Source organism: Trifolium pratense, linkage group LG4, assembly GCF_020283565.1.
Source record: "Trifolium pratense cultivar HEN17-A07 linkage group LG4, ARS_RC_1.1, whole genome shotgun sequence".
In the NCBI taxonomy this organism is placed as follows: Eukaryota; Viridiplantae; Streptophyta; class Magnoliopsida; order Fabales; family Fabaceae; genus Trifolium; species Trifolium pratense.
Genome location: NC_060062.1, coordinates 6,386,609 through 6,447,336, shown reverse-complemented (window position 1 = coordinate 6,447,336; position 60,728 = coordinate 6,386,609). Strand labels below are relative to the sequence as shown.

Genomic DNA, 60,728 nt, shown 5'->3' with positions numbered 1-60,728 from the left:
AATGAAGATGATGCAATTATATGATCATGACTTGGGGTACAAGTTCATTGAATGACTTTATGTTTATCAAGTCAATTCAGTTGCCTGACCTAATACAAGTAAACCAGAGGGCAATTCCGTCAAATGAAAAAAAAAAGTTTTAGTACTATATAAACGTTAGACCTGGAACCCAATTTATAATATCTCACTACTACTCTTCTCTCAAAGGTTTTAGGGCGGCTTATCCTTCAATGTAAGTCTCCCCTATTTCATTCTAATTCATATATTCATCTATTCCTATCATCGATCATCGATTAGTATAAGTATGTGATTATATAGGATTGTTAGAAATTGGTTTGTTTATGCTTTGACTTATGCTTTTTTTATGATCTGTTTCAATTTTCGTTTTGGTTTGTTATGATAATCATGCTGTGATTTATGTGCTTGTTTACTTGTGTTTATGAATTTAGATTGTGTGATAATCGTTTATGTTTTTTGAATCCGTAGTTTTAATTTGATGCATATATGGCCCGTTTGGATTTAACTTAATTTTGAGCTTTTGAGCTTATGAACATAACTTATGCAAATAAACTTTCATGTTAATTCATAAGTTTAGACTAACAAAAAATGTATTTTATAAGTTATTTTATGGTAAACTAGCTTAAAAATCTTATAATAATAAATAAAAGCTTACTTATGTATTATATGAATATGATAAAGATGTTCTGTGTCTGTGGTTGGAATATATTGTTGCTGTTTGATCTGGAACATGCGGCGTGACGTCCTTTAAACTTGAATCGTTGACTTAGATTGTGCTTTTTTTATCCGTAAGAATGACCTTGTTGACTGTATTTTATCTATTAATTTTATTGTTGAAATCTGAGTTATATCTTACTTATGTATTATTGGCAGATCTTGATCTTTTGTTATTTTAAGCTTAAAGACAAGTGTTTTGTATTTTCATTTCCGATCTAAAATAACAGACATGAACACGCGATCATATAATAAAGTTATCTTTCTGAGATATATACTTGGTGATTTGTTTTTGAATCAGATTTTGTTTGCTCGAACTGCTGAAACACGCGTGTCTTCCTCCCTTGTGTCTTCATCGCTTGATATTTTATTGTTGATTGTGCACTTTTTTATTTGTCTGCTGTGTGATGTTGGTGGTTTTTATATTTTATTTCTTTTGAAGCATACTTATGTATTGGTTATGCTTATTTGGAATGGCAGATCTTTTGTGGTGTTAAGCTTAAGTCCAAATGGGTAAAGAAAAGGTTCACATTAACATTGTTGTCATTGGCCATGTCGACTCTGGGAAGTCAACTACCACCGGTCACTTGATCTACAAGCTTGGAGGTATTGACAAGCGTGTGATTGAGAGGTTTGAGAAAGAAGCTGCTGAGATGAACAAGCGTTCATTCAAGTATGCTTGGGTGCTCGACAAGCTCAAGGCTGAACGTGAAAGAGGTATCACCATTGACATTGCTCTGTGGAAGTTTGAGACTACTAAGTACTACTGCACTGTCATTGATGCCCCCGGACACAGAGATTTCATTAAGAACATGATTACCGGGACATCCCAAGCTGATTGCGCTGTTCTCATCATTGATTCCACAACTGGTGGTTTTGAAGCTGGTATTTCCAAGGATGGTCAGACCCGTGAACATGCTCTCCTTGCTTTCACTCTTGGTGTGAGGCAAATGATCTGTTGCTGCAACAAGGTATTTGAATTTATCTTTAGAAAGACTTTGCACCTTTGGAGTTGCATTTGATTATTTTTATAACACATTTTTTAATTTCTTAAACAGATGGATGCCACTACACCAAAGTACTCCAAGAGTAGGTATGATGAAATTGTGAAGGAAGTTTCATCCTATATGAAGAAGGTTGGCTATAACCCAGATAAAATTCCATTTGTTCCCATCTCTGGTTTTGAGGGAGATAACATGATTGAGCGTTCTACAAATCTTGACTGGTATAAGGGTCCGACCCTTCTTGAGGCCCTTGACCAAATCACCGAGCCTAAGAGGCCATCAGACAAGCCCCTCCGATTACCACTTCAGGATGTTTACAAGATTGGAGGAATTGGAACTGTGCCTGTGGGACGTGTTGAGACTGGTACAATGAAACCCGGAATGGTGGTGACTTTTGCACCAACTGGATTGCAAACTGAAGTCAAGTCTGTGGAGATGCATCATGAATCTCTCACCGAGGCCCTTCCTGGTGATAATGTGGGATTTAATGTTAAGAATGTTGCTGTCAAGGATCTCAAGCGTGGTTATGTTGCTTCAAACTCCAAGGATGACCCAGCCAAGGAGGCTGCCAACTTTACATCTCAAGTTATCATCATGAATCACCCTGGGCAGATCGGAAATGGTTATGCCCCTGTTCTTGATTGCCACACTTCCCACATTGCTGTCAAGTTTGCTGAGCTTGTTACCAAGATTGACAGGCGTTCTGGTAAAGAGATTGAGAAGGAGCCCAAATTCTTGAAGAATGGTGATGCTGGTATTATTAAGATGATTCCAACCAAGCCCATGGTTGTTGAGACTTTCTCTGAATATCCTCCACTCGGTCGTTTTGCTGTCAGAGACATGCGTCAAACTGTGGCTGTTGGAGTCATCAAGGGTGTGGAGAAGAAGGATCCCAGTGCCTCTAAGATTACAAAGTCAGCTTTGAAGAAGAAATGAACTGTGCGTGATTGTTTATCCAGAGAAGTATTTCGTTGTTGTTACAGTAAATGGTTCATGGTTTTTAGTATTTCTATTTCTCGTTTAGTTAACTTGTTTGTCGGATTAAGTGTGAAGTCTTCACCGTCGTCTCTTAACTTTTGTTCCCAGAACTGGGTTCTAGATCGACGGTGGCATGAATATTTCTTTTTTCTGTTTATGCTTTAATTACTGTGCCTTGTATGAACACTTGGATTGTGTAATCAGCAAGTTTTCATACTTGTTGATTTTGTTTATGGATATCAACTCTATGTATGTGTGTTAATTCCTTTGTGTGATGTTTACATCTTTTGCTTTGACATGTCTCTGAATGTTTTAGGCAATATTGTTGAGAATATCAGGACCCAGAAGCAATTATTTAATGTCCCTGTTTAATTCAATAGAATACATAATTCCTTAATTTTTAGTGCTTTAAAATCTTTGCTATTTTTTTGTAATTAAAAGAAAAGGCTTGTCCATAAATATTGTTGGAACCCATGTTTCGTTTGGACTCAAACATAGCGGTCATACAATTTTCAATGAATAGTATAATCCATCATTGAAACGTGGTCACCAAGCTCTTAAGAGCAAAATTTAGTGTTCATCGTGAAAGGCCATATCAATGATGCTTCAGTTTTGAAGAAGTTTTTGAAGTTGTTCCTGTTATGCATTTGATTGCTCAAACTGCTGTGAGGCAAGCTAATAAGAATCCTGGATCACATGTAGCATTGCTGGTTTTGTTAATTTATTTGAGGTTTTGTAAATGAGTGATCAACCTAAGAAAAGCTGGTGAAACAATTTGCTCATACTTATAACCTTAACCATAATTTAGAAAGAAAAAAAAATCAATTTAAAACCCTTTTGTATGTAATAGGTAAACGGCCATTTTGATTTCTGAATATGTGAAGCATTGTCCCTAAAATTATAGTAAAAACATATATAAATGTGTCTTTCTTTTGCTAGTTATATTGGTGCTTCAATGTGTCTTTGGTTAAATTAGTTTATAAAATTACTAAAAGAAACACTTGAAGACATAGTGTTGATTCTTTAAAGGGCTACAATATAATGTTGGCATCTCACACATTGAAGGACTGTAATTTTATTTTTTTATTTTATTTCATTTTTAAGAATTGTTGTTTAACGCAAACATTTTTTTATATATTTAACTTATATTGTTCATGTTGCAAACTGACATAAGGTAGAAGCACTCCTGAGCACCGAAACAGTTGTGATTGACAATGGTAAGTGTAACATGGGAACAATCGTAAGTAATCCCTTTGACTTTATCTACGTTCAAATCACGGGTCTTACTATATCTTAAAGAGGACCATCAACTATATCTTGATGACCAAAAACTACTTAATTACGACGCTTCCAAAGTTAACTAAATTGAATTAAGATATTCCTTCACTTTTCTATCATAATATACAAAACGTGTAAATTGAACCACAAGATAATAACTAATGTTTGACAACACACGACTACTCGTAATTCCTAACCAAAACAAGTTATCTGTTAACAGATTTCCAAATACAAGTCACTCAAAAAACAAAGGTGCAGATGTTTCAATCATATGACAACCTTCGAATAATTTGTCATTTTATCTATCTATAAAAAAAAGAAAGATTGTTTTTAAAGGGAAAAACTACTATGTGCCTTTAAGACACTTGTTAGTGTACTTATATAATAATTGTATTGAAAATTGTGCATTTTATTTTTTTAGAAGTAAAAAATATTGTTATTTAAGATATATTATATATAGTGTCATGCTAAACGGTACCCTCAACTCAGGGCAATAGTTTAGGATAAAAAAATAGAAATAAAAGCAAAAAAAATTTTAATTTTTTGTTTTTTTAACATTTCAATGCAATGCACTATTTTCAAGAATATATTACCACTTTTGCTTTCTTAAAGATTGCCTTTAATTTATAGAGTATATCCAAAACAACTTATTTATTTTTTTTACTAAAGTATATCCAAAACACTTAAAAAATATGTTTTTTTTCCCCTAATTAATTAAGTAACAATAATTTTTGTTTGTTTTTGGTTACGAAGTGGGCTTAGAGCCCAATAATATTTGAATCCTTAATTAATTAATTCACCAAATACTCCTATAATATTGGAGTACCACTTCATATATAAACCCTCGAACTCTTCATTTTTTTGAAACCCTACCGCTACTCTCTCATTTCATTCTCTTCCTAACGCAGCTTTCTCTCCTTCAACAAGGTAACCCTTCATTTCCGTTCGCATCATCGATTCATACGTTATTCGTATCGTGTATGTGCATGTTAAATCGCAATTCTGAAATCATCATCGTGTTGTAATCGTTTTTTGTTTATGAATTGCTACTTTTTATGTATAAATTCATATATACATTGATGAATTGTTTTTCTATTTGAATCGAAATTCTGATTCGTTAATTTGTTGTTTAAATCGCAAATATTCTGAATCCAGATTTCATACATAACATAGATGAACATGCGATTATATGATAAAGTTTTTTCAGTAGTATACTTGGTGTTTGTTTTCGAATTAGTGTTTGCTCTTGATGCTGATTATTGAATTTTGTTGTGTATTTTTTGTTTGTGTTATTGTTGATTGTAGTATTAATATTTCTTTTTGTTTGTGTATATCTCTTGTTATTGAATTATTGAGTTTGTGTATACCTCTTGATATTGAATTATTGAATTGGGTTGTGTATTTTTTATTTGTGTGTTTTCTTTGATTCATACTTATGTATTTTTTGAATAGGTTGATCTTTTTGTCATGTTAGTGTGTATTGTGGATTGTACTGTAGATAGTTTTTAATTTCTTTTTTCTTTTATCATTGGATCATACTTATGTATTGTTTTCTTTGTTGAAATGGCAGATCTTTTTGTGGTTTTAAGCTTTTAAGGAAAAATGGGTAAGGAAAAGGTTCACATTAATATTGTTGTCATTGGCCATGTCGACTCTGGGAAGTCAACAACCACCGGTCACTTGATCTACAAGCTTGGAGGTATTGACAAGCGTGTGATTGAGAGGTTTGAGAAAGAAGCTGCTGAGATGAACAAGCGTTCATTCAAGTATGCTTGGGTGCTCGACAAGCTCAAGGCTGAACGTGAAAGAGGTATCACCATTGACATTGCTCTGTGGAAGTTTGAGACCACTAAGTACTACTGCACCGTCATTGATGCCCCCGGACACAGAGATTTCATTAAGAACATGATTACCGGGACATCCCAAGCTGATTGCGCTGTTCTCATCATTGATTCCACAACTGGTGGTTTTGAAGCTGGTATTTCTAAGGATGGTCAGACCCGTGAACATGCTCTCCTTGCTTTCACTCTTGGTGTCAAGCAAATGATCTGCTGCTGCAACAAGGTATTGGCAATTTTCAGCCCCTTTTGAAGGGGCATTTGATTATATATGTTTTTAATTAATTTCTTCATGTACTAATTTTTTGCTATCTTGAACAGATGGATGCCACTACACCCAAGTACTCCAAGGGTAGGTATGATGAAATTGTGAAGGAAGTTTCATCCTATTTGAAAAAGGTTGGCTATAACCCAGAAAAAATTCCATTTGTTCCCATCTCTGGTTTTGAGGGAGATAACATGATTGAGCGCTCTACAAATCTTGATTGGTATAAGGGTCCAACTCTTCTTGAGGCCCTTGACCAAATCAACGAGCCTAAGAGGCCATCAGACAAGCCCCTCCGATTGCCACTACAGGATGTCTACAAGATTGGAGGAATTGGAACTGTGCCTGTGGGACGTGTTGAGACCGGTATTTTGAAACCCTCAACGGTGGTGACATTTGCCCCCAGTGGCCTGACAACTGAAGTTAAGTCTGTGGAAATGCACCATGAAGCTCTCACCGAGGCCCTTCCCGGTGACAATGTTGGATTTAATGTTAAGAATGTTTCTGTTAAGGATCTCAAGCGTGGTTATGTTGCCTCAAACTCCAAGGATGACCCTGCAAAGGAGGCTGCTAACTTTACATCTCAAGTTATCATCATGAATCACCCTGGCCAGATTGGAAATGGCTATGCCCCTGTTCTTGATTGCCACACCTCTCACATTGCTGTCAAGTTTGCTGAGCTTGTTACAAAGATTGACAGGCGTTCTGGTAAAGAGATTGAGAAGGAGCCCAAATTCTTGAAGAATGGTGATGCTGGTATCATTAAGATGGTTCCCACCAAGCCCATGGTGGTTGAAACTTTTTCTGAATATCCTCCACTTGGTCGTTTTGCTGTCAGAGACATGCGTCAAACTGTGGCTGTTGGAGTCATCAAGGCTGTGGAGAAGAAGGATGCTACTGTCAAGGCTACAAAGTCAGCATTGAAGAAGAAATGAACCGTGCAGGATGATTTATCCAGAGTAGTCGATCATCCTTTTTACAATAAATGGTCTGTGGTTCTCAGTATTTCTATTTCTCGTCTAGTTAACTTGTTTTTCGGATTAAGTGTGAAGTCTCCACCATCATCTCGTAGCTTTTATTCCCAGAACTGGGTTCTAGATCGACGGTGGCATGACTATTTCCTTTTTCTGTTTATCTTTTAATCATCGTGTCTTGTGTGAACACTTGGATTTTGTAATCAGCAAGTTTCTAGACCTGCTGATTTTGTTTTTGATTGAATGTCAACTCTATATTTGTGTGTTTGATTGAATGTCTCCTCGGTGTGATGTTTTAAGTTTTTGCTGGCACCTGTGTCTGATTGTTTTAGGCAGGATCATTGCAAAAAATATCTGGAGCATTTAACAATCTTGCTGTTACACGAATAGCGTTCAATGTGACACCTGCAATGCTTTAATAATTTGTTTCATTTACTATGTAGGTACCCATATTTACAGCATTATCTTTGCCAAATGCAAATTGCATCTGTTTGTTCGAATATATATGCAATGATTCTGTTAAAGGAATTTTTTCCCTTGCCTTACAACAAAAGTTTATCTTTAATTCTAGATAACACTGACTGAAACTATAAAAAAAGGATTTCAAAATGCTTTTGTCGAATGCATATTGTAGATTTGAATTCTAGTTTTATCATCCCCTTTCTTGAATGTGGTCATTTTTAGTCTATAACTATAAGTGAGTTTGTAATAGGATTAGATTCAGACTTTTTACTTATGAAAAGTGAACCATTCTAGTTCACTTATAATCAGGTTTAAAGGTAAATGTGGTTAGCATACATGGTTTAGTTTTTAGTTTGGATTTAGCATATGTTTCAGCTGAAAACTGCATCCTTTTTCATTTTGTAACATTGGTTTTTGTTCATACTATTATTTCTGGATTTGATAGTCTGGTTTTCTATGTTTTGGTGACTTAGAGTTGGTTCTATGTTTGCTACTTTATTCACAATGCACATCTATTTCTCTACCTCTTCTGGTTAAATTATTTTTCTTTTCAAATCTTGGAGAACACCTTAATGAAGATATCCTTTGAAGCAGTATCATTAATGGAGATAATCACTGGTTTAGAAAATCTTGTTTGCACGTTCTTTTTATTTCATTTATCATGGCAGGGTTTCATTCAAATAAATTTTTGTACAATTTTGTAGGACACTACATAATTTTATTCTTTTTTTTGCCACTGTGTCTTATTAGGTTTGTGATCACATTTTTTTTTTGTCGAAGTGTGTGATCACATTTTTGACTTTCCTTTAAGTATATACTTCAAAACCAAGAAATATTTTGTCTACAATAGTCACCGTAATATTTCTTGCTGTACTTTTAGTAGTTGCGATTTTACTATTTGCTTTGTTTGCCTTACTCTTTTTAAATAAGGGTCATGCTAAACAGTGCCTCCGGAGCACTTGTTAAGCATACCTAAAAAGAAAATAAAAAATAAAATTTATATTGAAAAGACAACTTTTTATACTTTTGAGGCATTGAATGCACGCATTTCGAGATAAAATTTCTATTTTAACATGCTTAACTAGTGCCCGGGGGCACTGTTTAGTATTTTCCTTTAAATAATACTAATAAAAAGGAATTGCGTAGAATTTTTTGTCTTGCCTTTGGTGTTAATGTTCGAAATAAGTTCAAGTGCTTCTTCTCTAATGAATTAATTTATTTGAGTTTATTTATTAATATAAAATTTGTGAAATAATTTGAGGTAATTTATGAAAACTTCTGACAATGGTCATTCATAAGTTTGTTTTCAACTTGTTTTCATAGTTCTTTAAATTATGAAAACAACTTTTTTATTTATTGACAAAAATGTATAAAAACAACTTATAATTTATATGAAAACAATTAATTTTATGTTTGGATTATTTTTTAGTCTATGCAAAACATTTTATGCAAATAAATAAGCTTCTATGTATTATTCATAAGCCTATCAAGGTAGTTTACGAAAAAATAACTTATGAAAGATACAATTTTTAACTGTGAAAACTTAAATTAATATAAAAACTTATTTATGTTGTATTTATTTATTTTTTATATTTCAAAAGTTAATCATAAAGTTGTTACACGTTTTATTTTCCTACTGAGTTTTTGTTTGGATATATCTATATTGTTTTGGTCAAACTTAATTATGCAAGTTCAGCAGTTCCACGTTCTGCAACTTCTTCCTAAATATACTCCTTTCAACGGTCATATATACAGCACACATGTTTTCAACTATATATACACACTTTCAGTATATATTCTGTTGAGAAGAGTCTCTTGTATAATGGGAGAGTTGCGCAATCTTGCGGATAATTTCTTAGGACAGTAACTACACGCCTCATATTTTCTATTCTCTTGTTATTCGCAACAACAATTTATTTGTATATTTTATTTTTTATAATCTCGAAAATAAGTCAATCTATAAATATGTATACATAAGCACTCGCGCTATGAAAATGACCTTATTTTTCTATTGAAAAATTACGCTGTTACGAATTTCAACAATTTATTTATGATCGGACGTCTCAGATTAAATACAGAAAAAATAACCAAAAAAAAAAATCAATCGGATCTTAATCAGACAATTCAGGTACATTACTTCGTCATGTAGGAACTACGCCAAATACTTGTTCCAATGAGTCTCAATGAGTTATACTTATAGGAAGGTTGCATGCTTCTTAGATGCATCATGTGATCGATTAAAAAAGATTATTTTATCTTGTTCAAAAAAAAATTTACTTTATTTGTTTTATAATTATTTAATGAGTTTAATTGATATGCACTGACGGTGTAAAATAGTTTTACACCATCGTCCAATAAATAACAATTATTTTGCCATGTCATGTCAAGAAAGTGAGGTGAAGTTGAGTGATGTGGCGGAAAACATGGTTGGTATTGGTTGACAGTGTAAAATTATTTTATACCGTCGGTGCATATCAATTAAATCCTTATTTAATTGTTATAATTATATTTGTTATTAAAAAAGTTGTTGATTTGCTAACATGTGTTATTTGCCACGTGTGCATTGCCATGACAATCCATCTATATGTGCCACCTAATAAAAAATAGACATGTCAGCGTTTTTCACACAAAATGGAGATAGGACTAAAATTGATAAAAAAAAAATAGCGGATAAGAATGCTTGATTTTAAAATAGGCGTTTGATTTTAAAATAGGCGTTTGATCAAAATTGTGCATCATGTAAAATAGGGGGACCAACCAACTATTAGTTGGTTCAGTGATGATTGACGCCGAATTTGGTAGGTAGGACCACAGTTTGATCCCCCGCAACTGCATTTGGGAGGGACTAGAACCACTTGATGCTAGAACTCGCCCCGAACTCTGGACCACTATGGCCCCTTCTCCTAGGAACCAGAGGGTGAAAACCAAAAAAAAAATAGAGGGACCAAAAGTACAATTAAGCCAATTTATTTTAATAGGAGTTTAGGTGTAAAACATAGGATTAAACTTTAGTCATTGCTAACGGCGGTAGAAATTTCGCGCTAATATCATGATAACAAAAAGATATATGTTTTTTAGTCCTACAAAATTTTGAGCTTTTAAGTTAGCCCCTCAAAAAATTTATTCACCTTTAGTGACTTATTCACTTTTAGTCACTAATTATATTCTATAGGGACTATTTTGAGGACTAAAGTATCAATTTTGTTAGTATAGAATGTAAGCCTTCAATACTAGAGGTTAACACTCGAGGTATTTTCAATTTGAGTTCAAGCATAACATAACACCCAACAAATTAACTAAAATACATCTATTTTCTTCTAATTGAATTATACATGAACATTGAAATTATCGTATTTTAAGTAGTAACTCATGTATTTTTTTAATACATATATTACATGACAAGAATCAACCACCAACACTAGTCAATAAATCAAATACTTACATTATCCTCACCGGAGCTTCTATGAGAGACATAATCTAAACTACCATCATCCAACGGTTCCAAAGTACCGCAATCAATAACAGATTTGTTTTCAGCTTCAAGTTTCCGAACACAAGGCAAACAAAAAATCATAACTAAATTCCTCCCAGTGATAATAGTAACAAACATGTGGAAGCTACTGAAGCTGGTTCTCTTTAGTAGCTTCCAAGTATTTGTTGCTTTCGTCACTGGGAAGGATTCTGGTTATGATTTTTTGTTTGCCTTGTCTGTTCATAAACTTGAAGCTAAGAATGAGTCTGCTACTGGTTTGGGTACTTTGGAATCATTGGATGATGATAGCACATATTCTGACTCTCACATAAGCTTTGATGAGGATAATGTAAATATTAAGGTATTGAACATGGCGTTGTTTCGTCTTGGGGCGTGACGTTGGAGTTGGGTTAAAAAAACCGTGACTCGCTACGTACATAGTGAACCGGATTCACTACCTAAGTAGCGAGAGGTGTATTTTTATATTTTAGATGGTGCTTGAGAAACAACGGGGACGCGAAAAGAAATTCTCATTTAGAGCAAATAAATAGGATAATTATTGATCTCAAACACACTCTTTTAAGATAAGCAATATACCTAATGAAAAATGAGGTGTTATATTTAACCCAAAAAAAACAAAACAAAACACACAGGCGTGCGTGCGCGCGCACACACTAAGAGAGAATTAGCAAATGCAATCTATTTAAGAGGATCGTCTCTTAGTATCAATCTTTAGAGGGGATTGTTGCTTTGAACGTGGTTGGTAGTGTATTCTAATTTTGGTGTTGAGGGGTTTGTAAGTCTCACCCGTGATCATCTTGGTGATTTTCTTCATAGTTATTATGGCAATAATGGTGACTTGTGTATTTTTCATGGACTCCAACTATGATGAGATTTTAGTTTGGTTATAGGAAGGTTGCATGCTTCTTAAGTGCATCTCATGTGATTGATCTTGATAAGAGTGATAAACATGCATCATCATTATAGTAGTCTCATCTCAGCCATCACTCTCTTCTTCTTTTGGATTGAGATGTCGAGTTGACCTACACACTTTGTGAAGGGAATTTTGCAGCCTCTTCAAAACTCGTTCTATGACCCCCTCTTGATATGTTTCTCATTCTCCGATCCTTGCATGTTTCTCATTGTTTTTTTCTCTTTTGTGTAAAATAAAAAATTAATTTTTCTTGTACAAGATTGAATTACGATTCCTTCAATCACACCAGGACATATCAATGAATCCCTAACTATCTTAATACTGCCTTATGTTAACAAGAAAATTATCCTCCTTATTTAGAATGTATTATACAACAAGGAGGCGAGAAATAAGAAAGAATCTCAAAGATAATGAAAATATCCTCCTAAGATTCTACCAAGACTTTTGTCATATTTATAGGTCATAATTTTAAGATTGAGTTTAATTTAAAAGAAACTGATCTAGATAAAATATTATATAATAAAAATATCATGATACTAAGTTTTCAAATCTTTTGTAATAAGCTCAAAATTATTTGTCTTTTTCACAAACTCAATCCATGTTTCCACATCTCTGAAGAAAAACTTTTAGAGTGTGTTTGGATGAAAAATATTTTGAGTAATGTCATTATTTTAGAGAATTTAAATTTTCCTACGTTACATAAAAAAATTTGAATTATCTCAAAATATTATGATCCAAATACATTCTTAAAAAAAATGTTTGAAGTGGCAACCAGTCAAAATACCTTGATAATTACGACTCCTTGTCACTTCAAAATTTCTTTCAATCCATTTATAGGGATTATGGAAACTAATTAAGAAAACTAAAAAAGGTTCAGTTTTTTTAGTCTAGATTGCAAGACTTCAATACTAGAGGCTAGGATGCAAGATGTTGTGACTTCTACCTCTATGAAAATAATATATACACAAAAGGCACAATTACATGTTATCATATAATTCTCTATTTTCCTATAATTAAAAGATTTAGTTATTATAAAATAACCACTACGTTTAGTTAAAAAAATAAATAAATAATCATATTTTAACCCCTATAATTACATAGGATGTTCACCTTATAGACACCCTCATATTGCCCACATGATTATATTGATTTCACCTCTTAAAAAATATTTTAATATTAACAATACTTCTTCAAAAAATATAAAAAGAAAATGTTAACTTCAAATATTAGTACCGTAAAAGATATGTCAAAGAAATGGATACTTTTATGAAAACATATATCTTAACTTTGATGAGATTGCACAAGATTAAGCCATTGTCGAGTGGTGTCTTTAATTCATGGTGAGATGACTCATGCATTTTCACTTCAAATATATCCTTCAATCCATTGTTATTTGGGATTGTGGAAACTTGTATTGAATTTGGAAAATAGATTAGCACTCAAGGTACCAACAAACTGAATTTTACGTGAACATAGAAAATCATCGTTTTGTACATATATTACAACACAAGAATCAAACATCAACAATAGTCAATAACTTAATACTTACATTATCCTCACCAGAGCTTCTATGAGAGTCAAAATCTGAGCTACCATCATCTAATGATTCCAAACTACCGCAACTAGTACTAGCATGTTCGTTTTCAACTTCAAGTTTGTGAATACAAGGCAAACAAAAAATCATAACTAGAGTCCTCCCAATGACGAAAGCAACAAACATGTGGAAGCTATTGAAGTCGGTTATCTTCTGAATGATAAAACAACAAAAGTAAAAACCATAAGGGAACCAACGTCGCATCTTCTGGTCATTCCCCTTAATTCTCCGGTTGCCGAGCCGGCCAAGATTGATCCTGAGCTAGAAAATGTCTTCATTTAAGATGACAAATGAAGGCATTTTCTAGCTCAGGGTCAATCTAGGCAGGCCCGACAACTTGAGAATCAAGGGGAATGACCAGAAGATGCGAGGTTCTCCTATGGTTTTCACTTTGGTTGTTTTTATCATTCAGAACCTGCTTCAATAGCTTCCATATGTTTGTCTCTTTCGTCACTGGGAGGACTCTGGTTATGATTTTTTGTTTGCCTTCAGAAACTTGAAGCTGGAAATGAATATGCTACTTGCGGTACTTTGGAATCATTGGATGATGGTAGCTCAGATTCAGACTCTCACAGAAGTTCTGGTGAGGATATATAATGTAAGTATTAAGTTATTATCGTTGGTGGTTGATTCTTGTGCTATAATATATGTATAAAAAAGCTTGGTTAATACTTAAAAAACGACGATTTTCTATGTTCATGTATAAGTTAGAAGAAAATAGAAGATGTATTTTAGTTTGTTGGGTGCTCTGTTATGCTTGAACTAATCCCAAAAATTTTCAATTTGAGTTCACTAAACATGAACAACTATATATTGGATAATGCAATCTCATATGCATTTGAAAGCTGGAAAATATTAAAAAAAAAAAAACACAAAAAAAAAACAACAAAAAAAAAATGAAGCTGAAAAAGAAAACTAGATGGAAGAGAACGATCAATGATATTTTGAAAAATATTTGTTTGGAGAAATTTAGTCTCATTGAATCATTTGGATTCAATAAACTCAATTGAAAATTTCATTGGTAAATTTTTAGTGCTACAGTGGTTGATTTTTAGAGAAATTGATGTTTATATATGAGGATGAATTTGAAGTTGAGGCGATTGTTATATTTATATTGGTATAATTCAAAACAATTAAAAAAAAATCTTCATAAAAAATAAGTAAAATTTTACTAATTAGTAAACAACGTAAATTCACACAATTAAAAAAAACTAATCAATAAATCAAGTCAACATTCAAACATTTCTTTTGACTAAAAGTCAACATTCAAATATTGAAAACCATTCAATATTTGATATAATACCTTTTTTAGTGAATATATGATATTTTTAATTTATACATGTAGTATGTCATGTAATTTTTTTTGAGGTATATATGTAATAATTACACATTTGCACATAAATCAAGTCAAATTTTTCAAAAGATATTTTCTCACTATTATGGAAGGTAACAAATAAAAAAAAACACTATTAATTCCGTATATTGCCTTAAATCCGAATATAATACATGTATCGTAATATGAATGAATTTAATGCAGGAAAATAATGTTGACCACAATTCATTTTTATAATTATTTTCATAGTATTTATGTCCAAGTAAATAATAATGATCAACAACTTAAGAAACAACATAATAACTAGAACATCGACTCGTAGTCTGATTAGCTGCAAGATATATAATGATTAAATAAGATATGATAATTCCAATAATGTAAGGTATATGAAAAAAGTTGAGTAACATTAAACGATAGTTCAACAATAATTTTGGAAAAATATTCATACAAAGAAAATTATGTTATATTACGGAAGACTTCCTTATAAACCACATTCGAAGTCTTAGTCGTATCTTCACCGTCGTCATCGATGATCAATATTTTTAATCCTTTTCTAGAAGTAACTCTTGAAATTGCAAAATACAATTGACCATGTGAAAACATTGGCGACGAAAGATATATCCCAACATGCTTTAAAGATTGTCTCTGACTCTTATTAATAGTCATCGCAAAAGAAATCATTATAGGAAATTGTCTCCGTTGAAATTTAAAAGGAATTCTCACGTCAGATGGTGTCAGAGAAAATCTAGGTATGAAAACCTGATCACCAATATTACTTCATGAAATAATTTTTCCTTCAAGAGCACGTTTTTCCAATCTCGTAATAATAAGTCTTGTTCCATTGCATAATCCTAATTTTTGATTCAAATTCCTTAATAGCATAATTGGAACTCCAACTTTAAGTCTCAACTTGTGATTTGGAAGTCCTGACATAGAAATCGTGTTCAAAAATTCGGGAGTATGGACATTATCCACTGTTTGACCGTCTACATTTTGTGTGAGTAGAGTATCATAACTCAAATAAGTTTTTTTTCCACCAAAAATTAAATCCAACATATAATCATTTATTGTGTCGACTATTGAATTTTTAGGAGGTATTATAGCTCTATTTTGGAAATACATTATATCATTCATGTTTTGTAAAAGTTGGGGATGAGTGCTTTCAACAATAGAAGCAAGAGGATCACCTGAATTTGGAATCAATAAATCTGATAGAATGTCAAGTTCTAAATCATCGTCGTTGTCATCTCAAATTTCTCCATCGCCAAGACCCAAACCCCATTCAGAAAACAATCTTCTTTGTTCAACGTCTGCACTCGAAACACCACCGAAAAGTCTCATGTTTTTACTCGATGTTAAAACATCACAAAAATTCCAAAGAACCGATGAATTAATAGTAGCATGAACAACTTCTGGCCTTGTACCTTTGGGTATTACATGGTAGAATTTGTCTAAAATCTCCGACAAAAACAACAACTTTTCCACCGAAGGGAATGTGTTTATTTTTTTCATCAACAGACTTGAGAATATTTTTTAAAGTTCGATCAATAGCTTCGAAACAGTGTTTGTGCATCATTGGTGCTTCATCCCATATAATGAGCTTTGCTTTTTGTATTAATAGCGCCAAAGGGCTTTTAGGAACTATGATACATGTTGAAAACTCGTCAACATTTAGAGGAATACAAAACCTTGAATGTGTTGTTCTACCGACAGGTATAAGCAATAATGCAACGATCCCACTTGAGGCAACTGTTAAAACTATCTCACCTTTTTATATATTTAACTTATATTGTTCATGTTGCAATAACCGACATAAAAGGTAGAAGCACTCCTAAGCACCGAAACAGTTGTGATTGACAATGGTAAGTGTAACATGGTAACAATCGTAAGTGAATCCCTTAACTTTGACTTAGCTACGTTCAAATCACGGACCTTACCATATCTTAAAGAGGACCATCAACTATATCTTGATGACCAAAAACTACTTAATTACGATGCTTCCAAAGTTAACTAAATTGAATTAAGATATTCCTTCACATTTCTATCATAATATACGAAACGTGTAAATTGAACTACATGATAATAACTAATGTTTGATAATACACGACTACTCGTAATTCCTAACCAAAACAAGTTATCTGTTAACAGATTTCCAAATACAAGTCGCTCAAAAAACAAAGGTGCAGATGTTTCATTCATATGACAACATTCGAATGATTTGTCATTTTATCTATCTACAAAAAAAAAAGAAAGATTATTTTTAAGGAAAATGCTAAACAGTGCCCCCGGGACACTGGTTAAGCATGTTAAAATAGAAATTTTGTCTCGAAATGCGTGCATTCAATGCCTCAAAAGTATAAAAAGTTGTCTTTTCAATATAAATTTTATTTTTTATTTTCTTTTTAGGTATACTTAACAAGTGCCCGGGGGCACTGTTTAGCATGACCCTATTTTTAAAGGGAAAAACTACTATGTGCCTTTAAGACACTTGTTACTGTACTATATATAATAATTGTATTGAAAATTGTGCATTTTATTTTTTTAGAAGTAAAAAATATTGTTATTTAAGATATATTATATATAGTGTCATGCTAAACGGTATCCTCAACTCAGGGCAATAGTTTAGGATACAAAATATAAATAAAAGCAAAAATATTTTAAAAAAAAGATATTTTTTTAACATTTCAATGCATTGAATATACTATTTTCAAGAATATATTACCATTTTTGCTTTCTTAAAGATTGCCTTTAATTTATAGAGTATATCCAAAACACTTTTTCTTTTTTATACTAAAGTATATCCAAAACACTTAAAAAAAATATGATTTTTTTTTCCTTAATTAATTAAGTAACAATAATTTTTGTTTTTGTTTTTTTGGTTACAAAGTGGGCTTAGAGCCCAATAATATTTGAATCCTTAATTAATTAATTCACCAAATACTCCTATAATATTGGAGTACCACTTCATATATAAACCCTCGAACTCTTCATTTTTTTGAAACCCTACCGCTCCTCTCTCATTTCATTCTCTTCCTACGCAGCTTTCTCTCCTTCAACAAGGTAACCCTTCTTTTCCGTTTCGCATCATCGATTCATACGTTATTCGTGTATGTGCATGTTAAATCGCAATTCTGAAATCATCATCGTGTTGTAATCGTTTTTTGTTTATGAATTGCTACTTTTTATGTATAAATGCATATATACATTGATGAATCGTTTTTCTATTTGAATCGCAATTCTGATTCGTTAATTTGTTGTTTAAATCGCAAATATTCTGAATCCAGATTTCATACATAAAATAGATGAACATGCGATTATATGATAAAGTTTTTTCAGTAGTATACTTGGTGTTTGTTTTCGAATTAGTGAATTGTGTTGTGTATTTTTTGTTTTTGTTATGTTGATTGTAGTATTAATATTTCTTTTTGTTTGTGTATACCTCTTGATATTGAATTATTGAATTGGGTTGTGTATTTTTTATTTGTGTGTTTTCTTTGATTCATACTTAGATGTATTTTTTGAATTGGTTGATCTTTTTGTCATGTTAGTGTGTATTGTGGATTGTACTGTAGATAGTAGTTTTTAATTTCTTTTATCATTGGATCATACTTATGTATTGTTTTCTTTGTTGAATTGGCAGATCTTTTTGTGGTTTTAAGCTTTTAAGGAAAAATGGGTAAGGAAAAGGTTCACATTAATATTGTTGTCATTGGCCATGTCGACTCTGGGAAGTCAACAACCACCGGTCACTTGATCTACAAGCTTGGAGGTATTGACAAGCGTGTGATTGAGAGGTTTGAGAAAGAAGCTGCTGAGATGAACAAGCGTTCATTCAAGTATGCTTGGGTGCTCGACAAGCTCAAGGCTGAACGTGAAAGAGGTATCACCATTGACATTGCTCTGTGGAAGTTTGAGACCACTAAGTACTACTGCACCGTCATTGATGCCCCCGGACACAGAGATTTCATTAAGAACATGATTACCGGGACATCCCAAGCTGATTGCGCTGTTCTCATCATTGATTCCACAACTGGTGGTTTTGAAGCTGGTATTTCTAAGGATGGTCAGACCCGTGAACATGCTCTCCTTGCTTTCACTCTTGGTGTCAAGCAAATGATCTGTTGCTGCAACAAGGTATTGGCAATTTTCAGCCCCTTTTGAAGGGGCATTTGATTATATGTTTTTAATTAATTTCTTCATGTACTAATTTTTTGCTATCTTGAACAGATGGACGCCACTACACCCAAGTACTCCAAGGGTAGGTATGATGAAATTGTGAAGGAAGTTTCATCCTATTTGAAAAAGGTTGGCTATAACCCAGAAAAAATTCCATTTGTTCCCATCTCTGGTTTTGAGGGAGATAACATGATTGAGCGCTCTACAAATCTTGATTGGTATAAGGGTCCAACTCTTCTTGAGGCCCTTGACCAAATCAACGAGCCTAAGAGGCCATCAGACAAGCCCCTCCGATTGCCACTACAGGATGTCTACAAGATTGGAGGAATTGGAACTGTGCCTGTGGGACGTGTTGAGACCGGTGTTTTGAAACCCTCGACGGTGGTGACATTTGCCCCCAGTGGCCTGACAACTGAAGTTAAGTCTGTGGAAATGCACCATGAAGCTCTCACCGAGGCCCTTCCCGGTGACAATGTAGGATTTAATGTTAAGAATGTTTCTGTTAAGGATCTCAAGCGTGGTTATGTTGCCTCAAACTCCAAGGATGACCCTGCAAAGGAGGCTGCTAACTTTACATCTCAAGTTATCATCATGAATCACCCTGGCCAGATTGGAAATGGCTATGCCCCTGTTCTTGATTGCCACACCTCTCACATTGCTGTCAAGTTTGCTGAGCTTGTTACAAAGATTGACAGGCGTTCTGGTAAAGAGATTGAGAAGGAGCCCAAATTCTTGAAGAATGGTGATGCTGGTATCATTAAGATGGTTCCCACCAAGCCCATGGTGGTTGAAACTTTTTCTGAATATCCTCCACTCGGTCGTTTTGCTGTCAGAGACATGCGTCAAACTGTGGCTGTTGGAGTCATCAAGGCTGTGGAGAAGAAGGATGCTACTGTCAAGGCTACAAAGTCAGCATTGAAGAAGAAATGAACCGTGCAGGATGATTTATCCAGAGTAGTCGATCATCCTTTTTACAATAAATGGTCTGTGGTTCTCAGTATTTCTATTTCTCGTCTAGTTATCTTGTTTTTGGGATTAAGTGTGAAGTCTCCACCATCATCTCGTAGCTTTTGTTCCCAGAACTGGGTTCTAGATCGACGGTGGCATGACTATTTCCTTTTTCTGTTTATCTTTTAATCATCGTGTCTTGTGTGAACACTTGGATTTTGTAATCAGCAATTTTCTAGACCTGCTGATTTTGTTTTTGATTGAATGTCAACTCTATATTTGTGTGTTTGATTGAATGTCTCCTCGGTGTGATGTTTTAAGTTTTTGCTGGCACCTGTGTCTGATTGTTTTAGGCAGGATCATTGCAAAAAATGTCTGGAGCATTTAACAATCTTGCTGTTACACGAATAGCGTTCAATGTGACACCTGCATTGCTTTAATAATTTGTTACATTTGCTAAGTAGGTACCCATATTTACAGCATTATTGCCAAATGCAAATGGCATCTGTTTGTTTGAATATATATGCAATGATTCTGTTAAAGGAATTTTTTCCCTTGCCTTACACCAAAAGTTTATCTTTAATTCTAGATAACACTGACTGAAACTGTAAAAAAAGGATTTCAAAATGCTTTTGTCGGATGCATATCGTAGATTTGAATTCTAGTTTTATCACCCCCTTTCTTGAATGTGGTCATTTTTAGTCTATAACTATAAGTATCAATTGAGTTTGTAACATGATTAGATTCAGACTTTTTACTTATGAAAAGTGAACCATTCTAGTTCACTTATAATCAGGTTTAAAGGTAAATGTGGTTAGCATTTACATGGTTTAGTTTTTGGTTTGGATTTAGCATATGTTTCAGCTGAAAACTGCATCCATCTTCATTTTGTAACATTGGTTTTTGTTCATACTATTATTTCTGGATTTGATTGTCTGGTTTTCTATGTTTTGGTGACTTATAGTTGGTTCTATGTTTGCTACTTTATTCACAATGCACATCTATTTCTCTACCTCTTCTGGTTAAATTATTTTTCTTTTCAAATCTTGGAGAACAGCTAAATGAAGATATCCTTTGAAGCAGTATCATTAATGGAGATAATCACTGGTTTAGAAAATCTTGTTTGCACGTTCTTTTTATTTCATTTATCATGGCAGGGTTTCATTCAAATAAATTTTTGTACAATTTTGTAGGACACTACATAATTTTATTCTTTTTTTTTTTACCACTGTGTCTTATTAGGTGTGTGATCACATTTTGACTTTCCTTTAAGTATGTATATACTTCAAAACCAAGAAATATTTTGTCTACAATAGTCACCGTAATATTTCTTGCTGTACTTTTAGTAGTTGCGATTTTACTATTTGCTTTGTTTGCCTTACTCTTTTTAAATAATACTAATAAAAAAGAATTGCGCAGAATTTTTTGTCTTGCCTTTGGTGTAATGGTGTTAATGTTAGAAATAAGTTCAAGTGCTTCTTCTCTACTGAATTAATTTATTTGAGTTTATTTATTAATATAAAATTTGTGAAATAATTTGAGGTAATTTATGAAAACTTCTGACAATGGTCATTCATAACTCATAAGTTTGTTTTCAACTTGTTTTTATAAGTTCTTTAAATTATGAAAACAACTTTTTTATTTATTGACAAAAATGTATAAAAACAACTTATAATTTATATGAAAACAATTAATTTTATGTTTAACTTATTTTTTAGCTTATGCAAAACATTTTATGCAAATAAATAAAGCTTCTATGTATTATTCATAAGCCTGTCAATGTAGTTTACGAAAAAACAACTTATGAAGATACAATTTTTAACGGTGAAAGCTTAAATTATTATAAAAACTTATTTATGTTGTATTCATTTATTTTTTATATTTCAAAAGTTAATAATAAAGTTGTTACACGTTTTATTTTCCTACTGAGTTTTTGTTTGGATATATCTATATTGTTTTGATAGGTATCGAGAGGTGTATTTTTATCTTTTAGAAGGTGCTTGAGAAACAACGGGGACGCGGAAAGAAATTATCATTTAGAGCAAATAAGTAGGATAATTATTGATCTCAAACACACTCTTTTAAGGTAAGCAATATACCTAATGAAAAATGAGGTGTTATATTTAAACCAAAAAAAAAAAAAAACACAGGCGTGCGCGCGCACACACAAAGAGAGAATTAGCATATGCGCGCAATCTATTTAAGAGGATCGTCTCTTAGTATCAATCTTTAGAGGGGATTGTTGCTTTGAACGTGGTTGGTAGTGTATTCTAATTTTGGTGTTGAGGGGTTTGTAAGTCTCACCCGTGATCATCTTGGTGATTTTCTTCATAGTTATTATGGCAATAATGGTGACTTGTGTATTTTTCATGGACTCCAACTATGGTGAGATTTTAGTTTGGTTATAGGAAGGTTGCATGCTTCTTAAGTGCATCTCATGTGATTGATCATTATAGTAGTCTCATCTCAGCCATCACTATCTTCTTCTTTTGGATTGAGATGTCGAGTTGACCTACACACTTCGTGAAGAGAATTTCGCAGCCTCTTCAAAACTCGTTGTTCTGTATGACCTCCTATTGATATGTTTCTCATTCCCCTTGCATGTTTCTCATTGTTTTTTCTCTTTTGTGTAAAATAAAAAATTAATTTTTCTTGTACAAGATTGAATTACGATTCCTTCAATCACACCAGGACATATCAATGAATCCCTAACTATCTTAATACTGCTTTATGTTAACAAGAAAATTATCCTCCTTATTTAGAATGTATTATACAACAAGGAGGTGAGAAATAAGAAAGAATCTCAAAGATAATGAAAATATCGTCCTAAGATTCTACCAAGACTTTTGTCATATTTATAGGTCGTAATTTTAAGATTGAGTTTGATTTAAAAGAAACTGATTTAGATAAAATATTATATAATAAAAATATCATGATACTAAGTATTCAAATCTTTTGTAATAAGCTCAAAATTATTTGTCTTTTTCACAAACTCAATCCATGTTTCTGTTGGCGCAGCAGAAGCAAGAATGCTTGATTTACAAGTCACAGGCACAGGCACACAGGCGCGCAGGCTTAGGCCTAATGCTCAGTCAGGCACGCAGGCTTGACTATGAGCAAGAATGCAGATTTTCTGCAAGACTGCATATGAACAAGATGAACAGAATTTCTTAACAATGAATCACAAGAATTGATCAGAGGATAAGAGAAAGAATAGAATTTTTATTCATCCACAATAGGGGCCAAAAAGTTATTATTACAATTGATACACTAAGGTGTATTTATACTTGTTACTTAAGCTACAAGTAACTACCTTTGGCCTAACTAATTCCTAACAACTTTTGATAGTTAGACTAACCAACTAACTACCTAGGATCAAACAAAACAAACTGACTTCTAACTACTTAGCTAACTGATGAATTAGTATATTCCATCACTCCCTCTTAATTCAAAGTTGGCTAAGCACTAACAAGTCCTAACTTCTCTCTTAGAAACTCAAATCTGTCAAGTTTCACAGATTTTGTGAAACCATCTGCAAGCTGAATCTCTGTAGGACAGTACACTAATACAATGTTTCCATTCATAACTTGCTCTCTTATGAAGTGGAACCTTGTCTCAATGTGTTTGCTTCTTCCATGTGAAACTGGATTCTTTGCCAAATTGATTGCAGACTTGTTGTCAATCATAAGCTTCAAAGGCTTCTGCAGTTCACACTTTAGTTCCCTTAGCACAGAGTCAAGCCAAACCATTTGGCAAGTAGCAAAAGTGCCAGCAATATATTCAGCTTCACATGTTGATAGAGCAGTCACTGGCTGCTTCTTGGTACACCACGCAATTGCAGCACCATTGTATAGCATCACATATCCAGATGTGCTTCTTCTATCTGTTGCATCTCCTCCCCAATCTGAATCAGAATAGCTACTCAAGCTTTCACAATCATTCTTCAAACCAGTAGGAAATAGCAATCCATACCTCATTGTACCTTTTACATACCTAAAAATTCTCCTTGCTGCATTCATGTGAGATTTCTTAGGCTTATTCATGTATTTGCTGATTACACTTACAGCATAGCAGATATCTGGCCTGCTATTACACAAGTACCTCAATGATCCAATCATTTGTCTGAATAGTGTAGGATCTACTCCCTCTTCATCCTTGCATTCATCTAGTTTAGAGTTTGTGTCTGAAGGGTTTGAAATTGGCTTGCACTCAGTCATTTCAAACTTATCAAGCAGTTCACTGATGTACTTCTGTTGATGCATCACTATTCCACCTTGCACTTCAATAAACTCCATTCCAAGGAAGAATGATAGCTTTCCAAGATCAGTCATTTCAAATTCAGCCTTTAACTTGCCTTTCAATTTCTCAATTTCTGGTTTTTGACTACCAGTTATGAGAAGATCATCTACATACAAGCAAATTATGACCAAATCTTCATTGTTGAGATTCTGAACATAAACACCAAATTCCACTGTACACTTCTTAAATCCAATCTGAATAAGAAATTGATCAATCCTCTTATTCCAAGCTCTAGGTGCCTGCTTTAAACCATATAGAGCTTTGTACAGTTTGTACACCATTTCCTCTTTTCCTTTGATTTCAAAACCTGGTGGCTGAGCTACATATACTTCTTCATCCAATGGACCATTTAAGAATGCTGACTTGACATCCAAATGGTACATTCTCCATCTATTTTTACAAGCCAGTGCTACTACCAACCTCACAGTTTCAATCCTAGCAACTGGTGCAAACACTTCATTGTAGTCAATACCATGTTTCTGTAAGAAACCTCTAGCCACTAACCTTGCTTTATGCTTTGAAATTGTGCCATCAGGGTTCAGTTTCACTTTGAACACCCATTTCACATCAATTCTCTTTTTCTTGTCTGGCAAGGCAACTAGCTTCCAAGTCTGATTTTTCTCAATTGACTTAAGCTCCTCTTCCATAGCCTTCTTCCACACATTGCTTTTCAAAGCATCTTTGAAATTTACTGGTTCAGAATCAGCTAGTAATGCAAAATGAATGAGGTCACCCTCATTATTCACTGCATTGTCTTGAATTACTTCACAGTCTTTCAATCTAGCAGGTACACGTTTTGTTCTCTGAGTTCTTCCAACCATATGAATCCTGTCATCATCATCACTTGAGAGATTCATATCACTGTTGGTCTCTGCACCTTGAATTTGATCAACATCATTGACTGTTTCACCTTCATCATAGTTTTCACCTCCATCTGATTCATCACTTGAATTTGGATAAATGAATGTTGACTGTGATTCACTGCTATACACTGGCTCTTCCTCCCATTTCCACTTCTCATTTTCATTCACAATTACATCTCTACTGAAATGAACTTTCTGAGTGACAGGGTTGTATAGCTTGTAAGCACCAGTTGGATGATACCCTATAAGTATCATTATTTCACTTTTGTCTTCAAGTTTGGTTCTTCTAGCATCTGGCACATGCTTGTAACATAGTGAACCAAACACTCTGAGGTGCTTCACACTTGGTTTTCTTCCATACCAAGCCTCTTCAGGTACTGATTTCAGCTTCTTGGTAGGACACTTGTTCAAGATGTAAGCAGCAGTAGTGACTGCTTCACCCCAGAACTTGTGTGGCAGGCACTTCTGCTTAATCATGCTCCTAGCCATATTCAGCAATGTTCTATTCCTTCTTTCTGCTAGTCCATTGTGTTGTGGTGTGTAAGGAGCTGTAACCTCATGAGTTATACCCTGACTTTTGCAGTAATCTTCAAAATTTTTTGAAGTGTATTCACCTCCACCATCAGTTCTTAAAATTTTAATTGATTTCTCACTCTCCTTCTCAATTAAAACTTTAAGACTTTTGAACACTGATAAAGCTTCACTCTTCAGCTTTATGGTGAATATCCACATCATTCTAGTGAATTCATCTACAAATGTAATGAAGTATTTGCTTCCTCCCAATGACTGCACTTCAAAGGGACCACAAATGTCTGAATGAATCACTTCTAAGGCTGCATTTGCTCTCTTAGCCATCTCCTTCACAAAAGGTAATCTGCTTTGCTTGCTCTTTATGCAGATATCACATATAGCATGCTTCACACTGATCTTAGGCAAGCCATATACAAGTTCTTTAGAATTTAAATCTCTTAAACTTCTATAGTTCAAGTGTCCATACCTTTTGTGCCATATTTCTTCAACTGGTTCACTTATATTTGAAGACAAACACATCACACTATCACTTGGAATCTTGCATCTGTATGTTCTATTCTTTGCCAGAGGAGACTTCAACACTAAGTTCCTTTTTGAATCAAACAGCTTCAATGAATTGTCCTCCATAGTCACTGAGAAACCTTTCTGCACCAATTGTCCTATGCTAATGAGATTACAATTCATCTTAGGGACATAGAACACATCTTCTATGATGACTGTGTTGCCTGTTTTGCCTTTGAACACAATTTTCCCTGTACCTTCTGCTGCCAGTTCACTACTGTCAGCTAGTTTAATGCTAGTCTTCTTGCTTGCATCAAAACTAGTCAACCATTCTCTATGAGGTGTCATGTGGTTTGAGCAGCCTGAATCAAGAAACCATTCCTCATTTCTGTGAGTTTCATCACCAGTAGTAGCCATTACCAACACTGCCTTAGCATCATTGTCTTCAGCTACATTAGCTTCTTGTTGATCTTTATTATACCAGCATTCATCAGCAAAATGACCTAATTTTTCACAATTATAGCATTTTACCTTGCTTTTATCAAAATTCCTCTTCTTGTTTTGACTTTTGACATTGCCTCCTCCCTTTGAAGTTTCAGCTTTGTCATCTGACTTTGAATTTTGACTCTTGAGCCACTTTGCTTTACCCTTTCCTTTCTTTTTGAAATTCTTGTTACCATCATCTTTCTTGTTGGTTTGAGCTTGCAAGGCTTGTTGTTCTTTCTTTTCTGAACCCCTACTGAGAACTTTAATCTCATGTGCTTCCAAAGCACTTTGTAATTCTTCAATTTTCATTGTAGCTGTATCTTTCACATACTCTATAGCTATTACCACATTATCAAAGTTTGGAGTTAAGGATCTAAGCACTTTCTCTACTATCATTTCATCAGTGACATTCTCTCCACAATTTTGCATTTGATGAACAAGTGCAAGAAGTTTTGAGAAGAAGTCACTTACTTTTTGATCCTCTTCCATCACCATAGACTCATATTGCCTCCTAAAGGCCTGCAATTTCACTTTCTTGACCTTGGTTCCACCATCATGGTAACCCTCGAGTATATCCCAAGCTTCTTTGGACTTAGTTGCTTTTGAAATCTTTTCAAAATGCTGTGCATCACAATTCTGCTGGATATAGAATAAAGCCTTGCAGTCTTTTTTCTTGTTTTCTTTGTATGTGTTTCTCTGATCATTGGTTGGGTTTGCTCCCAACTCATCGTATCCATTCACCACTACCTCAAGACACTCTTGTGCTCCAAATAAGGACTTCATCACTGCACTCCATCTATCCCAATTCTTTCCATCAAGAATCAGAATGTTTGTACCAAAACCTTGGGTGTTCATCTTGAATTTTCAAGAAATCAATCTACACAGCTTCACTTTGTGTTTCTCCACTTGATTCCTTCACAATTCACTCTTGTCCTGTGATTGAACCAGGCTCTTGATGCCAATTGTTGGCGCAGCAGAAGCAAGAATGCTTGATTTACAAGTCACAGGCACAGGCACACAGGCGCGCAGGCTTAGGCCTAATGCTCAGTCAGGCACGCAGGCTTGACTATGAGCAAGAATGCAGATTTTCTGCAAGACTGCATATGAACAAGATGAACAGAATTTCTTAACAATGAATCACAAGAATTGATCAGAGGATAAGAGAAAGAATAGAATTTTTATTCATCCACAATAGGGGCCAAAAAGTTATTATTACAATTGATACACTAAGGTGTATTTATACTTGTTACTTAAGCTACAAGTAACTACCTTTGGCCTAACTAATTCCTAACAACTTTTGATAGTTAGACTAACCAACTAACTACCTAGGATCAAACAAAACAAACTGACTTCTAACTACTTAGCTAACTGATGAATTAGTATATTCCATCAGTTTCCACATCTCTGAAGAAAATTTTTTAGAGTGTGTTTGGATGAAAAATATTTTGAGTACTGTCATTTTTTTAGAGAATTTAATTTTTTCTACGTAAAATTTACATAAAAAAATTTGAATTATCTCAAAATATTATGTTACCTCAAAATATTACCTCATCCAAACATAATGATGCTTTTTTGCGTGATATCCATTTAATGTAAGCTTAACACTAATGTCACTTATCAGACTTTATCATTGTATAATGATTGGTTGTGATTTGTTGTTTTATTATTTGACTCTTATTTGCACTTAAACTCTTAAATGAAAGTTTCCTTCTTTCTTAATCAGATAAATAGTTGTAAAGCTGATGGTTTCAATTGAACCTCTTGACGTTTGAAGCTGAAGGAAGAAGAGACAAGTGCTTACTATAAGTGATTCTACCAAACTCATACAGTCATGAGCAAATATATGCAGTGTATTCATGTTTGTAAATGGTATATAAAAATCCTGATCTTTATTTTGACCACCCCTTGCATCTTTTGTTGAAAATATTTCTGGAAGTTGCAGCAATATAGATACCAAACTTTTTTATCTTTTGCACCAATTGTCCAAAGCACTGAAATAATTTTTTGTCCACCAAACATCGTACAAGATCAAATTTGTTCCATATTTTAGACTTTTTTTCATGTGTTGTTTTGTCCAATATTTATCTTTGGTAAATCAAACATATATCCTAAGGCTTTGTTTTCAAGTTTGGTGGAGAGCGGAGGCGTGAGTTTTGAAAAAAAAAGGAAGAAATATGCGGAAAGAATAGAGGAGTAAGTTTGGGAAATGGATTCTTGGGTTAATCTCATCCATCCATCTTTAAATTTGGACCACTAAAATTTAATCCAAAGGTCTGCAATGCAGTGACTGCATAACTGCATGATTAACTGACTGCTTGGAATCCAGGTCCGAAAGTTTAGAAAACCAAAGTTAACTTTGGAAATGGTTAGAATGCAGATAGTTGTTAGATTGGCTAATTATTTGCTGCTAGTGTGAAATCTTTTATATTATAAGCTTGTATACACAAGCAAACCATAAACCCTAATTTGATTTCCCTGTTTTCCCTCCATTTTATCTTGCAATTTTTATTAAAAAATAATACAATTTTGTCTTGACTAGGATTCGAACCCGCAACCCTTTAGTGAAAGGCAATATTTCCAACCACTATGGCAATTATAACAATTGTGATTAAAATTATGTGCAATAATTGATAAGCACCATCAATTTTAAAAGTATATCATATCAAAATTATTGTTAACTATATTATTCATCACGAAATATTTTTATGTCTTTCCTGATCAATGATTTTTTTTCTACCGGATCATAAATTTAGAGAATAATTATCATGTGAGATTTAGAAAGTTATTATCACGTGTGATTTGGAAAGTTATTATCAAATTCAATTATGCTAAATCAATTTTTTTTTGCAATACAACCAAACACAACCATAGTCATGTCACTAATCACATTCATTATTTTGATTTTAACATTGCAAATTTAATATTAACCGATGATCAATTGATACAATATGTACTAGCAGATATTGAGATGATGTTACGTAGTTGTGGGAAGAGTTTAAAAGATTATTCTCCAATGCCTAGAGCAGACACATCATTAGTTCATGATATACAAAATAGTTTAATACACGACGAATTGAATTATAACAGACAATCATTAACTGAGGAACATGTTAGATTGATGTCAACTATGACTTCAGAGCAACGTAAAGTATATGACACAATCATGACAAGAGTTAACGAAAACAAACCTGGTGTGTTTTTTATTTATGGTTATGGCGGTACAGGGAAGACATTTATCTGGAGGGCCATGTCAGCCGCATTACGCTCAAAAGGTGAGATAGTTTTAACAGTTGCCTCAAGTGGGATCGCTGCATTGCTTATACCTGGCGGTAGAACAACACATTCAAGATTTTGTATTCCTCTAAATGTTGACGAGTTTTCAACATGTACTATAGTTCCTAAAAGCCCTTTGATGCTATTAATACAAAAAGCAAAGCTCATTATATGAGTGGGTTGAAGCACCAATGATGCACAAACACTGTTTCAAAGCTGTTGATCGAACTTTAAAAGATATTCTCAAGTCTGTTGATGAAAAAAATAAACACATTCTCTTCGGTGGAAAAATTGTTGTTTTTGGTGGAGATTTTAAACAAATTCTACCAGTAATACCCAAAGGTACAAGGTCAGAAGTTGTTCATGCTACTATTAATTCTTCCGTTCTTTGGAATTTTTGTGAAGTTTTAACATTTAGTAAAAACATGAGGCTTCTCGGTGGTGCTTCGAGTGCAGACGTTGAACAAAGAAGATTGTTTTCTGAATGAGTTTTGGGTGTTGGCGATGGAGAAATTGGAGATGACAACGACGATGATTTAGAACATGACATTCCATCAGATTTATTGTTCCAAATTCAGGTGATCCTCTTGCTTCTATCGTTGAAACCACATATCCCCAACTTTTACAAAACATAAACGATATAACGTATTTCCAAAGTAGAGCTATACTAGCTCTTAAAAATTCAATAGTCGACACAATAAATGATTATATGTTGGATTTAATTCCTGGTGAAGAAAAAACATATTTGAGTTTGATACTCCACTCACACAAAATGTAGACGGTCAAACAGTGGATGATGTTCATACTCCCGAATTTTTGAACACGATTTCTACGTCGGAAGTTTCAAATCTCAAGTTGAGACTTAAAGTTGGAGTTCCAGTTATGCTATTAAGGAATTTGAATAAAAAATTAGGATTATGCAATGGAACAAGACTTATTATTACGAGATTGGGAAAACGTGCTCTTGAAGGAAAAATTATTTCAGGAAGTAATATTGGTAATCAGGTTTTCATACCTAGATTTTCTCTAACACCATCTGACGTGAGAATTCCTTTTAAATTTCAACGGAGACAGTTTCCTATAATGATTTCTTTTGCGATGATTATTAATAAGAGTCAGGGACAATCTTTAAAGCATGTTGGGATATATCTTCCGTCGCCAGTGTTTTCACATGGTTAGTTGTATGTTGCAATTTCAAGAGTTACTTCTTGAAAAGGATTAAAAATATTGATCATCGATGATAACAGTGAAGATACGACTAAGAATTTGAATGTGGCTCTATAAGAAAATCTTCCGTAATATAACATAATTTTCTTTGTATGAATATTTATCCAAAATTATTGGTGAACTATCGTTTAATGTTACTCAACTTTTTTCATACACCTTACATTATCGGAATTATCATATCTTATTTAATCATTATATAACTTACAACTAATCAGACCCGGACCCGTGCACCGCACGGGTCGATGTTCTAGTTTATTATGTCAGTAAATTCCGCATAGGATAGTTGGAGGAAAAAACAGGGTAGAGTGTTATTATAAATATGGTTTAATTACACTTTTAGACCCTTATCTTTATTTTTGGTTTTAAGTTGGTCCCTTATCATTTAAAAGTTTTAGGTTGGTCCCTTATCTTTTCTGCATGTTTCATGTTGGTCCCCCGTCAAATTTTTCACTTTTTCCGTTAAATTTGGACACGTGTCATCTTTCCAAGTGTGGTTTTCGTTTGCCACGTACCCAAATTTAACGGAAAAAGTGAAAAATTTGACGGGAGGGAACAACATGAAACCTGCAAAAAAAAAAATAAGGGACCAACTTGAAACATAAAATAAAGATAACCGACCAAAAGTGCAATTACGCCTATAAATATAGAGTTATATTTAGTTTTATTTACCACAATAACTCTAGTTTTAAAAGACTTTACAATTTTTGTGGGCAAAAATTATATTTGAGAGTTATTAATTTTATCCTTGTAAAAACTATGCAATTGCAATTGTATGAGAGTTTGAGAAATTTGCAATTTCATTTTGCAGAAATACATTTTATTGAGTTATTTATCTAAAGCCACTAGGTTTGATCTAGTGATGAGGACTTTGAGCAGTAGACTATAGGTTATGAGATCGATTCCCAGATCAATGTAATAAAAAAAAAGTTATTTATCTAAGATTAATAACAATAAGTCATATATTTATGTTATTTATTTTTATTAATCATTAAATAAATACTTGAAAATTATCAGCGAATAATGTAAACCTCGTTAGTAAATCCAGCTTTAATAGTAAATGATTATAAAAATATTTCATGTGTTAAATATACTGCAATAGATTTTAATACTAGATGGTTATATTTTTTATTTTTTTTTTATATAAAGATGATTATAAATTTTTGGTTGGATACTCTTTATATAAATATATCTTCTTTTCCTATTTATTTCAACAACTTCATCTATTTTTTAGATAATTTGTTGCGGATAACTTGATCCAATTTTAACTATATATACAGAGAATAGTAGCCACATATATTTTTTGTAAGTGCAGAGAAATTTGGAGATAGCTAGAGAATTAATCATGGATCAATATTCGTGCAAACAACGTATCAATGAAAACACAAATAACAATGACCAATTAAAAGGGTGGACATGGGATGAAGATAAAGGATTTGAGGAGAACTTATTAGAATATTTAGACAAGATGATACTCGAGGCCCAATTGGACAAACTCACTGCTCTTGTTCCGGAACGATCAACGGTCGAAGTTAAAGAGCATAATCAGATGATTGAGGAAGGTTATTTCGAGGTGCCAACATACTTATATGATTGTGTTTCAAAAGACAATGCTTCGATGGATGAAAACAAAGTTCTTCCTCTCAAGAATAAGACCAAGAAAGTGATTTGAATTTGTTTTTTTTTTTCTTTTTCCTTCATATGTGACATGTGTGTGTGAGTGAGTTTCTATACATTATGAAAACAATATTTGGATTGCTTGACTGATCATGATTTTCTTTTATAATTTATTTTAACTAGTTACGAATGCGTATTGAATGTCATCCTTCTGCAGTTTTACTAGTAGGCAAGTAGGTTTATAGAATGAACTTTGATCTATACTACTACTACTACTACATGTTAAATTATCTCCTTTTTCTTCATATCTTTACGGCTAATGATGCTTTTTTGCGAAATTTGGATAGTTCATTCTTATATGTGCATTTGAGAAATTTTGAAAAACGTTTGTGTTTGGAGAAATTTAGTCTTAGGCATCAATGGTTTATTGTTATCGAGGTTGTTGATGTTTATGTTGAGGAATTTCAAGTTGTGGTGATTGTTATATGAAAACTATAAACCAACATGCTATGAGCAATGCTTTTCATAAGCTTAATATCCTCACAAGTACACCAGATTATAATAATAATAAGAGTATCGATCCACAAAGACTAAGAAGAAATAAAGTAAAATTTTAAATATAAAAAAATTAGAAACAAAAGTAGTATAAATGAAGGAAATATTGAAAGAGATATTGTTTGGATTTTTTAGAGAGATATGAAAACAAGTTAAACTAAGATTATATATTTCTAAATAAAATCATCCTAATTAAGAGCATAAATTTCATCACAGCATGATTTAAATTATAACTCAATTACACACACTCTCGTCGTGAGAAAACAATTCATAAACAAGTTAAAGATAATGGAAGAGACCACATTACAAATGCCCCGGTTAATGGCGATTAACGGAACACTTCACATAAGCATGTTATTCCATGCATACTCTTTGACACATAGTTGACACATTACGTCCGGTCATAGTCGACTTCTCTGTTAGGTCTTTGATCTTCATGGCCTAAGATAAAGCAATACAATGTAGAACTTTGATATAACTTTGTTAGTTATCCTAATCGACAAAAGCACAAGATCAAGGAAACATGCATATGGACTACTCTCCATGACCCCAAGATGGAGGTGAACTACTCACACATAGCCATGAACAACTGCAAATAAATAAAAATAGAAAATAAAACAAGAAATAAACTAAATACTTTTATTGATACTTAGAAATGTTTACAATGTATATATGGAACTTGACTTTTACAAGGAAATATGGTCATATTTATAGCCTTAAGCCTCTAATTTTCGTAGCTACCCTCATTCATTAAAAATGGAAAGAAAAAAAAGAAAAAGACAAAACTGCCAATCTGCACTACTGGACCTGCCACGACCGTGACTTCTTCCCTTATTTATGAAAGTGCATGACATAAAAGAAAACTACAGATCTGAACAAATCACCAGAACAATGAGGATCAAGAAACACTCACCATCCAAAGATCCACCCCAAACTCAAGAAAATAAGTCTTCAAATTTTTTGTATTAACCTCAAAATTAAGTTTCACACCTAGACTCAAAGAACTTTAAAATTTTATTTGTCTTCTTCACAAACTCAATCCATGTTTCTATTTGAGGTGACAACTAGCTAGTCAAATAAGCATGGTGATCGATGGTGCAATATAGTGTGAAAATATGTTCATCATATTTCCTAGCATGTTCTTCACTGACTTCATTGAGGGTCAAAACGTGTTGGTTTCCAAATCTGTTGAGATTTGCAGGTCTCTTTGTATCTATTTGGCCTATTCCACGTCGGCGTTGACTGTTCTTGGAGGCGGGTTGCAAGCCGATAATTGTCTACCAAGGTCTTCATGCTGTCGTTTGACCAATTAATTTTGGCTGTGGAGCTGCTTCTTGGACTCCGATCGGCCGATCACTTTTGATTCGAGATCGGGAGTTAGAGTCTAGTAGCATCTTTATAGGCCGTGTTGATGTTGTCTTTGGTGGCCTGAAGACTGTGGAGTGACCTCTAGCTATGGACCTCGTTTAGGTGGCTTGCTGTGATTTCTTTTGGTTGTGTTTCAGGAGGCTTGGTTCTAACTCCTTGTTTTTTATTTTGTCCCTTATGTATCATGTTCTCTCGCTTGACATATTTCATGCATTGTTTGAGGTTTTATAATAAAATTTGCTGTTTCAAAAAAAAAATTGAGGGTCAAAACGATACCTTCACATTAATGTAATATTAATTAATAGTCTTCTTTCAAACCATATAATCATAACAAGTAAAATAACATCAACAATTAATTAATTTTTTATAGGAATTTAGGTGTAAAAATTATTCAAGTATAATTAAACTACTAAGGTTTAAGTTTAATAGTATTTCTACCTCTATGAAAATAATATATACACAAAAGGCACAATTACATGTTATAATATAATTCTCTATTTTCCTATAATTAAAAGATTTAGTTATTATAAAATAACCACTACGTTTAGTTAAAAAATTAAATAAATAATCATATTTTAACCCCTATAATTACATAGGATGTTCACCTTATAGACACCTTCATATTATACACCCGCTGCCCACATGATTATATTGATTTCACCTCTTAAAAAATATTTTAATTTTAGCAATACTTCTTCAAAAAATATAAAAGAAAATGTTAACTTAAAATATTAGTACCGTAAAAGATATGTCAAAGAAATGGATACTTTTATGAAAACATATATCTTAACTTTGTTCTTCAAAAAAATATATCTTAACTTTGATGAGATTGCACAAGATTAAGCCATTGTCGAGTGGTGTCTTTAATTCATGGTGAGATGACTCATGCATTTTCACTTCAAATATATCCTTCAATCCATTGTTATTGGGATTGTGGAAACTTGTATTGAATTTGGAAAATAGATTAGCACTCAAGGTACCAACAAACTGAATTTTACGTGAACATAGAAAATCATCGTTTTGTACATATATTACAACACAATCAAACATCAACAATAGTCAATAACATAATACTTACATTATCCTCACCAGAGCTTCTATGAGAGTCAAAATCTGAGCTACCATCATCTAATGATTCCAAACTACCGCAACTAGTACTAGCATGTTCGTTTTCAACTTCAAGTTTATGAATACAAGGCAAACAAAAAATCATAACTAGAGTCCTCCCAATGACGAAAACAACAAACATGTGGAAGCTATTGAAGTCGGTTATCTTCTGAATGATAAAACAACAAAAGTAAAAACCATAAGGGAACCAACGTCGCATCTTCTGGTCATTCCCCTTAATTCTCCGGTTGCCGAGCCGGCCAAGATGGATCTTGAGCTAGAAAATGTCTTCATTTAAGATGACAAATGAAGGCATTTTCTAGCTCAGGGTCAATCTGGGCCGGCCCGACAACTTGAGAATCAAGGGGAATGACCAGAAGATGCGAGGTTCTCCTATGATTTTCACTTTGGTTATTTTTTATCATTCTGAACCAGCTTCAATAGCTTCCACATGTTTGTCTCTTTCGTCACTGGGAGGACTCTGGTTATGATTTTTTGTTTGCCTTGTGTTCAAAAACTTGAAGCTGGAAATGAATATGCTACTGGTTGCGGTACTTTGGAATCATTGGATGATGGTAGCTCAGATTCAGACTCTCACAGAAGCTCTGGTGAGGATAATGTAAGTATTAAGTTATTACCGTTGGTGGTTGATTCTTGTGCTATAATATATGTATAAAAAGGCTTGGTTAATACTTAAAAAATGACGATTTTCAATGTTCATGTATAAGTTATAGAAGAAAATAGAAGATGTATTTTTTTTTTGAAGAAGACAAAATGGAATATATTAACACAAACAGCCTCCCCAGCACAAAAGTTTACAATAAAGTCAAAGAGATGCAAACACAAACACAGTCAAATCAATAGAAGATGTATTTTAGTTTGTTGGGTGCTCTGTTATGCTTGAACTAATCCCAAAAAATTTCAATTTGAGTTCACTAAACATAAACAACTATATATTGCATAATGCAATCTCATATGCATTTGAAAGCTGGAAAATATTAAAAAAAAAAAACCACAAAAAAAAAAAACAACAAAAAAAAAAATGAAGCTGAAAAAGAAAACTAGATGGAAGAGAACCAATAATGATATTTTGAAAAATATTTGTTTGGAGAAATTTAGTCTCATTGAATCATTTGGATTCAATAAACTCAACTGAAAATTTCATTGGTAAATTTTTGGTGCTACAGTGGTTGATTTTTAGAGAAATTGATGTTTACATATGAGGATGAATTTCAAGTTGTGGCGATTGTTATATTTATATTGGTATAATTCAAGATAATTAAAAAAAAATCTTAATAAAAAAATAAGTAAAATTTTACTAATTAGTAAACAACGTAAATTCACACAATTAAAAAAAACTAATCAATAAATCAAGTCAACATTCAAACATTTCTTTTGACTAAAAGTCAACATTCAAATATTGAAAACCATTCAATATTTGATATAATACCTTTTTTAGTGAATATATATATTTTTAATTTATACATATAGTATGTCATGTAATTTTTTTTGAGGTATATATGTAATAATTACACATTTGCACATAAATCAAGTCAAATTTTTCAAAAGATATTTTCTCATCATTATGGAAGGTAACAAATAAAAAAACACTATTAATTCCGTATATTGCCTTAAATCCGAATATAATACATGTATCGTAATATGAATGAATTTAATGCAGGAAAATAATGTTGACCACAATTCATTTTTATAATTATTTTCATAGTATTTATGTCCAAGTAAATAATAAGGGGAACGATCAAATTACACTGGTGTAATATTTGAGTAATGTTACACCGCTTAATAACGTTTCAACGAATACAAATTTTAACGCTTTATGTGATTTTATTGAATATCGTTAAGCTTGCTCAATCTCAATAACATATCAAACGATTTTAAATTTTTATAAAATTTAACATGAATGATCTATATGATATAAAAGTTCAATCCAACGGTGAATTTTGTAAAATTTATATTTGTTGAAGCGTTATTGAACGGTGTAACATTACTCAAATGTTACACCGGTGTAATTTGATCCCTCCCCAAATAATAATGATTAACAACTTAAGAAACAACATATATATTAAGCATATTCGGAAAATAAAAAACATAATGCAGAGGCTCAGGACACGTCTATGAGCACAATGCAATTTTCATTGGTTTTGCAGTTATCGGCAAGAAAAGATAGAATGAAGGAATGAAAAGAGTTTTCAATGAGAGAATGAATTATTAGGGGAGAAGAAAGAAAGTTTATTCATCCACTTATGAGTCACACAAAACAATTACACAAGGAGGATATACTTATACTCCTTTCTTATGATACAAGTAAATAACTCTAGTAACTACCCTTAACTAACTTTCAATAGTTATCACTAACTAACTAACAAACTAATGAGACTAAACAATATGAATTATAACACTATGTTTAACACTCCTCCTTAATTCATGTTGTCCACTGTCTCAATTCCTATTTCACTTCTTAACTTTTCAAACACTTGGACTATCACTGCTTTTGTCAACAATTCTGCAACTTGTTCTTCACTCCTGCAATGTATCAGAGCTAGATTACCATTATTTACTTGCTCTCTCAAGTAATGGAACCTTAACTCTATATGTTTGCTCCTGCCATGAGCAATAGGGTTCTTTGCAAGGTTGATATCAGACACATTATCAATCTTCAAAATAACTGCTTCTCGCTTGTCCTGACTTATCTCTTTAATCAAATTCATTAGCCAAATAGCTTGACAAGTACTGAGTGATGCTGCAATATACTCAACTTCACAGGAGGATAGTGCTACTACAGGTTCCTTCTTTGAACACCATGAGATTGGTGCTCCACCATAGAAAAACATATAACCAGCAGTTGATTTTATGTCTTCATGGTCACCACACCAGTTTGAATATGTATAGCTAACCAATTTGCACTCTTTCTTTCTATCACTTGCAGGGAACACTATACCATAGTATATGGTACCTTTCACATACCTAAGTAGTCTCTTGACTTCAATTAGGTGTGAACTCTTAGGCCTTTCCATGAACCTGCTAACTATGCCAACACTATAAGCCAAATCAAGCCTTGTGTTGCACAAATATCTCAGAGAACCAATCAATTTTCTATAGAATGTAGGGTCTATATCCTCTTCATCTGTACACTTTGTCAGCTGTAATCTTGGTTCTGCAGGTGACAATGCAATATTGTATTTGTCCATCTCAAATCTCTTTAATTTTTTGATGCATATCTGGTTTGATGCATTAAGATTCCTTGCTCATTTCTTATAAACTCAATGCCCATAAAGTATGTCATGTGGCCTAAATCTGTCATTTCAAACTCTTTCCTTAAGTCACTTTTGAATTCACTAATGTATGATTCATTGCTTCCTGTGATAAGCAAATCATCTACATATAGACATATCACAATTATTCCCTTTGCAGCATCTTTCTTAACATACACTCCTTGTTTAGTGATGCATTTTACAAACCCAATTTCATTGATAAACTTGTCAATTCTCTTGTTCCAGGCTCTTGGGGCTTGCTTCAAGCCATATAGTGCCTTTTTGAGCTTGTACACTTTAGACTCTTGTCCTTTCACTTCATAACCAGGTGGCTGTGCTACATACACTTCCTCATCTATAGGTCTATTAAAAAAATGCTGATTTTACATCCATTTGATACATTGGCCAGTTATTAAGATTAGCAATGGCAGATACTAACCTTATTGTTTCCATTCTAGTCACATGTGCAAATACTTCATCATAGTCAATTCCTTCCTTTTGAACAAACCCTTTTGCACCAATCTTGCTTTTTGTCTGGTTATTTCACCCTTTGAGTTTATTGTCAACTTGTAAACCCATTTCACATTCATTGCCTTCTTTCTCTGTGGAAGATCAACTAGCTTCCAAGTTTGATTGTTTTCAATTGAATCCATCAATTCTTTCATGGCACACCTCACTTTGCACTCTGTAGTGCACTATTCACATCAATTGGTTCAAATTCTGCCACGAATTCTAAATGAACCAAAGCACCATCATTGTTCACTTGATTATCTGAGTTCAATTCACACTATTGTAGTCTTGCTGGTAGAACTCTTGATCTATTTGATCTTCTCACCTCAGACACTGGTTGACTTTCTTGTTCTTCACTTATTTCTTCAATCATCACGCTAACTGAATTTCTCTTTTCGTTAGTGTTCCAGTCCCATTCCTTTAGCTCATCAATCACTACATCTCTACTGATCACTACATTCTTATTGATAGGATCATAGAGTTTGTAACCTCCAGTTGAATGATAACCAACTAATATCATCGTTGTTGACTTATCATCATGTTTTTTTCTAAATTGATCTGATGTGTGTTTGTAAGCTACTGAACCAAATACTATCATATGATTCACACTTGATTTATGCCCTGACCAACACTCTTCTGGTGTGATACCCTTCAATCTCTTTGTAGGGCATCTGTTTAGTGTATAAGTAGTAGTAGACACTACTTCACCCCATAGCTCCTTAGGTTGATGCTTCCCCTTCAACATACACCTAACCATATTCATTATGGTTCTATTTTTCCTTTCAGCAGTCCCGTAGTCCCATTTGCTGTGGAGTATATGGTGGGACTATGTCATGCACAATACTTTCACTATCACAAATCTTAGCAAATTCATGTGATATATACTCTCCACCTCCATCTGTTATTAAGGTTTTGAGTTTCTGTCCACTTTGTCTTTCAAGTGTAGCTTTAAATTTCTTAAAAATTTCAAACACATCATTTTTCTTACTTATTAAGTAAGTCCATAATTTTATACTAAAATCATCTATGAAACATACAAAGTACATGTTACCTCCATTTGAGTCAACTTGCATTGGTCCATGTACATTTGAATACACTACTTCAAGCACACATGTAGCTTTATCTTTTTCTGTAACATTTTGGTCCTTTATTATATTTTTTTTGTAACATATAAGTCATTTATTTTTTATAAATAAATAAGATAAGGATCAGAGTGTTACAAAAAAAGGACTAAAATGTTACAAATAAAAAAAATAAAAGACCAAAATATTATAAATAAAGATAAAAAACCAAAATGTAAAAAAAAAAAAAAAAATCAAAGTGTTAAAAAAAAATATAAAGGACTACAGTGTAATTTTATCTAAATTTTAAATTAACCGTCTAAAACAAGAATAGAACAGAAGAGAATAGGCCTGAGCATCGGTCGGGTTCAGGCCGAAAATTACTAAATCGATAAAAATCACAACAATTTAATTTGGACCCAATTCCGACCGTCTATATCTTCGGTTTGTTCGGGTTCGGGTCATACGAGTGGCAGGTTGAACGGGTCGGTTATTATGGGTTAGATCAAAACTTTGTTTACATCTAAAACTCCTCCATTATCCAAAAATTCATAATTTTCGAATAGTTTAATACCTCGTACACAATGCAACAAAAGATAGACGAAGTAAATTAAAAAACAAAGAGAGTTAGATGCAGTTACTTTCTTTCTATATGTAGATCTAAAGACAATAAAATATAAAGTAGAAGAGACGTAGAAATTAAAATAGATCTAGAATATATATATTAGAATATTTTTCCCACCTTCTTTATCACCATATTATTAATTATAAGCTTGGTAAAATATAACATTTTTATCTTATATCAAAGATGGATAAAAATAACAAAGAGAAGAGTATATTAGATTGAAAGGGAGAGAAGGAAAAAAATTAATTTGAATCTAATGGTTGTTCGGTCGGTTTCGGTTATGGAGAGATAGAATTTTAGAGACCCGCACCTGCCTGTATGCAACCGTTCATGCCCGGTTTTTCGCAATTTATTGACCCGAGACCCGACCCGCATTCGACCGAATGCTTCAATGTGTTGTTGGTTATATCGGTTTCGAGTCGGGTCTCGGGTTCATGCTCACCCCTAGAAGAGAAGAGTGAAGTTGCAGTTTATCTCTCCGTTTTCTCTCCGCAGAGTAACGCCGCAGTGTCGTTTTCTCTCCGTTCCAATTCTTCAATTCCATGGCGCCCAACCTTCTCAACGGTAACTTCTCAACACTAACTAATTCTAACCCTAAATAATGTTTTTGAACACTGCTAATAGATTTGTTGAAATGTGAATGAATCCTCAGACTCAGAGGATAATAATATTCTTAAGCAGTTGAAAGATGGTACAGCAAAATTTGAGATTGTTTCTTCACCTGTTCCTTCCCTTGTTCCTCGTTTTAATCGGAATTCAAGCTTTTCTGGAGCTGCAAATCGTAGCACTCTCTTTTTCGCCAGAATCGGCTCATCATCACAGTGAGTAATTTTATATTTTTTTTTTTTATTTCTTTGTGTGTGGATATAAACGGTAGTAGCTCGATAGCAGAAACATGATAGCACATGGTCTCACAGATCGTGGAGCAGACTTTGATACCGTCTTAAATTTTTGTCTCATCAAGTAGCCTGGTGTCTAGAAATTTCATCCTTAAGGTTCGAACCTCGGCCCCCTGCATATATAATGTAATGTCCCTGCCAACTGAGCTAAATTTTTGTCTCATCTAATTCTAATGTGAGACTCTCTTTAACACAAACATTACATAAAACTCGCACACAATTGTGAGACCAAGGTTCTAACCTGGTTGAATATGTCTGACTCAGTAATATCAGCATTGTTAGTTGAGCTAGGCCTAATGGAGAATTTTAGTGTTTTTATTGTCACTTTAATTAGGTTGAAATATGCTTTTAATTAGAAAGGGATATTTCACTTTTTTTAATCCTCATGGGCCTTCAGTTTTCCAATTCTTCGTAGAGATTACAAATGTATTGAGTCAACAACCATTTTATAGTACTTGAATGTGTCTGATGATTTCAATATCATCCTTGGATTTATCAAAATCGAAAAATAGTTTATGTTTTTTGTTGGTCAAGTTAATTCTCAAATGTGTTTCTTATTAGTAAGTTTGGTCATTTAATGTGGTGTTAGTCAGTTTGGTTTGTGAAATTACTATTAACAAAAGATATACTAAAAAATATATTTATAATTTTGATACATTCAAGTACTATATTGACAAGCTCGCACGTTTAGGGGCCAAAACGATTGTTTACCGAAATGTATTTTAACCTTTTTATTTTAGTCTTTTTAATCTTATGTTGGGAAGGAAAATGGTATACCTATTTGGCTCAAAGCTATAGCTACTGGACATTTGTATGTTAAATTTTTCAGGAATTTATCCTTATGGGGGTTTCAGAATTATAGTTTGGTTGATACTAGTATTGTTGAATATAATTATTGTAGGGTGTGTTTGGTTAGAGGGGAATAAAGAGGAGGGGAGGGATTATTTTAAATTTGAGCTGTTTGGTTCAATTATTTTGAGGAGACGGATCATCGCTCCTAGGCCAATTTTAGCTCCCCTCAGAAATGGAGAGATTTGTAGGGGAGAGAAGAGTTGTTACCGTTTTGGACTTATATATTCCTTATCTTCACAGTGGTGGACAGGCAATGAAGAAACTTGAACGTTTTTCGGTTCAGAAGGTTACAGGGGATGGACGGTGTCTGTTTCGTGCACTGGTACGTAGTACGTACCATCTTTGATGCTTTTGTTTAACATTTTATTCACTTTTCTGCTTTCTTTGTAGTTGAATACACATGCTGATTGGATTTATTGTACATCTTGTCCGTGTTTATCTTTTGTTGTTTTAGTTATTTCGTGACCTTTCAATATTTTTAATCTAAGAAAATCATATTCAACTGCCTAGATTCTTGAGTTATATTTTGATTAATCTCTGAAAAATGAAATAACTAGAACCCAAATTCATTGCTTAAAACATTGTCAAGTAGGACAACACTTATAATTTGTATCGTGCAAATAAAAGGCTGGCGACAATTAATCACACTCTTAAGCAATACATAAGTTGAGACACAATCTGTGCTCAATCTAATTGTTGTATCAATCTCACCAAACTTGTTAATCCATACAAATATGTCATATGTATGTTACTAGGTCATTCATTAGTTTGAGCTTCCACCATAGCAAGTTATTCAAATTAATTTTAGAGGTAAGTAGTAACAGTTAGTTCAATGAAATCAGGTCAAAGGAATGGCTTACAACAAGGGAGTAGCTCTTAACCAACGCGAGGAGAGAGAAAATGCAGGTATGCTGATATACTGCCAATAAGACATTGATAAAGATACCATTTTGTTTGTTTTGCTTTCAGTTAATGAATTGTTCATTATGTAACACAACTTGTGCGTTTTAGTTTTTCTGGTTCAACTATTGAGCTGAGATACTTATCTTGTTTTATCTTTATTTTATGCCGTATAAGTTATAACCTTTATTTTCTCATTCACTTTGTTTTCTTTTTCAATGTTTTGACTTGCCGGTGATAACACAGATGAATTAAGAATGGCAGTCAAAGAAGCTATATGTGAAAATGTAGGAGATCGTAAGTTATATGAAGAAGCCATCATTGCCGTTACAGTTGATGAGCCTTTACAACGGTATGTTTTAGAAACATCGACATAAAATGAAGATCTTGAAGTATGTTTATAATTTGTATTTAATGCCATGATTGGTTGTTATTTTGCAGTTACTGCAGGCGGATTTCGCAACCTGATTTCTGGGGAGGAGAATCAGAACTATTGGTTAGTGATCTCACTTCTTAAATCCTACTTGTGTTTTTATCTTTTAAGGACTAAATATATTTTCTAGTTTGTAGTTTATATCAGGTTCAATTTAATTCAAATACTGACCAATGTCCATATTCTTGTAGGTACTGTCAAAGTTATGTAGGCAGCCAATTATTGTGTACATACCAGAGCACGAGGTATGCCGTATTCCTTCAACAACAATACTTGTGCTTAATGTTTGATCTATATAATATTTTATAAGGTTGCAGAATTTTTTTACTAACATATCATTTTGTCGATACGAAAAACAAAAAAATGCAGCATCGAGGCGGTGGTTGGGGATCTGGTTTCATTCCTATTGCAGAGTATGGAAGTGAGTTTATAAAGGGTTCTAGCAGAAAAGCTGTGAGGTTGCTATTCAGTGGTAAAAACCATTATGACCTTTTGTTATGAGGAATTGTATCAATGAAGGAGGAAAAAGAAACATGGTGTCAATATAACTCTAGTCATACTCAGAGTTTCACTTCTGTAAATGTTATTCTGATTATTTAGGATTTTTATAATTTTAAAAATGACATTTGTATGCTTCGGCCTCTTCTTTTTATAATAATAATAATAATAAATGATAATTTGTATAACTGAAAAATTCATCGTATGAACCTAGTGGTTGGATACAAGTGATTAATGCACCGTAGTTTTTTTTTTTGTTGACAATAACAAACTTAATTTATTTCATTATTCAAGTAGTGTTCAATACAAGGGATCGACTCAAAAACATTGCGACTAGCTAAGGAATAGGTTGCCCTCGCTAAGTGGTGAGCTACCAATTCGCTTGCCGCTTGACAAACTATACCTCAAAGTTTTGAGCTAATAATAATAACGACTTAATGTGAGAAATTACAATACTAAATTCCGACGAACCAACATGCCTAGAGGAAATAGCATCAACTACCACTTTAGAATCACTCAAATATGACATGAGAAAATCCTCTATTGATTCCTTCTTCAATTGCTTCTTTGAGTACCATTGCTTCTCCCTCCAATATGCTTAATCTACCTTGGAAGAGGTTGGTTCCAGCAAGTATGAATTGTCCGCGGTGATCGCATAAACACCAACTCCACCCGTTGCTCCGGTTGCATCAAAGAAACTAGCATCCACGTTGCACTTCAAGTAACCTTGTCTTGGTGGCCTCCACTGTGGTACTGCTGTTTGTTGCTGCATCTTCACTTTGATTTTGCTCCTCAAATACTTCTTGTACCTACCTGCCGTGCATTAATACTGCTGCTGTCCCAGACTTGTGTGTTTCGATTCTGCCATATCTGCCACATAAGAACAGCTACCTTCCCTGCAATCAGCGTGCTTTCAGTACTGCATATGTTCAAAATAAACTCATTAAAATTCTGTGTTGCATGCTGGCGCTGCTGCAGTATGTGTCCAAGTTCCATGACATTCCAAGCTTACTTGCTTCCATCACAATCAAAGAATATATGCCATTCTTCTTCCGGCTCCACTGTGCATTGAAGGACACTCCAACGGACATTGTACATATATCGATTTCTTAACCGTATCCGAGTAGGTACTAGGTAGACATTCCTTGCAAATTCTCCATAACAAATGCTTGGTCTTAGGGGGTGCTTTAATCTTTCCATAACCTTCCCCAATCTGCTTCCCCTCTTGGTGGTCGCCTTAAAGCTTTTTCTTTCATGAGAGTCTTGTATCCAGAATGTACCATATACATTCCATCTCTATCCTCACTCCAAATTAATTTATCCTCTTGTACTACATCCCATAACGGGACAGCAAGTATGTTATTCGCCACTTCTTCCGGAAACAACAAATTAATTTTTTCAGTATCCCGCCGCTTAACATTTGGTAGCATAAGTTGTTGGATAGATAAGGAGTACACACCTTGATTTTGTGGAGCTTCAATCCAACGACCACCTTCTACTCTCAACCAAGGTTCGTTCATCACTTTTATGTTACTACCATTGCCAATGCTCCACCTACAACCATGAATCAAAGTGTCTTGATTTCCAAATACTTCTCCATGTAAAACTCGGGTTATTGCCAAGATTAGTCTCAAATAATGATGACCGAGGAAAATACCTAGCCTTGAGAATTCTCGCCACCAAGGAGTTTGGTTAAGTAATGATGTTCCATCCTTGTTTAGCTACCATTGTCATGTTGAACATTTGGAAATCACGAAATCCTAGGCCTCCTACTTCTTTGGAACCTACCATCTTATCCCACGCAAGCCATCGAATACCTTTATTATTATTACCACCACTCCACAAAAAAACATTGATCATTCTTTCTATCTCATATATCAAGGAATCCAGTAAGAGATAAATACTCATAACATATGCTGGAATTGCCTGTAAAACTGATTTAATCATTATCTCATTCCCGGCTTTAGATAAAAGACGACTTCTCCAAGAGTTAAAGTTGAATTGTTTTGGACTTTTGGTAGAATTCAATTCAAACCGTGTCATCTTTATCTTTAATGTATAAAAAAAGGAAAAATGTTAACTAGTGCTTCCGAGACACTAGTTAAGGATACTCAAAATAGTAAAATCATCTCAAAAAGTGTGTAGTCAATGACATATAAAAAATATGAGCAAAAATATGATATTTAATGTACTCGGGTATATCTTTTTCTATTAGATGGATTTACTAGTGGTTTTAGCGCAAGGTCTAGCTCTAAGTAGGGTTGGGAATAGGCCAGGCGGCCTACAGGGGCCTTCGGCCTGGCCTAGCCTAGCCTGGTTATTAAAAATGCCAGGCTTAGGCTTTGAAAACGGCATGTTTATATAAATAGGCCAGGCTTAGGCTTCTAAAAAGGCCTACAAAGCCTGATAGGCCGGCCTGTTTATAATAATTATTATTTATATAATATTATTATTTATATCTTATAAAAATATATTATTTATATAAACATTATTAGCTTTTAATTGTTGCGACTTTTCGTAATCGTATTTGTTATTTTATTAGTTTTTAATTATTGTGTTAATCATATTATTAGCTTTTTATTAATGTTGTAGAAATTATAAAAATTTAAATGTGAACTTTTTAAGGCCTGTTTAGCCTATTTAAAAAAACTATATAGAGTAGCTTTAATGTAACACATGCTTTTAAACAGGCTACAAGGCCAGACCAGACTTTTAAAAGGCTCAGGCCAGGCCAAAAAAAATAACATTTGATAGGCCACAGGTCAGGTTCAGGCCCGAAAAAAATTCGTAGGCCAGGCTCAGGCCTGTTCCCAAGCCTAGCTCTAAGTAGTTTAATTGTTTAAATTATGCCAACATTCTTTTTATTGACTTTACAAGAGAGGTTGGAAAACTAATTTTTTTTTGTGATTTTGTGAGCTTATGTTGCTATTGTTTCCAATATGAAAGTCATCTGCAGGATCATTAGTTTTGTCGAAAGAACCAACCCCAGCCGGGGGGTGTTGAGATAGTAATATGGGAGAAATACTTATATGGGCACAAGCACAAATAATAATTTGTTAGGCACACTCACATTAAGTAAATAAAATTAAAGAAAAATAAATTGAATTTATATTAATTGATGTGACAAATATATTTTCTATTTAATTTTTTGAATTGATGTATGTGTGCCTAAAGTAGTTGTGCCTAGGTAAGAGTTTCTCGTAATATGGACTAAGTAGTAGTTAACAAATCAGTTTTGTCAGATAAAAGTTGCCACAAACAACTTAATGGTACTGTCAACAAAATTGCGCAAACTATGTAACTAGAGCTATCACGATCAGGTAGGAATGATAAAGGGTCTTAAAAATCATTGTCAAAACTGGATAAATATCATAATCAGAAAAAATGTTGAAGGGTTTTCCTTACAGTTTATAAATCATGCAATTGATATGAGAATGTGTATACTGCACAACACAATGACTTTAAGCCACTGATGTATGTTTCAACAAACTAAACGGGTATAAATTATTGTCCTCAATTGCAAAAACAAATCAAATGCAAATTAAACCACAATCTTCTCTCAGGGAGATTTCTCTTTATTCTGGTTTTCACTTTGAGATTTATCACCACCTAAAGAAGATGCGACTTGGTTGTTTGTATCCTTCAGAGAACCAGCATCAGTAGCGTCTACATGTTTGTTTCTTTCATCACTGGGAGGTAGACTAGTTTCAATGCTTTCCACTTGTATACTCTTTTGCTTATCATCATTTTGAGGAGCACTGGCTTCAGATGGGGCCGAATCCATCAGACTAGCTGCTATAGCCGCCTTTAGATCCTCATCTTCCATGTCTGAAAACATTTCAGCTTCCTCATGTGAAAGAAACTGATTTGAATGTTGTTGCCTATCAACAACTCTTTCTCGTGGAGCCTGCTGTACTGAGTTGCAAGATTTGGTAATTCTCTCAGCATCTTCAGGTGAAAGCCACTGCCCGAAACCATTGGAAGACTCAGCTGAAGAGATGGGAAACTCTTTTGGAAAATTTCCTCTCACCAGGAATATGCTCCACCCAAAGCCTTTCAAAGAGTCAAGGTAGGCTGCAAGGTAAAACTTGGAAAGGTGCTGTGGAGCTGCGTAGAGACTGTCAAAGTTATACCACTCTCCATTCACTTTGCGGATACAAAACCAATGATCCTGCAGATGACAAATGAAGGCATTTTCCAGCTCAGGGTCAATCTGGGCAGGCTCGGCAACTGGAGAATCAAGGGGAATGACTTGTAGGTCCCACACTTCCAAAGCCTTTTGTAAAACCTACAGGAAAAGTTTTGCACAATTAAGTAACTCAATTGCAATGGATCCAAGTCCTAAATTGGCTGCCCAAAAAATTATTGGATGCATGCAACAAACATTTCCATCAAACAGAAACCACTAGTTTACTTCAAACTAAGATGTTTTTCCCATAATCTGATTCGTACATACACGGCACCAAAGGTGTGGCAACATGCACAAATACAACCCTAAATGTTAATTTCAATAACAGATGAAAATATACAAAACAGTTATAGAACTTGGACTTTGATAATGAAATCAAGAGACTGAATAATGATATATAATAGTATATAATTGTGTTGAAAATAAGATTAGCATCCATATATTTATTGTATAGAACAGTTATATTGTATTATATCTTGTAAATAGAGATAGAGTATCATGTAATTATTCTACCTGTTCATTGCCTAAAAAAAGAGGAACAATCTAATATATATGTTGCTCACAACACGTGGTAGAGCAAGAATATCTCTTAAAAGGGTTTCCTTGAAGGTCACCAAAGAGGTGTGGGCAGGACTGAAGTTGCAGTAGTATAAGTCATTATGAGATTTAGATGGACATTGTACAACTTATATATGAGAAGAAATGGATGATGCAAGGAGGGCAAGGGAGTAGAATCGGCTGAAAGGCAAGTTGTAATAGGGGTAGGTACTAACACCACTCAAGAAAGTTGACACGCCAAAATCAGAATTGCAGAGTCAGAGGATGGGAACAAAAAAAATTCTTCAAGCAATGAAGGAACTAGCAAAAAAGTCAAAAGAAGAATAAAAGAGAGATAAGTAAATAACAGTATGTTTCAAAATCATCCAATGGGTAACAAGGTAGAGGCAAAAAAGAGAATATACGTGTGGGGGTCACAGTGGAGATAAAGAGGGAAATAGACATTGACCACTATAGAGGCCATGTGTGATAACATGCCATCGGAACCCTATAACTGAGCAACCCAAGGTCATCCACATAGTGGGAGGGGTCTTCAACAATGAAAGAGTGTTGGGCCTTTGGCATATCATTCAAGGTTCACTCGTCTGAGAGGTACTAGACAGTGGTACTTGTATAGTGATTGCCACTTGTGGAGACAGTGTAATTTAGATACTTTGAATATCCAAAAGCTATACGAAAATGGGCGTACTAGAAGTTTTCATATTGGAAACTTCTAGTTATATAAAGCTATCAGGTGTTTGATATTTTGGGATTTTGGAAATACAAGGCTATCCAAATTTTACTCAAATTAGGAAAGCATGGTTATATTGGAAAATCTATTTTTTCTATGTTCTGATTATTAGGTTTTCCCATACGAGCAGCAACGCACTAGTCAGGGCTTAGATGATTTTACACAAATCCTAGAGATTAAGCAACTCTAGAAACATACTAAGCATCTGAGACAGATGACCTACGGGAGAAGTCACAGGAAAGAAAAATATGGATCATGCTGCAGTTTTAAAAGACTGGTCCACATTCCTTCTTTGCTTAAATTTTTTCGCAGCAGTTATTGCCAATGACTTAGAACCCGTTTGTTTGAGTTTTTCATGAAAAAGTCACTTTTATGTTTTATCTAGAAAAACAGCTTTCTAAAGTTTCTAAGCTGTTTGATTAAGCTTTTACAATACTTGAATTTGAAATTTAAAAAATCAATAACTACTTATAAAAACAAAATACAGTAATAATACAAAGTTACTAAGGTAGCTTCTAAAATTATAACTACCTATTAAAACAAAACATGATTTTACAGTAGTAACCAAAAGATTAATAGCTTCTGCTTTACAAAATATAAACCACTTTTTAACTTTTTTTAAAAGCTTAACAAATGATGCATGTATGATGTATACTATTTGTTTAATAGGGACGTTGCAAAGCATGGCTTAATAAACAGAGCTTATAACAACCATTTGTGATGTATCTGACATTATAACAGAATTCCAGACAAACCAGAACATGTTAGTATTAGCCATGCACATACCCAAGTCAAAAATTGAAAAAAGCCCAAAAAACAAGATGGGGGAGGGGGGTGTCAAATATAACTAGTAGAAGTGTGTATGAAGTGCTACTCCCAAAATCTCCATACATCATTGCGCAAGATATATGCTATATATAAAATTCAATTATTCAGTTTCAATTAATGCATGCGTACTATTTGCTTAATAGTATCGGTTACAAAACACGCGTGAAAACAAAAGAGATCTGTATCTCTCATGGGTAACTAACTAGTACCCTCACTAAATACAATGCTCATAAAAACAATCTATGACGTATACGGTGTTACAATTCAACTCCAGACAAACCAAAACAATTTTCACACTAACGTCACAATGAGACTTGTTTGTATTATTAGCGTGCCATACACATACACAACAAGAGAATCAAAAACAAATTTCCTCAACAAAATAAAACTTACAAACTGTTTCCATTTAATTTAAATCCAAACAAAGTTTTCAAAATCAACAAAGATGATGCACTCAGTTATAAGATTAACTTAAGCTGTTTTCATAACTCACCATCATCAACACAAGAAAACGGCCACATATATAACTGAAGACATTCTTTTTAAATAATCAAGGTTGTCAAATAGCGGTTAACATTATAGTGTAGCATAATTTTAACAAATTGTTATTGCTCAGCGATACCCTATGGTGTATACAACGTTACAATTCAACTCCAGGCAAACCAAAACAACTTTCACAGTAACGCCATAATAAAACTTGTTTGTATTAGCCATGCACATGCACAGCAAGAGAATAAAAAACAAAATTCCTCAACAAAAATAAAACTTACAAACTCTTTCGATCTAATTTAAATCCAAACAAACAACACAAAATTTTCAAAATCAACAAAGATAATACACCAAGTTATACCATGAATTTAAGCTGTTTTCATAACTCAACTTTAATTTCATCAACACAAAAAAGAAAGCCAACACAGATATAACTACAGACATTCTTTTAAAATAATCATTGTTGTCAAATAGTGGCTATAGCATTAACTTTAAACAAATTGATATTGTTATACAATACACTATCTAGTACAAAGTTCTACCAAATAACTATAATAGCGGTGCTAGAGCACTAATTGGAACAACTGCTATTTTCTACAATTGACAACATGTAAATAAAACACAGTAAATTACAAAGTGAACTAAATCCCAAGGACTCGTCGAGGTTCTTACAAACCCTGAAGCTTATAAATTATACACCAACAACAAAGGTCATTACATCGGCAGTTTAGAACTCATATAATTTATAGTATACACATGAGTTAAATCCTTACCAATTAGACTATGTATGTTTGGTTATGCAGTGAGAAAAAAATGATTTTGAGTAAATTAATTCTGACTAAAATTGAGTTGAAGGTAAAATGATCTATGCTTGGATACATTCATGTAAAAGTTACTTGAACAAAAAATTTGACTGTAAAAAATCAATTTTAGAATCAGAAGTACAATTTCTAGTCTCAAAATAGAATAAATTCTGGAGCCAAAATCAATTATACTATAGAGAAACCAAACATGTCAAAATCATTTTTCTTTACCTCTATAATCAATTTTGGCCACTCTAGAAGTGGAACTAAACATAAAAATTTAATCTTTGACTCACTAGACACATAATTTAATCTAATTACACCCATTTATGAGCATTTCTTACCCATGATAAAAAAAGCTAAATACATCAAAATAATAAAAAATTAATTCAGAATAATCGATTATGAATAAGAATAATTGAGAAATAAACCTGGATGCTGAAATCACCATCAAGAGAAACATTATGAGAGAATAAATCACCGGAAGCGGAAGAGTGAGCGGGAAGCATCATCATCTGTCGTTCTTTGTTATCGAGATCGGAAGCGAGTGCAGCTAAGTCAAATTCAGAGAAAAATGGACCTTGAAGAACTGTGTTAACGCAATGAACAGCACAAAGCTTCGATTCTTGTACCTCATGATATAACATACCTCCATTGCTTGCTCCTTCCATCATCGTTTCGGTTTCGATTTCAATTCAATTCAATTGATTTTGCAGAATCGAATACTAATAAGTAAACCCTAATTTTGATAATTATATAGTAGTTAATTAACGGTTTTGTTTTGTTCTTCGTTGTTCTTATTCTTTTCTCTTTTGTGTCGTTTTTTCTTTTGCTTTATGGATTGGGGTATTGTTTGTGTTACGAGACGAAAATGGAAATGGAAGAAAATTTGTATAATAAATCGGGTATTTAATTGACTGTTAAATTTAATTATAATTATTTCACGAAATTGTCGGTTTTAAAACTTTTAAGTCATTTTTTGTTTTTTATGGCTTTCGATTTTGTGATTTTTTTTTTGATAATTAGTGTCGTGTTGTTTTGCCGCGTGTCAATTTTCAGAACAGAATTAATATTAAAGATTTATTTATTGTAGTTTTAGACTCTGTTTGATTTCAACAACACTGATGATAATAATATTGAGAGATTGTGAAGAAGCAATGTAATTTTTTTTTGTTACATGGACTATGATCGAATTTAGGACTTATTACATATTACTCAAACCTCTCACCATTAAATTAATTCAGTGACTTAGAAGTAATGTAATTTTTGTTCTCGATCATCAAATTAGATAATTGGACGAAGTTCTTTAGTCTAGCATCTTGGCTTGAATGGAATATTGGTAATGAAGATATGAGAAATACACGGGAAGTTGAGCAACTTTTTGACAACTTTGTCAATGTTTTGCGGAAAAATCATAATAAATTGGTATTTAATAAGTACTCCAATCTTCGAAAAAATTGGTTTCTTCATATAGTTAATCAAGTGCAAATGACAGTTGATAATATTATTAAACGAGCGACTTGTATCGAGAGCTACGAAGCCATCTTTCCTATTAGATGCGAGCTCCTTCTTATAGATATTTTTAAGTTTAATGTAGATGAGAATGCAAAGTAAAAGAAATGGTTTCTCGACTTGTGATAGATTGCTTAGAGACTCTCTCATGGTGGCCTTATTCAGTGTTTAAGTGTTGAAATGTGGAGTTTAGTTCATGTTATGCGTATTTCACATCATTTTCATCTCGACCATATCATTTTTGAAATCGACTCTACTCTTGTTGCAGATGTTGTTCTCAATCATCCTACCACATCTGCAAATGCCAAACTCTTCTGGAACAACATCTGCAACATCTGCAAATGCCAAACTCTTATTTCAAACCTCTTCTGTAAGAGGTTCTTAGTAAATCTTCTAAATTGGATTGTCACTATTCAACATTAGTTCAGAGAGACCAACTTATGTGCAGATTTATTAGCCAAAAAGGATTTGATATTCCTTTCTTCCGATTTTAATTAGGACAAAATTCAAAAAGAGTATCATACTTTGGGAGTCTCTCTACTCCTCAATTGATCCCCATATATTTTTTATTTTTTTGAGCTTTAAGCCTTTTCAATCCCAAAAGAAATTAATCTTACTAAAAACACACAAAATTAAGGGTCTGTTTGGATTGATTTCTTTTTGAGTTTATGCGAACTAACTTATGCAAATAAAATAATCTTTTATGCATTATTATAAGTTTTTTTAAGGTAGTTTATGAGAAAGTAAGTTATAAAAATGCAATTTTTGTGAGTGAAAACTTATGAGTTAACATAAAATTTTATTTATTTGCATAAACTATTTTCACAAGCTAAAAAATAAGTAAAATCATAACCAGGCCTAAATTGTATTACATTTTTTTGTTGCTTTTTTTTTTAAATTAATTTTATATTTAAATTGGATGAAATTTTTCCTAAAAACATATTAAAACCTAACTGTAAACAGCCCCTCTAGTTACAGAACTACTTAATATGGTAAAAGTTTCTTAAAAATTAGTAAAACAAAAACACAGTTTTTCTTCCTTTTTTATCGATCATTTCAAAGCTCTGTTTTTTGCTGAAACAAATCCTTTCTTCGTCATCATCTTCTTCTCCTTCATCCCGAAAATGGGTTCATCTCAACGCTTGTTCAACACAGAAATAACTCTTCACGAGATCCTTGGAAGTGGTCAAGGTATACCATTTTCTCATATTGTTCGGTTAATTTTTGTTTTTTTTTTCGGTATTAATTTTGAAACGAATGACCTTTGACATTGAAATTGTTTTTGAATCAATGTGATGTTTGAATGCAGTTGCAGACTTGATACTATTGGAGGAAGATGAATCAAATTGGGATGATATTGTTGGTGACATCAGCGGCTTTTGTTGTTTTTGAGAGAACTAGGTATACCCTTTTGTCTCTTGTTTCTAATGTTCTTAATGTTCTTATTCTCTTTGTTATTATTCTTTTTATTTGGGCTAAATCAGCATCAATTCTCAATAGGTAAATAAATAAATACTTATACATTTATGTTTGAATACTCTCCAGTGCCACTTCATGTGTTGAGTTAGTCCATGTAGAGCAAAATGCTAGCTTAAATTGGCTCCTCGATAGTGTCCCTTAGATTAGTCGGTCATTGAACTGGATACGGAGTCTTAAAAAAGACTTTATTGTGATGTCTGAACCATAAGGGCTTGCTTGATTTGGCTTATTTGAGCTTATATATTAAGATATAAACTTGTGAAACTCTTCTTTGAGTGAGCTTCTGAAAACAACGTAGGAATGTCTTTAAGTTGTTTTCAACTTATATCCTTAAACTCTCTAGTTCTCTAGAATAGCTTATGAAAACAATCTATAACTTATATGAAAACTATTTGACTTTATTTTACGGTTTGTTATAGAAATAGCTTATAATACATAAGCACTTATATGATAGGGCTTTATATTATAAACACTTAATTAAGTTGTATATCCGTGATGAATTGTAAAAGGGTTTATTGATCATTGAGATCTTCAAATTTAGACATTCATTATGATCTAGAATTGTAAAATATTTGTATTGTTTTTTCATTTTTGGTTTATTTGGTACATAGCCATTTGTTTTAATGGAAAAAAGTTGTATGATTTGGAGGTTGAAGTTTGTGTAACATGTATATTGTATGCTTAAACTGTATATGCAAATGGAGTTTGTAGATTATACATTCTTAGCTGTTGAAGATTTAAGAAATATGATGAATAGTTTTAAAACTTAATGCTCTTTGTGCAACGGTAGTGTAAGTCTGCAATGATGTTTACTGTTTAGACTTGGTTTATAGATTGTAGAGACAATAGTTATCAGGGATTTGGATTCTGTGTAGTAACCGTGTGATCCGATAATTGCATGACGTAGTTATTGATTTTGACTTTCTGATCTCAAATAAACGGTGAAGATAATTTTAAGTTAATTTGTTAAAGTTGTAATGTGAGCCAACTGATCTCAAAATCGGCGTCGGAGATCAATCAATGTGTGCAACTGATGTAACACCAAGTCTTAATTCTTAAAGTGCCATGATTAGGGTACTATCACATCAATCCTCCAAAGAATTCTATCACCAAAATTAGTCTCCTCAATGATTAGGTGTCATCGTATCAATCCTCTAAAAATTTTGTTACAAAATTAGTTCCTCAAACCTCCTTACGCCCAAGATGGGACATCTAGAGTGTAATCCAAGTCACCGCAGGTGGCCCAACGAATTTTGAATAGGCTCTGATATCATCTTAAAATTTGAAAGTCTAGGCTGGTTTCTCAAGATATTGCACTTGGTAAGGATTCAAGGCTGTTTCTGAAAGTAGCTGCATACCTCTTGTTAATTTCTGTTGTTCGTGGCTTCACTGATTTTCTTACCTTGGCATACACAAGTAATTTTTTGAGCATTATTTGGTCAAAACAGACTTAGGGTCGGTTTGGATTAGACTATTTAAGTTTATCTACTAGTGTAAGCATTTGTGAGACTATCCTGACATTCTTATTCCGACTTTACTTATCGACCGAACTCGATATTACCAGGTTTTTTCTTGGTAAATTAATTAATTTAACTGTTAATTAAGAGCCCGATTTGTTATACAAATTTTCTTCCATTTATGTCTAAAGCTTCCAATCCAAAAAGCAAAAGAAAAAACGACAGAAAAGAGAAAATAATAAGAATAACATAAAAGGAAAATGTTAATATTATAAATATCATAATTAGGGTTTAGTTAGTATTCGATTCTGTGAAATCGATTCAATTCAGTTCAATTGAAATCGAATCGAAGCGGCGATGGAAGGAGCAAACAATGGAGGTATGCTGTATCATGAGAGACAAGTATCCAATCTCTGCGCTCTTCATTGCATTAATACTTTGCTTCAGGGTCCATATTTCTCTGAAGTCGAGTTGGCTGCACATGCTTCTGATCTTGATCAAAGGGAATGGCAAATGATGATGCTCCCCGCTGCCGGTGGTTACGTCTCGCATAATGTATCCCTTGGTGGCAATTTCAGCATCCAGGTTAATTTCATTTCTTTACTAATCCCAATCTTAACTTGTTACTTCATAATTCTTATTCATAATCAATTATTCCGAATTAATTTTATCATGTTTATGTTCTTTTGATTATTGTGATGTATTTAGCTTTCTGATCATGGATAACAAATGCTCATAAATGGGTGTAATTAGATTAAATTATGTGTCTAGTGTGCTAAATAAACTTAGTCTAATTGGTAAGGATTTAACTCGCGTACAAAATTTATTGAGTTTAAAACTGCCGATGTAACGACCTTGTTATTGGTTACAATTTCTAAGCTTTAGGGTTTGTAAGAACCCTGACGAGTCCCCAAGATTTAGCTTACTTAAACTTTTCGTAATTTACTGTGATAAATTTACGTGTGTTGTCAATTGCAGATTGCGGAAAATAGCAATTTGTTCAAATTTGTGCTCAAGCACCACTATAGTATTTGACAGAACTTAGTACTACACGGTGTATTGCAAAATAATTGTGATTTGTTTAAATTTGATATACTATAATGCTATAGCCACTATTTGAAAACAATGATTATTTAAAAAGCCTGTCTGTAGTTATATCTGTGTTGGCTTTCTTTTGTGTTGGTGAAATTAAAGGTGAGTTATGAAAACAACTTAAATTCTGGTGTAACTTATGGCATTATCTTTGTTGATTTTGAAAATTTTGTGTGGATTGGATTTAAATTAAATGGAAACAGTTCGTAAGTTTTATTTTTGTGGTGGAATTTTGTTTTGATTCTCGTGTGTATGTGCATGGCTAATAATACAAACAAGTCTCATTGTGGCGTTACTGTGAAAGTTGATTTGGTTTGGCTGGAGTTGAATTGTAGTGCCGTATACGTCATAGATGGCTTTTATGGTCTTTGTACTTAGTGATGGTACTAGTTAGTTACTCATGTGAGATACGAATCTCTTTTGTTTTCAAGCGTGTTTTTTAACCGATACTATTAAACATTAGTACGCATGCATGCATTAATTCAAACTGACTAATTGAATTTTATATATAGGATATATCTTGAGCAATCATGTATGGAGATCTCGGGAGTAGCACTTGACTCACATTTCTAGTTTTATTTGACATTTCCCCCCTCTTTTTTGAACTTTTATAGTGGGAACATAAGAGACATAGTATTTTGAAACCGTGTGTGTAGAATAATTACATAATATTTCTTTCTCTGTTTACAAGATATAATACGGTATAACTATTATATGCAATAAATATATGGATTCTAATCTTCTTTTCAGCACAATTGATATACTATATTATATAGCATTATTCAGTCTCTGAATTTCATTATCAAAATCCAAGTTCTATAACTGTTTTGTATGTTTTCATCTGTTATTGAAATTAACATTTAGGATTATATTTTTGCATGTTGCCACACCTTTGGTGTCCAGTATGTACGATTCAGATTCTGGGAAAAACATAATTAATTTAAAGTAAAATGGTGGTTTCTGTTTGAGGAGATGTTTGTTGCACACATCCAATTTTTTTTGGGCAGGCATTTTAGGACTTCAATCCGTTGCAATTGAGTTACTTAATTGTGCAAAGTTTTTCCTGTAGGTTATACAAAAGGCTTTGGAAGTGTGGGACCTACAAGTGATTCCACTTAATTCTCCGGTCGCCGAGCCGGCGAAGATGGATCCTGACCTGGAAAATGCCTACATTTTTCATCCGCAGGATCACTGGTATTCTGTCCGCAAAGTGAATGGAGAGTGGTATAACTTTAACAGTTACTGTGCAGCTCCAGAGCGCCTTTCCAAGTCTTGCCTTGCAGTCTACCTCAACTATTGGAAAGGCCCTGGGCAGAGCATATTCGTGGTGAGAGGAAATTTTCCAACAGTGTTTCCCATCTCTTCATCTGAAGATTCCACTGGTTTTGGGAAGTGGCTTTCACCTGAAGATGCTGAGAGAATAAACAAATCCTTCAATCCAGAACAGCAGACTCCACAAGGAGTTGTTGAAAGTGAACAACATTCCAATCAGTTTCTTTCAGAAGAGAGAATAAACAACTCCTGCAACTCAGTACAGCAGGCTCCACAAGAAGCAGTTGTTGAAACGCAACAACATTCGAGTCAGTTTCTTTCAGACGAGGAAGATGAAATGTATTCAGACGACGACGATGAAGATCTAAATGTGGCTTTAGTAGCTAGTCTGATGGACTCATCCCCAGTCGTAACCAATGCTGAAGCTAGTCTACACCCAAGTGACGAAAGAAGCCAAGTCGCGTCTTCTTTTGGTGGTGATAAAGAGAACACTCCCTGAGAGAAGTTGTAATTGAGGACTATAGTCTATACCAGTTTAGTTTGTTGAAACATCCATCAGTAGCTTAAAGTCATTGTGCTGTGCAAGGAAAACCCTTCAACATTGTAAGGAAAAACCCTTCAACATTTTTCTTCTTCTGATTATGATATTATCAAGTTTGACAATGTTTATTATGACCATTTATCATTTCTATCTGATTGTGATTGGCTCTAGCTATATAGTTTGGGCAATTTTGTTGGCACTTTGCAGTACCATTGTTGTTTGTGTGGTAACTTTTAGAATTTGGATTGAGTTTAATTCAATCCACAAAACTGATTTGTTAACTACTACTTAGGCCATATTACTATCTCAACACCGCCGGATGACCCGACCTGAACCAATTCGTTAATTATTGGATTGGGTTGGTTCGTTTAACAAAAAAAAAATACGGATTTCTTGTCCAATTTAAACCACTGTAATGTGATTGAGTTTTTTTTTTTTTTTGACACAAACACAATTAACTCATTTCATTAATAATAAAAGGTTCAATACAACGAGAAACACTGTTAAAGCAATTGCGACTAGACCAAGAAAAGGCCGCCCTAGCTAAAGTGTGAGCCGCCATGTTCGCTTGTCGTTTAGTGAACTTAATCTCAAAGACCGTATTACATTGTAACAATAATTTAATTGATGAAATAATAGAGCTCCATTCTGAGTTGCCTTGATGGTTAGCATGTACGGCGTCTACCACAACCTTGGAGTCGCTTTCAAGTACAATATTGGACCACCCTCTTGAGATGGCTTCACGCATAGCCTCCAAAATAGCCATAGCTTCGCCTTCCGCCGCAGTAAAGTTATGCATACATTTATTCGTACCTGCTGCAACAAAACTACCATCTGAGTTTCGCACACACCAACCCCAGCCCGTGGCACTTGGATTTTGGGATAAACTCGCATCGACGTTGCATTTCCACCATCC

The 60,728-nt window shown here is 33.5% G+C and overlaps 7 protein-coding genes across 9 annotated transcripts; 6 read left to right on the top strand and 1 right to left on the bottom strand.

Moving 5' to 3' along the window:
- Positions 1-31: 31 nt before the first annotated feature.
- On the top strand, positions 32-2,976 carry LOC123924818 (elongation factor 1-alpha-like). The gene is made up of 3 exons (XM_045977791.1): positions 32-232; positions 1,213-1,703; positions 1,791-2,976. Exons 2-3 carry the CDS (start codon positions 1,242-1,244, stop codon positions 2,670-2,672), a joined length of 1,344 nt encoding a protein of 447 aa, XP_045833747.1. The 5' UTR covers positions 32-232; positions 1,213-1,241; the 3' UTR covers positions 2,673-2,976.
- A 1,681-nt stretch (positions 2,977-4,657) lies between these two features.
- Positions 4,658-7,339, top strand: LOC123924819 (elongation factor 1-alpha-like). The gene is made up of 3 exons (XM_045977793.1): positions 4,658-4,919; positions 5,563-6,056; positions 6,152-7,339. Exons 2-3 carry the CDS (start codon positions 5,595-5,597, stop codon positions 7,028-7,030), a joined length of 1,341 nt encoding a protein of 446 aa, XP_045833749.1. The 5' UTR covers positions 4,658-4,919; positions 5,563-5,594; the 3' UTR covers positions 7,031-7,339.
- A 10,501-nt stretch (positions 7,340-17,840) lies between these two features.
- LOC123924817 (elongation factor 1-alpha-like) lies at positions 17,841-20,276 on the top strand. Its single transcript, XM_045977790.1, has 3 exons — positions 17,841-17,924; positions 18,505-18,998; positions 19,092-20,276. The coding sequence occupies exons 2-3, from the start codon at positions 18,537-18,539 to the stop codon at positions 19,968-19,970; spliced, it is 1,341 nt and encodes a 446-aa protein (XP_045833746.1). The 5' UTR covers positions 17,841-17,924; positions 18,505-18,536; the 3' UTR covers positions 19,971-20,276.
- Positions 20,277-32,510: 12,234 nt separating this feature from the next.
- LOC123922018 lies at positions 32,511-32,837 on the top strand. Its single transcript, XM_045974761.1, has one exon. The coding sequence runs from the start codon at positions 32,511-32,513 to the stop codon at positions 32,835-32,837; it is 327 nt and encodes a 108-aa protein (XP_045830717.1).
- An 8,890-nt stretch (positions 32,838-41,727) lies between these two features.
- LOC123924816 (OVARIAN TUMOR DOMAIN-containing deubiquitinating enzyme 3) lies at positions 41,728-44,997 on the top strand. The gene is made up of 8 exons (XM_045977789.1): positions 41,728-41,844; positions 41,933-42,101; positions 43,272-43,353; positions 43,874-43,937; positions 44,178-44,283; positions 44,373-44,427; positions 44,556-44,609; positions 44,734-44,997. The coding sequence occupies exons 1-8, from the start codon at positions 41,823-41,825 to the stop codon at positions 44,863-44,865; spliced, it is 684 nt and encodes a 227-aa protein (XP_045833745.1). The 5' UTR covers positions 41,728-41,822; the 3' UTR covers positions 44,866-44,997.
- A 3,219-nt stretch (positions 44,998-48,216) lies between these two features.
- LOC123924814 (ataxin-3 homolog) lies at positions 48,217-53,419 on the bottom strand. Its single transcript, XM_045977788.1, has 2 exons — positions 52,891-53,419; positions 48,217-49,150 (listed from the first exon to the last, which is right to left on the bottom strand). The coding sequence occupies exons 1-2, from the start codon at positions 53,131-53,133 to the stop codon at positions 48,422-48,424; spliced, it is 972 nt and encodes a 323-aa protein (XP_045833744.1). The 5' UTR covers positions 53,134-53,419; the 3' UTR covers positions 48,217-48,421.
- Positions 53,420-54,977: 1,558 nt separating this feature from the next.
- Positions 54,978-60,195, top strand: LOC123924813 (ataxin-3 homolog). 3 transcript variants are annotated; one of them, XM_045977786.1, is made up of 4 exons: positions 54,978-55,162; positions 55,281-55,372; positions 57,411-57,492; positions 59,069-60,035. In XM_045977786.1, exons 2-4 carry the CDS (start codon positions 55,308-55,310, stop codon positions 59,768-59,770), a joined length of 849 nt encoding a protein of 282 aa, XP_045833742.1. In that variant the 5' UTR covers positions 54,978-55,162; positions 55,281-55,307; the 3' UTR covers positions 59,771-60,035. The 3 variants fall into 3 exon arrangements, with proteins under 3 accessions (XP_045833742.1, XP_045833743.1, XP_045833741.1); XM_045977787.1 differs by having other exon boundaries at positions 57,355-57,492; positions 59,069-60,027; XM_045977785.1 differs by having other exon boundaries at positions 55,281-57,492; positions 59,069-60,195.
- The last annotated feature ends 533 nt before the right edge of the window (positions 60,196-60,728 follow it).

Bases quoted from the DNA above. Each gene is read 5' to 3' on its own strand.
- LOC123924818 (XM_045977791.1), top strand. From the start codon at position 1,242: ATGGGTAAAGAAAAGGTTCACATTAACATTGTTGTCATTGGCCATGTC. The intron at 1,704-1,790 runs GTATTTGAATTT...TTTCTTAAACAG, and splicing joins TGATCTGTTGCTGCAACAAG to ATGGATGCCACTACACCAAA.
- LOC123924819 (XM_045977793.1), top strand. From the start codon at position 5,595: ATGGGTAAGGAAAAGGTTCACATTAATATTGTTGTCATTGGCCATGTC. The intron at 6,057-6,151 runs GTATTGGCAATT...TATCTTGAACAG, and splicing joins TGATCTGCTGCTGCAACAAG to ATGGATGCCACTACACCCAA.
- LOC123924817 (XM_045977790.1), top strand. From the start codon at position 18,537: ATGGGTAAGGAAAAGGTTCACATTAATATTGTTGTCATTGGCCATGTC. The intron at 18,999-19,091 runs GTATTGGCAATT...TATCTTGAACAG, and splicing joins TGATCTGTTGCTGCAACAAG to ATGGACGCCACTACACCCAA.
- LOC123922018 (XM_045974761.1), top strand. From the start codon at position 32,511: ATGGATCAATATTCGTGCAAACAACGTATCAATGAAAACACAAATAAC.
- LOC123924816 (XM_045977789.1), top strand. From the start codon at position 41,823: ATGGCGCCCAACCTTCTCAACG. The intron at 42,102-43,271 runs GTGAGTAATTTT...TTATCTTCACAG, and splicing joins AGAATCGGCTCATCATCACA to TGGTGGACAGGCAATGAAGA. The intron at 43,354-43,873 runs GTACGTAGTACG...CAATGAAATCAG, and splicing joins GGTGTCTGTTTCGTGCACTG to GTCAAAGGAATGGCTTACAA.
- LOC123924814 (XM_045977788.1), bottom strand. From the start codon at position 53,133: ATGATGGAAGGAGCAAGCAATGGAGGTATGTTATATCATGAGGTACAA. The intron at 49,151-52,890 runs GTTTATTTCTCA...CTTTTCCTGTAG, and splicing joins ATGGTGATTTCAGCATCCAG to GTTTTACAAAAGGCTTTGGA.
- LOC123924813 (XM_045977785.1), top strand. From the start codon at position 57,265: ATGGAAGGAGCAAACAATGGAGGTATGCTGTATCATGAGAGACAAGTA. The intron at 57,493-59,068 runs GTTAATTTCATT...TTTTTCCTGTAG, and splicing joins GTGGCAATTTCAGCATCCAG to GTTATACAAAAGGCTTTGGA.